The sequence below is a fragment of the Polyodon spathula genome, chromosome 6 (assembly GCF_017654505.1).
Source record: "Polyodon spathula isolate WHYD16114869_AA chromosome 6, ASM1765450v1, whole genome shotgun sequence".
Taxonomy (NCBI): Eukaryota; Metazoa; Chordata; class Actinopteri; order Acipenseriformes; family Polyodontidae; genus Polyodon; species Polyodon spathula.
The window spans coordinates 19,978,434-20,050,522 of NC_054539.1; the positions used below are offsets into that span (position 1 = coordinate 19,978,434).

A 72,089-nucleotide genomic window follows, 5' to 3' on the forward strand; every position below is an offset into this window, starting at 1 on the left:
ATATTGTCCAGAAGAGAATGGTTGAGTTATACAGGCGTTGTCTGAATAGTTGTGTCTTGAGGAGGCACTGGAAGGCGATCAGGGACAGGGCATTCCTGACATCCATAGAAAGGTTGTTCCATCACTACAGGGCGAGGAAGGAGAAGGAGAGGGGTCTGGAGGCAGGGGAGCGTAGAGGAGGTACAGCCAGTCTTCTAGTGCAGGCGGAGCGGAGAGGTTGGGTGGGGGTTTAGGGAGAGATGAGGGTCTGGAGGTATCTGGGTGCAGTCTGGTCAAGACATTGGTAGGCGTGTATAAGAGTCTTGAACTGGATGCGGTGGTGATCAGGAGTCAGTGGAGTGAGCAGAGCAGTGGAGTAGAGTGGGAGAAGTGAGACAGAGAGAACAACAGGCGAGCAGCAGAGTTTTGGGTGAGCTGAGAGCGGAGCAGAGTCAGGGAGGTCGGCCAGGAGGGAGTTGCAGTAGTCTAGGAAGGAAAGTACCAGGGCATGGACAAGGAGTTGTGTGGAGTAGTTAGTGAGGAAGGGTCGGGAATAAATGGCAGTTGCATGCTATTGTGCTGATGTGCTGGGAGTAGGAGAGGCAGGGGTCCAAGGTTACTCCGAGGTTCTTGGCTGAGGAGGAAGGAGAGAGCGTGGTAGATTCCAGAGGAATGGAGATAGAGAGATCAGAGGAGGGGGAAGATGAGGAGGGGAAGAAAAGGCGGTCAGATTTAGAGAGGTTGTTTGAGGTGATGCGAGGGCATCCAGGAGGAGATAGCAGACAGATGGGAGGGGATGGTGGAGGAGGAGAACCAGGTCAGAGCAGTTCCAGAGATTCCCAGGTCAGCGAGAGAAGATAGGAGAATAGTGATCAACAGTGTTAAAGACAGCAGAGAGATCAATCAAGGAGAATTAGGACAGAAGAGAAAGAAGCAGCACGGGCAGAATTTAGTGAGTTAATGACAGACAGAAGAGCAGTGTCAGTGGAGTGAGTAGAGCAGAAACCAGATTGGAGAGGGTCGAGCAGAGAGTGGTTAGACAGGAAAGCAGAGAGCTGGCGTTGTATTGCCAGCTCGAGGGTTTTAGAGAGGAAGTACTAAACACTGTGTGGAAACCTATCAAATTGCAAATCAACCTCTATTCAATTTAACCACTCACCTGGTACTGATCACAAACAGTACATCACCTAATTAAAACACCACCACCTATAATGTTACTTAAATACAGCTAATATTAAGAGTTGGAATGAGGCCTCTAGTAGCCACTAGAAAAAATCTGGAAAAGGTCCTCGCTCTACCTGTCCTCGCTCTGACTGCCACAGTTCAGACTGCCCTTGGACATGTGGCTATAAGACTGCCATAGCTCAGACTTGGTCGTGTGGCCCTTAGATGGCTGGCGCTGTAAGACATTGTTTACCAATTTATACTGTCCTGCAGGTCTAAAGCTGGTCCAGTTTACACGCTATCTAAATTCACTTCAATTAACCACAGCTCTGAACACTTTAGAAAATGAATTCCTTCAACCTGCTAATGTAGTTACCAATGTAGCTATTGCACTTACCAAAATCGCTAGTTTCTTCCTTCTGACTGCAAAACTTCTTCTAAACACAATCCAAGCAGGTCGGTCGCTAGAACAACTGATTAGCCAAGGGAAAAACGGCATTAATTTCAACACTACAGCCAGCTAAGAATCATGCCCACAATTGAAAATCGCTGACCATTTTATTCAGCAGTCATATCATTCTTGAGCTGCTGTCTGATTTAAAAGCTGACCTGGAGCCTATCACAGAGAAGCCATGTTATTCCTGCAGTGGTCAAACTATTGTCCACCCTGCATTACCTTGCCTCTGGGTCCTTTCAGGGGACTGTGGCAGCTGTTGCTGACATTTGCCAGTCCGCTGTTTCTCGTGCATTGCCAGTTGTGCACAATGCATTTTTGAGGCGAACACCCAAATACCTATTTTTCCCTAAAATCAGCGTGTACTTACAAGCCTTGAAATTAAATTTATATGAAATTCTGTTTCTGCCAATGAGCAATAGACTGCACACATGTGCCACTAACCCCTCCAGCTCATTCTGAGCATCTGTATAAGAATAGGAAACACACATATTCTATTAATGTGAGGGTAGTTTGTAATTGTGCACAATTTAGCACTGCACCCCTGACTAAATTAAAAAAAAATAACATTATACATTTGGCTTATAGGCTGCTCATGATAATACAAATGACTGGTATAATGTAAGATTTGTTGCTGGTCCCTTGAAATTCATATTAACGAAAACTGTACTCCTGTAAGTATCATAACTTGTCAATTCGGCAGCATTTTTTATTTGGGGTTGAAGGTGGGAGCCCCATTATAGAATCTGAAGGGAATAAACTGACTTGTATTATTTATTTTAAAAAAAGATGTTGCATGACTCTTAAATTTCACTTCAAATAACTACTAGAAATGTGAAAGACTTGCACACAAGTTACTGTAATCATCTGTCAAAAGCCATACAAATGCTTAGAACGGCAACCATATATGTTGAGCTTTGACCTTCTGTTGGACCCCCACACTCTCTTAATTGATTTTATCAAAGATGTTTTTTAAACAGTATTGTTTTCTTATTCTGGGGGGGGGGGGATGTTGTAGTTCAAGTTGGCTCCATTGTGTAAAGAAATAAGTAAACAAATTGAACTATGAGTATTTTAGGATAAAAGTACTGTAATAACAAGAACATGAACTTCTAATTTTGACACAGTATATACCTCGCAACCTGAACTTGGTTCAAGTAAAAAGGGTACCCAAGGGCTTTAAATGTACAGTATCTTTGGTGAAAAAATATACACCTGTCATTCTTTGCCTGCTGCATACAAATGAACGAATGCATATACTAGCGCCAATTCATAGTGATTCCTTTCAGGGACAGTCTTAATACCAATTCTTCTTTACAGACTAAACTCAAATGTTAAGGAACTGTTTTGTCCACAGGTGGAACCGAAAATATGAAAAGTGAAGAAGCAAGTTACAAAGCAAACACTGTACCTCCACCCTATAAGAGTTGTGTGTGTTTGAAGTTGAATTTTAAGCTCTATTCTGAACCTACCTGGCAGCCAGTGCAAGGAGGCAAGTACTAGCAGTATGGGCTGTGCTAGTTAGGAGCTTAGTTTTAGTTAGCAAATAACACCTTGAAGACCTTGAAGATCTGCAACAACAGCACTGCAAAAGGACACAGATTATGATTTAGCACAAATAGTGCATGAGGTTACATGAAGTAAAACATTTTGACATATCAATGCTATGTGGCCAAACCGCAGCTCGTGAGCCACATGCGGCTCTTTTGTAGTTCAAGTGCGACTCCCGATGAAATACTGGGTGAGGCACACTTTAAGGCTCAAATAAACTGAAGAAGGAGTAACAAAAAATAAAAAAATGAAAAGGGAGAAAGTAAAAATAAACACACGTTTATTATCTGTGTTCTCTGTATTCATTCGTGTTCATTGTTCTTTGTTCTTTCTCTTTCATCCTGCATGTTCACTGCGAGGATATTTTGTCACTTGTTGACTTTCGACACCGCTCGCTGGCACATGCGTATTTCGAAGCCGGATGTGCAGTTGAAAGTAAATTTGATAATTTTGAATTAAGTGCTTGTTCCTTTCGTGGAGACAGTGGCATTGAGTAAACCCTCCACGAGTAATAAACGAACATATGAGGCTTTAAACCAGACACGGTCTCATCTGCAACAAATCGTACAGACTGTAGTCTGTACAAGGCGAGCAACAAATGTCTTTATGAAACACAAATCTCAACACATTTTCACCTGAATATCCTCCTGGATCAGAATTCAGGCAGATGCTGCTTAGAGTGTTCAGTAAAGAAGATGATTTCACAACTCAAGCAAGTTTTGTATGACACGCATGGAATATTGCTTGTGGCCAACAATCAATCTTTATACAATTTGGCGCTAGACTAGAGAATGCATGTTAACATGTTATATTGCAGGTGTGAAATTAATATTATATTTACATATCTTACGTCATGAGGAGGTACTGTATGTAATCCCTTTCGAAATGTGCATTTGTCATCCACAAAGTTCAATAGTATTTAACAGCATGTATTAAATGCTCCCTCCCTATATATATATATATAATATATATATATATATATATATATATATATATATATATATATATAAACCCAGCAGATCTTTAGGAAAAGAGCTTGATAAAAAGAATCCTTACAAAAATGTGTTTTTTTATGTGATGTTTTTGGTGAAATCAGGGCAACTATTGTATTTTGCTTCATAAAACTGAATATATTTTATTTAAAGTACGTAATACATATAGTATAAACCGAATTAATGGAAAAACACAAGTATGTTACATTTAAAGTTTTAATACACTAGATCTACAGTACAATACAAATTACACAGAACCTGTGTAGGCAATGTTCTAGCCCTTGTTCTTGTGTGTTTTGCTGCCATCAAGAGGCAGCCTAACAACTACTGTACTGCACAACAATGCTAGTATTTAAAATGTCTTGCTCGCAAACATTACATGTTTTACAGTACATGTGTTGCAGTTGTCAACCATATGGAAATCTTGGTATGCAGCTTGTAGTGTCAAGAAGTTTGGTCAACCCATGACCTAATACATACTGGTAAAGCATTGCAGGGCAATGGTAACATGTTAACACTAGTGTCCTACTGTATCAGAACAACTCAGCCTGATTTCTTTGACAACCAACTCATTTTGGGAGGGATGGGATTGGGAGGGAGGGAGGTGCGCTTTTATAACACACGCCAGGATGTTCATATATGATCCAGAATCCGCAGGCCTAGACTTTAGCTTGTGCTGAACAACACGCCTTATTGCTTTCAGATTCATTAACACTGTTGTTTGATATACTGTAATGGCATGCCAGAGATGCGTTTCAAACTTTTCCTGCAGACTTCAACAACTAGGAGATGGATGCACTTAAACCAGGTTTTGTGACCCACATCATCATCTTTACTAAAACTAAAATAATAAAATAATGATGTTAATTCAAGTGACAATCAAATTATGGTGTGTTTGAAAATTTGATTGAATAACACCATATAATATTAGTGCAATAAGTCAAAGTGTATCTGTATGTTTTAATTGAAGGGTTTCAAGGTGTGTGGTAAACATGATTTTCAAATTAGACACACTTGATAGGGTATACTTAATTTACTTGTTGTCTGCTTGTGTTATGAAAGAGCAAAAGCGAATGTTAATAAAAACAGTATACATACACCAATCTCTTTGGTGCTGTCAAAAAAAAAAGAAACAATGGAGGAAGTCTTTAATTTTTTTAATGATCTATGGTGTGGTGTTTAGATCACTAGCTCTATGGAAGATTGTTTATTATTATTATTATTATTATTATTATTATTATTATTATTATTATTATTTATTATTATTATTTAATGAGTTTGAAAACCCTTTTGTAGAGAGATAAATATATTTCCTTTTTTAAAATTCTACATACATAATGTACTGTATCTAATCACTTATCTGAGACTGTGAAATAATTTATCTTTTACTGACTTTTTACTGAATGTTTCTTGTAAATCTTACTGTTAAAACCAGCCAACAGTAAAAACAGTAATTTTGTACACATTTCATTTAATGACTTCATATGCCTGCACTAATCTATAAAACTATTAATAAACACTTAACATGCAAGGGTTACATGGAAAAATATATTCATTTAGTATCTATTTTAAATGTCATGATCAAAATAATGTTTTAGATTGTTTCTGATGTAATATATAACATATATGGTCTAAAATAAACCTTTGTCTAGTATTACAGTGAGTATTAAAGTTATTAGCTTTGGAAGCACTGTATTATGTATTCTTTTTTTTTTTTTTGTGGCCTTGTGTGCCCAGAATTCTACCCATAACCCCCCCCCCCCCCCCCCCCCCCCCCCCAGGACTTGATTTAGCATTTATACAATAAAAACTATAGTGTCTTCCCCCCTACAGAATTTGCAAATAGAAAACAATAGGAACTATGCATTTTTTTAAATAAGTAAGTTCATTTAATCTATTATGCAATATGTAAACTATGTTAGATGTGTTATTAATGCAGTAATTAATATACCATTATCATGATGACTTAATGTGTCATTAACTTAATGGCATCACTAACTGATTAATATTGATAGATTAATGATGTGAAAGGAAGTTGTCTGTTTCACTAACTGATGAACGATTTGAAAAAGGGGTATCAAATGTAACTATGTTTAGGGAAGGGCTGCTACCAAGATTATTTTATTAATAATTATTACCTTTGAAGCATGTAAAGCTCTGCCAGCATTTTATTTCAATGTGAGGCTACATTAGCAAATATATGCTCTAGGTGGCACTGCAGCACTGCATGTCATTTTCATTGTATATTTTTAAAAATGTAAATTGAAAGACAATAGGAACTGTACCAAATTGTACGTGAATATCAAATGTCCTGTTCTCCTGTCCTGTTAATTTTGTTAATATTCTGTCTTTAAAAAATGTAGAAACTATTATGAAACTAATCTGTCAGTAGGACAAGCTGACCAATTCTACTTTATGCTGTGTATGTGATACTAGAATCTGAGAATTTTTAAGGAGTTAGTGTCCTAAGGATGCATGGCCTTACTGCAAGGTTACAAAGGTTCTCAGTAGACAGCCCTCTATAAGGCTTGGTGGTCCAGTAGTTAAAGAAAAGGTCTTCTTATGAGGCTATTGGTTAAAATCCTGGCTCAGCCACTGGCTCACTGTGTGTGACCCTGAGCAGACCACTTCCTTTGGATGAGATGTAAAACTGAGGTTCTATTGTAAGTGTCATCTGTCAGCTGCGTCTTTTCTGTCACCCTTGCTTTATGCTCGGGCACTGGAACCCATTGAGGTTGACAGCCTGTTTCTGTAACTGGATACATACAAATGGGGACATTTATCCTATCTGTTAATTCCTATAAGGAACTTTGAGCGAGACTTTTAATGAATAAATCCTATAGAAGATTTGGTGATGGCTCTCACATTGTAAAGAGACTGTGAGTATTGTAAGCTTCTCTTTAAGTAACAGCTTTAGGTTTCTCAGGTGGGAAACTAAAGACCAACGATTAAGGTACAAGAAGAAAACAGTAACAACTGTACTCCCTTGTTTTTTCTCTACAGTACAGTTGTGGACTTTCTGTAAAATATATTTAACTTTTTTCATCAAACCATCTTTTATTATTTTTGCCCCCAGTAAAAACACATCAAATACCAATTATTCTGATCATATTTCAGTTTTGTATATTTTAACATACACTGCCCAAGCTTGTATATTTGTGATTGAAAAAGTAGACAACCACATCTTAATTGGGACATTTTTAGCAATTGCTCCTACAATTTTATGTTTAAGGGCCTGAAGATTCTTAGCTTTTTAGTTGAAAATACAATAATTCTTTCCATGCAACCAGCTTGATGTAAAAATCAGCTTGCTATTAACCTCAACATAAAATGTGTTATGATACGTTTACTCAGTCCCATGTGGCCATAGTAGAATCCACAGGATAGGTCATAATCAACCCATCTAAAACATTCAAATAGGTTTTGTTTACATGACTTTAGGTCAATGGTCTCCAACAATCAATACATGAACTTGCAGCAGCTTTGTCTCAACATTATGTTCCCGGAAGATATGTTTACTACTTTGACACACAAAAAAACTGGAGCGAGCTGGAATGAACCGGCTCTTTAAAGTGGCATCACAGCAGTTTAATTGCATCTCATGGTTATTTAATATACCTCCCAATGCAATTCAAGGGTGAATTAGTACCAATAATCATCAAGTAATCAACCTGTACAAGTAAGGTTATAAAAATGTAACACACACCAAAATAGACGTACAAACAGTCTACACTATTGTACCGTGACATGGAAATCAGTGTAGTGTTTCAAATCTGGGACACTGGCATTTGAAAATGATTAATTTACACTTACATAATTGTGAATGTTTTCTGTGATTCAGCAGATCAATATATTTACACTTTAAATTTTCAAAAAAAAAATAAAAAAATTAAACTGTTTTTGAAAATTGATCATTTTTACCTTGTGGCTGACAATTCTCCACTGAAAACACTACAATTAAGAAGGTTAATAGTCTCTCCTTACATTTTTAAAGTGGATCTCAAAATACCGGTTATACTCACAGTAATTTATATTGTACAGCTAACCTATCTTCTCAAAATATTTAGGTTTTTATTTAATAATAAAATCACCAAGTGTTCAGTTTTAAACAAATAACGAATAAACAGTAAAAGATGAAACTTTAAAAAGGTATTCACATTTATTGCAAACCTCTGGTCACAAATGATACATTTCTTTAAAAAAATAACATTAAAATTACAGTACACTGCATTGGAACATACAGTTATTTGCAAGCTTCCTTACACTTTTTAAATAGATAATGTTACTAGTACAGAGACTCCAAATGTACAGATTAACTTATATACATGTACAATGTAATATTACATGGAATGTCAAATGTAGACAAACTATAGTTAATGCCCATTTCACAACATATTCATACATATATAAAGGCAGTGAAAGACAGGATGAGACAGACTGCAGATGGGGCATTTTATTATATTTTTGGTCCAGGAACATATATTTATATACTACAGAAATATTACATTTAGCAGCAATGGTTTTTTCAAGCAATTTGTAGATTGTTAGCAATTTTATTTCAGGATCAGCTGCTCATCTAAGGCTTTAAAACAATTAATCTACAGCAATTTCTCATATTTCAAATTTGGAATAAGCAAACAATGCCCCACTTCGCAGTGCTGGCCCATTAACAGTCAGTCTGATGTTCAAGCCAGTGAACACAATGATCTTGTCGACCTGCCACATTCATACCTTGTTTGCATTGGATAGAACTAATTCAATCCAAAAAGCAGACAACTCACTCTGCAGAACACAGATTTCAGATCAAGACAAAATTTACCTTGTCAGGAAAAAAGGCACACAGCAGATGCAACACTCAAATTCCCCCAAAAGCTCACCGTTAACAGATTTCCCTGGTGCATGACACCGCACAGTTCCTCTGTGACGATTACACTTCACAGGCAGATAGCACCCATTATCTTGGGTCCAAAGAAGAAACTGCTGCTCTTTGAAATCTTCTTCCAGCCAAACTGAAGGCCACAAAGCTGCCTCAAAAGATGTGCAAAATTTCTTCTACCGGGTGGGCTTGAAGCAAGACCAATCCATCAGTTTCAGGTAAGTTCAATTAAAATTTGTTTGTTTACAGGTAAGAGTCCATAGATGGAGCATAGGAGAATCCCAGAAACGCTTCTGCCGACTCTTTGGTGCTAGCAGTAATAAGGGCGCTGTCTGGAGATTGACCAATCGAGCTGGGGACAGGCTCATCTGTGAACTCTGGATCGAAGTGCCGCAAATCACTTGGGCCGGTCTGGAGGAAAAACAAAATTGTAAAAAAGTGGACCGTAAGAAACAGAACAAATGATTTAAACCAATGGTGTTGTGTGATCATTTTATTTGGTAAATGATAATTGGATGACATTTATTCTGTGATCACTATTTACAAATACATGTTTAATCACAATTCTATATTACCCGTCATGTAACTGGTGACGAATCAGAAGATAACCTTCAAAAGATTATGTTTTGTTTTTTTTAAAAACAAATTACATTTTTTTCTAAGCGGGATACAAGAACTGCTTCTTACCACGTTGGGGTTGAAAGGAGGCGTGAGCTTCTTAGCATTCAGATCATCCCAGCTCATTTGTGAGAAGAACACGTGGTTCTTGAGTTCCATCTATAAATCAAACATAAGATGTGTTACAAACACCACTTGTTTTTACAAGCTTTAATTCTTATACAGCCAGTGTGCCTGATTTTGCTGCAATGTTTACTTACAAAGTCATCTTTTGCACCAATTCGCTTGGTCCGGTCTTTCTGCAGGAGACCTTCCAAAAGTTGTCTGGCCGAGTTGGAGATGTTTGGTTTCAGCTGCAGGGGCTTATTCAGAATGTTGTCGTACATCTCAGCAGTGTTCCGGCTATAGAACGGAGGCTGTAAAACAAAAACAAAATTACATTAGCACACAACTACTTGAGCCACAACTGTACACTGCAAATACCCATAGTTGACACAAAGGATTCAGTTTACACTTTAGGTGGAAACAATACATAAGAAATCTAACCTATGTGCAATTATAGTTTGCCATCTCTGTGCATTCATTGTAAGGTTGTAGCAACTTACCAGTCCATACAGCATCTCATAGAGTACTGCACCCAGGCACCACCAGTCAACTGTTCGGTCATAGGGCTGCTTGTGCAAAACTTCAGGTGCCAAATACTGTAAAAGAAAACAGCGTTGGTTAGCTTCTGTCTAAATAGAGATGCTGTGGCAAAGGAAACCCAACTTAGATGGATCAATTGCAGGACTACTGTCTCATGAGGGGAGAGCAGCATCACCCAAGCTCAACAACAGGAAGCTCTCCATACCTCTGGTGTGCCGCAGAATGTAGATGTGGTTCCGTTGGGTTCAATATTTTCCTTACACAGGCCAAAGTCTGTCAACACAATGTGTCCCTGAGAATCAAGCAGTATGTTTTCAGGCTTCAAGTCTCTGCAAATAAATAAAGAGATAACGATTTCTATTAAATAATGTTCAGTCATGCAATTTCACAATTTGCAACTTTTTTTTGGGGGGGGGGATAAAACAGACCAGATTACATGAATCAATATACAAATCTGGCACTCACCTATAAACAATGTTTAAAGAGTGCAGGTAGCCAAGTGCACTAGCAATCTCAGCAGTGTAAAACCGGGCTCTGGGCTCCAGGAAGCAGCGTTCTCTCTGGAGGTGATAAAACAGCTGTGGAAAAAACAAGAGAAAACAAACGGTTATACTCAACAATGTAATTAATTAGCATTATCAAAACTAAGTGCTCAAACAATTGCAGGAAATAACCCACTGATCCACTTGAAACTTTTACGCTTGGCAGCCAGTGTGGAGATGCTAAATCTAGTATAACAACCTCCCCCCTCCCCTCTCCATATCCTGCAGTGAACTTCCTTTTAAAAAGAGAAATTAATCTACAATGCCATAGCTAGTCATGACAGGATTTCCTGTCTTGTGTTCTACTGTTTCTTACCTCTCCTCCATTGATATAGTCCAAGACAAAGTACAGTTTGTCTGCTGTCTGGAAGGAATAGTGGAGCCCAACCAGGAAAGGGTGTTTCACGTTCTTTAGAAGGACATTACGCTCTGACATGATGTGCTTCTCCTGAACAAAAGACAAAAATATATTTTAAAAAAATGCAAAAACACACCATAGCTGCAGTTTTCTCCAGATAATATTTTTTTTTTTTATTAAATGTGACACTGAAGAAATATTCACCTCTTTTTTCTTAAGGATTGCTTTCTTCTGCAAGACCTTAACTGCATAGAATTTCTCATCAATCTTGTGCCTTGCTAGAAGAACCTTTCCAAAGCTGCCCTTGCCAATGACTTTTAAGAAGTTGAAGTCAGATGGTTTAGCTTGGGGGTTGGAGGATGGCCCAAGGTTGATCTGCTGAGAAGGGCTGGGCTGCAATACAACCAGGAGGGAGAAAAAAAATGAATACATTAAACTGAGTGGGCCTTGACAGCTGGTGGTGGTTGTTTTTAAAAATGAGATAAACTTACCGGAGGTGATGGATTGTCATTCATGAGTTCGGGTTCTTGTGGTGGGTTGAGATTAAGAATAGACTGGACCTCTGAGCTGTAAAAGAACAGTTTGGCATACATTAGTGAAACATACACTGACACAAACACGCTCACCTTACACTTTGGAAGCTGACAAAATTGGTTTGTGTCTGCTTCTGCAAACAGACACTTCATACCAACATTGTTTAACTTGTGTCTAGCAAAGAAAGGACTTAGTTGCTCTCTGAACCGACGTCAAAGCTAAGATGGTTCAAACCCAGACCCCCCCCCCAAAACAACAATCAGAAGTATTATTTTCTACAAGATCACCCAACAGTAACTGCTAACTGCATCCTTGTGAAAGGTTAACTAATAATACCAATAATAACAATACTTACTGCTTGCAAGGGTAGGAGTTTGTGGCAAGTTTCTGAATAAAGTCATTCATACCCAATCTTCTTTGTTTCATAAAAGCTATAAAACATGTAAAGAAAAATAAATAAATAACATGTAAATAACAAAGAAACATAACTTTTTTGTTTGTTTGTTTTTACACATTAGTATTTATTTATTTTAATAACAATTACAAATATGGCCAGGTACTGCAATGTTATCACAACTATCAAACTTAGTTTTTTTTTTTTTTTTTTTTTAAACACAAATTAAATAAATACGTACCGATAAGTATTACAACCATCCCCCTCATTTTTGTGCAAGTTAAAGCCGATCCAGCAGAATCTGTTTTGATTGTCATTGCTAAATGTATCTGCAGGTGAGTGCCGTAAGAGTATCCCAAAGCTCTTGTCCTGTTGAACACTATCCTGTGTCTGTTTCGAAGCGTTTCTCATGCTACTTATACCAGGTTTGTGAGGAATGCGAACAATGCGATCTCGTGGTTGCGTACCATTAGTGGGGCGGTTCCTTAAGCTTAACTCGTCATTAGTTAAACAGCTCTGCATGGAAGCGCCTGTGTATGTGGGGGTCACATAAGAACATATAATTCTATCACTGACTTTAACACAGAAAAGACTTTGTGTACTTTTGTTCAAATTTGGAACTGACCTTACGAAACGTCTCAAAAAGACGTATGGATTTTGTAAATCAAAATGCCCCTTTGCATTTGAATTGAGAGAAACTAATAAATACAGACACGAGACTGTCTGCAAGAGCAGGTAAAGCACTCGACTTACAAAGTAAATAAAAAATATTTAATAAACAATAATTGTGTAGATCTGTCCTATAATATAAGCTTACGATATCAATAATTAAAATGTCACAAATGCTAACTTATACCGATGGGTTCATTCTAAAATAGAGCTAATAAATAGCGGTGAAATCAAAAGTATGATTTATTTATTAGATTTACTGATGAGTTAATAATATTGATACCAAATGGTTAATTGTTGAACTCCATATTCTGCTAAGAACTTAACTAATAAACAGAGCAGATCCACTCAGAAAGGCGTCTAAATTGCTACATTTTGTTGGTGATCTATGAACTTACCTTGCCATTTTAGATCTACAATAATCAAATTCGCTTATGCCATATTACCAAATATATCAGCTTCCATTCACTGCAATATAGTATGCCAGTCTGTGTATGCCTCCGTCTGATAAAACTCTGAGAACAACAATTAAATAAAAGATGACTGTATCTGACGTTGATCTCCTGATGAGAAGTGGGAGTTTGTTTGTTGCTTGGACGTTCATTGTTTGCCCACACTAGTGTTCCAATTCTAAATGGCTCTGGATAGATACAAGAATAGACAGAAAGCGAAAGCCGGCGTTTTAACATTTAAATAGATGTACTGTAACACCTTGTAACACCTTCCCATATAGCCCTGTCTCTGTGCCTAATTGTCAGGGTTGTCACCTGCTCCAGAATGTACGGACACTAAGCCAGGTCAGATATTTTAACTAGCCCTCTAACCACAATAACTGATTTTATTGAGCATGTAAAGTGAGTGTACATTGCGTGAGTTGTCGCTACAGGAATGTAATTGTTTTGATAGTACTATTACTAAACTATTACTAAAAGCTGTCTCGGGGCGGGAATTACTTCATGTGATTATCGTTTCCATCAATCAGACCTATACAGCTTGCTGATTTGTTGTATTTGTCTGATTGGGGCGGGACTTTGCGAAGCAGAAATAAGTATTACAATAGAAACTTAACCCCAAGGTTCAACGAGAAAGAGTGCGAGTATGTGCATCCTTCTCTATAACGACAGAATTGCACTATTTTGATACATGTTATGTACACCGTATACCATTTCAAGCAATGTAATTTATTGAAGCAGCTCAAGCAATTCACACCCACGTTACATGTTCATTTTGTGGTTAGAGAGGCGAGTTAAAAGACCTCACCAGGCTTAGTGTCCGTAAACTCTGGAGCCAGTTGCCAACCCTGATATGCAACATGTCTTTTGTAATGATTTTCTTACAAACAGATTCTTCCTAAGGCTAAAGTACTAACTAACTTGCAGACAAACCCTAACCCATTCACATGCCGGAATCACAAATGTACTGTTAGAAAGGCCGTTACAATCTTGTCATTAAAATTTAAACCCCGAAGCCATTACACTACAGAATGCAACACTAGACTGCATTAAACCGAATGGCCACTAGGGGGTTGAGCGTGCTGCAACAAAAGAAACGGAACATTAATACCTTAATATATATATATATATATATATATATATATATATATATATATATATATATATATATATATATATATATATATTCTATTTTTTTTCAAAATTTGAATCCGTCCAGCATGATATAAAAACATGAATAATAACATTTTAGTATAAAAACAGGAATGTAACAGTGCTTCCTAAAAATACCCTTACGTATAGTTAAGGCACCCTCTCCTCCACACAGAAAACTAGGACAATTTTGCAGTAAACAGAAAGTTAGCATTCCAGAGCAGCCTGGCTCGGCCAACTTTTCGCTAACAACTCGCGGTTTCACGTTGAAAACAACTTATATACACTATTAGAGTCGTTTAAATTTAAATAGGCGATCATGAGATACACAATAGCTTTACAAAATCAAATATAGGCAAACGCTTACGACTGAAAATATGCAGAATTAACCTTTTAAAAAAATGTCTCTACAGCCTTGAGTTAAAAACTAACCTTTTAATTGTTCTGCTTTATTTTTCATTCCTCTGCCGGTATTTCGCGCTCAACCTGCAGCAGTGTTTTACCCCTTTGAAAGGTGAAGTAGTAAAGAGTTTTTGCTTTTGCTACAGCTAAATATAAACGGCAAAACCCATAATCAGCCCATATTTGCATAGATAACAACAGGTCTACGCAAACAAACACCACTCACTGGTACTATAGGTGGTTATTACACCACACCACTTATCAGCAAGTGGATAAAAGGTTCAAAATCACACCTCTAGCTTTGATTTTGACCCTCACTCTGTGGAAGGGGCCGGAACCAAAGGCTACGTTGAGTGCAGTACGTACAGTAGAAAACCAAAGATCAGCCGCTGTTTTTTTGTTTTTTTAAATATGTATATATTACTTTAAAAGTATTTAGAGACGGAAGGTAAAGTTAACTCACATAGAAATATGAAAATGCGATTTAACCTGAGCTGCGGTTTACTGTAAAGAGACAATCCTCTACTGCTTAAGTTTTTTTGTTTGTTTGTTTTTTCTTACGTGATGTTGAAGCATTTCTTATATTTCTTCTGTCATTCACTTTCGGTGTTACAGGCCAATTCTCACCCCCAGGGCTGTGAAGTTTTTTTTTTTTTTTAGATTAATCAAATCAATTTTTGTTACGTTAATTAAATTAAGATTTGGTATTTTTATTATTTTAAGTTAATTCACTTAGTATCCTTAATTTTAGTCACTGGGTGAGACTCACGCGCGTGCGTGTGTGTTATTTGCTTTATTGATAGTTCAAATTGTTATTTTAATAATAGCGTATTGCCATTAGAATATGATATCCTCTGTATCAATGAACTGTAAAACAATCACAATAGGGCAATAAAGATTATCATGGTCTCAGGCCAAGAACCAATTTTGAAATTATTTCCACTAGTAAGCAGTGTACCGACTACTGCGTCTGAGAACCATAAGGCGGATAGACGGTCCTGTTCAGGGGCCAGACCCAGAGCTGGAGTCTGCCCGGTTCTGTGTCCCAGAGGGTGCCTTTCGCCTGGCTGAGGAGATCCATGTGCAACGGGATCTCCTAGGGTTGGCCTCACGGCAACTGGCAGAGGTTCGATAACTAGATCCTCTTAAGCCATGTGTTGGCAACCAGGAGAACTGTCACCTCATCTCTCCTGACCTTCTCGAGGAAGGCAGAGATCAGTGGTATATGCGGGAAAGCGAGCGCCCAGGACTCTAAAGGGGCGTTCATACCGGACGCGCTGCGCTCTTGCGTGCCGCTCTGCAGTCGCTGCAGACCACTGTTCACACCGAACGCGGCAGGGGAGAGTCAGTGGGCGGTCTGTTATTACATCACGGCTGCATGTACAAGAAACAAACAGTAAATGCCAGCTGGAAGGGAAAACTTTTTTTATACAGAAGACACAAAGCTTAGTAAAAAAAAAAAAAAAAAAAAAATCAATTAATGAGGAGCGAAACATCTTTTTTTTTTTTTTTTTTTTAATAAAACCAAATTTTAACCCCATCATAATCCCCCCCCCCCCCCGCCCCCCCCCCCACAATTAACCAAAATATCAGGCAATTGTGTTTTTTAAAATAAAATAAAAACGTGTTGCTTTAAAAAGTTTAAATATTTTTTTTTCTTTGTGAGTTTTGTCTGGTTTGCTGGGTATAAGCAAAGACAGTGTGAGTTAAAGCCATCATTATGCATTGATATTATTGAGCATTATCATATACACATGATTGAAAAAATGCAACTACTGCCATTCCATCACATCAAACTTTTTTTGGGGGGGGGGGGGGGGGACGGGGACGGGGGACTGTAAAAGTGGCAACAATCAGTGGTACTGTGCATCTGACAACACAATACCTGGAACAATGAAAAGCAAACAAAAAAAGATAATTGTGATCGCCCTGCTCTACCAGAGAAAGAAAAAAAATGTAAGAACACTGTGGGTCCATGACATCGCCAAGAAAAGAAAAAGGTACGTAAATATCATTGGCTGATACAGGAGCTCCAGTTTGGTAAAGGCAGATTTCAAACCTACTTAATGTTGTATTGTACAACTCTGGAAAATCAAAAATCAGAACCACAAACTTTTCCTCCATTTAATTTTACATTTTTTTTTTTATTTCTTCCTCTAAAGGAGCCTCTTATTTTCCCCTCATTGTTTGCTGGTAGTTTACGTCACGGCTCTGCGGTGCTGCTTGAATGCCGTTTCCCTGACTGCCTTTATTGAAAACAATTGCTTTTGCCTCACCGCGTTCAGTGTAAATGCCCTTTAAGGTGCAGTTGCGCCAGTATTGCAGATGGTGTTGTGTTTATGGGTGGGTCTAAGGCCGCAAGCCTTCAGGGCTCCTGTTGGAGCTGCTGAGGCTGGGGCGGAGGCTCCCTCTGTCCTCGTTGTTGGCTCCTTGCCGCAGAGGGCTGGAGGCGGTGCCTCAGGTCGCCCCGTAGGGACCGGGATAGTCTAGGTTACAGTGGTAACTGGTAACTCCCCGTTCTTCTAGCTCTGAAGCTAGCAGCACGAGGAGGGTTACGGGGCGCAGCATTTCAACGAGGTAGATCGTTAAGAGGCCTCCTGTGTTCACTAGGTGCGTTACCTGCGCTTCAGCTGTGAAAGCCTTCTAAGGTGGGCTCTTCCGTAATCCTACATTGGCCGTTAGGGCATACAGGATCCTTGTACAGGCTTCCAACTGTGCAAGCCCTACCGCCTCTGTTCCTTCCATGGAGGCAAGTGCGGCTGCACTCTTGGATACACTGGGCGCTGAGGCCGGGTGTTGCCAAGAGGATTTGACCTCCTCCAGGAAAAGAATGCTGGAAAAGATTGGGAAGTCGAAGTCTGCGCTGGTCTAAAAACAGACCTGTGCTGTTCGGAAACTGCCTTCCAGGGTACATGGAGGAAGTTGGCGGCCCGTTCCATCAGCGTCCGAACTGAGCTCGAAGGCTCTGGAATCTCAGGCTTTGAGACAAGCTCAGAGCTGGGGACCGTTACCTGGGTAAGGTCTGTGTCCTGAGTCTCTGCCTGTAGGAAAGACTCATCCTCCCAGAAAGCTGCTAGAGAGAGCACATCCTGTTCCTCTTTGCTCATCACCACGACCTCCTGCTGAACCTCTGCAGCAACCACTGGCGAAGCCAAGGTATGCTCTGGGGCAAGCGCTGGTGGAGCTGGGGCATGCACAGGGGGGACCTGCTGCCTGCCTAAGTGCTCGAGTATCTGGGCCATTTGACCCTTTAACTTGGTTATGTCCCTTGCCTGGTCCACATTTCTCGCTCTCTTTCTGCCCCTCGAGGGAGATCTAGAGCAATTGCGGGAGTGTTGTGAATGCAATGCACGAGGAATGCTTTGCATAGTGCACGAAATGCTGGGAGGGGGACCTGGGATCCCAAGAACGACGACGGCTCTCCTAGGCAGGCCGTAAGGGTCTCCTCTGAGAAGTGCACCAATCTGCTGCAGGGTCTTCTCTTTGGACCCGACACAAACATGGCAGGACGACCTGTCTGCCAAGACAGCAGAGGCATGCTCAATGCCCAAGCACTTCACACACAGTGTGTTTGTCCTGTGGAGGCAATATCCGCCCACAGGACTTGCACAGATGGAAGTTAGATATTCTCAATCGAGGTGTTGAGCTCTGGAACTAACACAAGAATAAAATAAATCCGGCCGGGGCTATAGGAGCCTGGAGGTAGATCTATGGAAAGAGCGACTCGAGTCGCTGGCTTCACATGGGACACAAGGCTGCAGCGGGACCTAACAAACAACCGGCTGTAGTGCACAAATAGCCGTAACAAGTAAAAAATAATTTTGACCAGGATGGCTTGATGGTGACGTCAGAGACACTATTATTGTGGGTTGAAGCTCTGTGTGTGTATTTAATTATAAATTAAATGTTTGAACAGAAAACAAAACACTGATACAAAACAAAATGGCACATTGGTCAAAACAAACAGACAGATACAAAACAGTGAAGTATCGTACTGGTTTAAAGCCAGCATGAGTAGAAATTTTTACTTATTTTTAAATCTTTTTGCAGCTGTGCCTGAGCTCGATTGCTTCTCAATCATTCAATCAGACTCAGGCATGTTCTACACATGAATTGATTTGGCAGGGGAGGCAATTAACCGTTCCCTGCCAACCTAAAACAGCAGTGCAAAATAACATTTAAATTATAATACAACACAAATACAAAATAAACAAATACTCACAGGGGTGGGGTGTACCCCGTCACACTAATACAGCGATTCTTTTTAATATCACGTATAGTTTGTGTAAAAACACAACACAAAAAATGTGAAAATCGAAAGCAGAAAAAGTAACAAGTACTTATCTGAATAAGCTCTCCTGTCAGGTCAGTTCTTGAAAATGGCGCTGAGATCTATGCGCATAGTCAGTTATATCGTCAGGGGCGGGCATGACTGTAGACAGCTGCCATGGGTATTGCAGTCTGCCAGTGTTTTTTTTTAAATTTTTTTAATAACATTTATTCTCTAATAAAATAGTAAAATTACAAACCTAAGTATAAAAAAACAACAAAAAAAAAACTAGATATAAAGCTTATGATATTATATATATATATATATATATATATATATATATATATATATATATATATACATATATGAACAACTACATATTTTTACGTCTAAAAATGGACTACACTACTCTGCATGCAAGTTTGTTTCTCCTTTTTCACATTACTTGCTTCAGGTTTGTTTCCCTCACTGTTTAAATACATTTTTTTTTAAATGATAGTACATCTGTGGTCATTTGGTGATGGTTTTTAAAAACTAATTTGGATAAAATTGATCCAGATTTTGTAATCCTGTATTTTGTGATCGAGATTACTTTTATCTGGATTGCTGGATTTTTTTTTTTTTTAGAAAATCTAGATCATTTTTATCCAGATTACAAGTTTTGAAAAAACAGCCCCTGGCTAAAGTCAATCCAGTCAAGTTAGTACGGGAAGTCATCTGCTTTATCAGTCATTAAACCCCTTAACACATTTTCTTTTTTCAATGCAAATGAAGGCCCTTTGAATAAACAGAAACCTGCCTTAAGCCGTAATGTCCAGTTGGTGACCAGTTATTTTGGTTAGTTTGAGTTACCCAGTAGTTGTTTCAGCAGGTGTCTTTAATCTGTCAAGCACCTATTGTATAAATCTGTAGGTGATACAAAAATGTGAGAAGCACCTTTCTGTCAGTCCTTTAAAATAGAAATAAATAAATTTAATTCTCCAGCCCCTTTTTATACATAGAGCCCTGTTTTTAACAATGTGTTATCTTAGCACTTACTGTATGTAGTGTGAAGTAGGCAAGTATTAAATGTTTTGGCCTTGTGAACCTGGAAATACAGAGATAGCTTCCAGAGATCATTGCCCCCCAAGCAATGTTTTTCAAGAAAAATCTCAGTAAACATTTTTTACAACATACCAAAGACATTGACAAAAGCAGTATTATGAGTAGACACTCTTTAGATCATTAAAATATATTTCTTAGATTTTGGTTGGAAATAAAATGTATTCCTTTATTACAATGCTAAACATAAAAAGAATAATCAAATTTCTTTAAGATTTCTTTTGCACGGTTCTTTTAGTTGTTAAATTTGTTTTTTTCTTTCCTCATCCCCTTATGATAAATCATTATTTCTGATAACAGTCACTATTAACGAAGATAATTTGACAATAATGTTAGGGGATGTGTATGTTTCATGGAATGGAAGCAAAAAAAGTGTGCAGAAATAAAAAAAAAAAAAAAAAAAAAGAAACTTAACAGATAAAGCCATACAAGACAACATTATAACAAATGACAAGACAAAATTCAAAGTGCACTGTCATTACAGAATACAGATCTAAAAAGTCACGTGTCTTCAATATGGCAGCTATATTAGTTTAGAGGTCAAGGTCATGATTATATGGCAAGACAAATGATTATTTAGAGATATCTCAAAATAATTTTTTTTAAAATAGTTTGAAATATCTGTGAATCATTTGCAGAGATATTTAGATGAATGTGTGATATCTGTAAATAAACACGTTTGAAGATATATTAATTTCATTTTGAGATATCTAAAAATGAAATAAAAAAGATCTCAAATTGATTTACATATATCTTTAAATAATGTTTTACTAGCATGGTACGCCAAACTGTCATTGAGAGATATCTCGAAATAACTTCCTGTTCATTTAGAGATATTGTTAAATCATTTCAAGCTATCCTGAAATAACTTCCTGTTCATTCTGAGATATCTCTAACTCATTTAGAGATTGCTCTAAATAACTTCCTATTTATTTAGAGATATCTCAAACTAACTTCCTGTGAAAATTGACTTCCTGTTTATTTAGAGGTCTCTCTAAATGAACAGGAAGTTATTTAGCGAGACTTCTAAATGATTTAGAGATCTCTAAATGAACAGGAAGTTAGAGATATCTTAAAATTATTTAAATGTATCTTAAAATGCATTTTAGATATATCATTTAAAGCGCCATTTAAAGATATCTGGAAATCTCATATAATCACATATATTACCCAGAGAATCATATAATGCAATTATATACCAGGTATGAAGCAAATATCTTGAAGTCACATCGCCATAACATAACATCTTAAAGTCACAGGTCAAAGTGCAACATACCATTAGCTTTTTCTGCAGAATTTTCTTATCACTGAAATTATAAAGTGAGCACCCGAAATGGTTTATGGGATATTAACAGTTGAAATGGCAACCAAGCAAGCACACATAAGCTAACTTCAAAGGGATGTTTAAAATAAATTAGGCCCATAACTCAATACAAGTTAACATTCTGGTGAGCAGTATTCTGTTTTCATTCAAAGTGCTTCTATTAATTTATTATTTAGACCATTTTGTTACACATCAGTCACCCTGCTTCAACATTTTTGTTAAGCTCTGAGTTAAATATTACCGACTTGAAAATGATTACACGACATGAGAGTTTTACTACAATAAACGCACACACATACTGTACAGTTCACAGTCTAGGGTTGTCATATCTGCTTAAAATGTCAGGAAGTCCTGCAGACAACACCCAATGATTTAGCAGTTAGTATAGAAATCAGATCTCTGCTGTGGGTAATGTCTACACATTTATTTAGCCCTCATTTACAAGCAGCTGTGGGTTATTGGAATTTAAAGTCTGAGTGGAACCCAGGAATAGGTAGGTATTCCATTTGTATTCTTGTGGTCTAGTTCTTGGTCACTCAACTATGGCACATGAATTGTGAAACTTGTATCTATTCAATATGGTACTTTGGAACTGAGGAATGCGCTGCAGGTGACATGAATTCCATTCCTTTTTGCTGGACTTCATTACAACTATGCTATGCGTTCTGCATTCAATCAAATAGAGGAATATAATATAATAATCATAAGAAATATAATCATACCCAGCACTGAATGCCTTTCCAAAAACACCCCAGGCGCTGGGATAAAATGTTAGTTATTGTGGAGGGAAAAAAAAAAAAAACTGAAAGTGTTGGCAACTTGATCAGTTTCAACATAATTGCAATTAGTTTGCTGTTATTTGGAATTGGAATTTGGAATTTGAATGCAAAGCTTTGTGCAACAAAATTAATGATTTAGTTTGGAATCCACAGTAGGAAAAAAGAAAAACATTTAGATAGTCTGTTAATAAAACACAGTAAGCAAATGTAGCTTGCCTAATGATTGAATGCAGACTGTAATAGTAGTTTAAAAAATGTGGGAAAAGTATGCTTTGTACTTAACTGAGGAATGCTATGTTTAATCGGCATACTTACTGTACAGGATGACTTTTACAGTCTAACCTCATCGTCTGCTGTACTAATTGTACAGTACTAATTACATGACTCTCAGTGGAAACATTTCCCCCCTTGCATCCCTCCCAAGCTGGTGACCTTACCAGTTCTTGTGACTGTCTATTCAGCTGAGATAAATATAACCATTGAGCCTCAGCCTTCGACAGATAAGCGGAAAGGCCCACACCCTGAGGTAATTATAGATAGCGCTGTATCACATTTTTGTACAATTGACTGTAATCACTAGCTTCTCCAACTTCTCCTATCCCTGACTGAGAACCCTTTGTACAGCTTAAGTGTTCTTTCACACCCTATTATGATGGATGAAAAAGCATGACGGTTTGTGGTCTTAGTAATTCCAGCTATTATATTAGATGTGTGCTTGACTAAGCTACGTTACAGTGGCTTTTTCTAATATCCTACATTTGAACAAAGAACGTTGTCTTATCAATCATCCCTGTCAATAAAAGTAGTGCCTGTTATGTTCTGGCTAAATGTTCACTTAATGTTCCAATAATATACTCAATTCCCTAATGATAGGATTGACTGTTGGAAACAACAAGTGTTCCTTCTAGAGTATTAGAGTAACGGGGAAAGGTGAACACCAGCACTATTAGCAGTCATCACTGGGGAAACTAGTTTCTTTGGGGAAAATGAAGAACAAATATCTGACCTTTTTTTATCTGCATTGGTAGTAAATGGATAATATTTAGGGTACTACTGCACTTATGGGACATCTTGTTTATTACAAGTCCTTTTGAGGTCGATGCTTCATTATCCTGTGAAAACCAAATGAGTTTAAGTGGATACACACGGTATATCTTTATCATGACTGGTTTAAGGTTGTTTGTCGTGATTATAGCCCTGTAAGGTGTATGGGTATGTCGCAAACGATGTAATAAACAGAGAGCTAAAGAAAGAGCCACTGTAGCCCTGCTTTTAATCTTACTGCAGATGTAATCTGTAAAACTGGGAAAATTACCATTTTACCACAGTCTGATTTAATTTAGCAAAGGCCATTCAGAATCAGCAGTTTGGCTGAATGGAGAGGATAGCAGTTTAACAGCAACAAAACACCATTCATGGCATGAATTATGTCTAAAGTTACTGAAGGTTATGCTGAGAACATCAGCTTTGCTACAGAGTGCACCATTATAATTGTGCTATGACTAGCACAGCATTGTTGTTCCAGGGCAAAGGTTATAAAGGTTATATAAGGTTATAAAGCATTTTTAATAGCAGCTCTGTTCAGACTCACACTTTGTTTTGTGTATAAATTGAGAGGTACTTGCCTGTGTTTTCAATTAGACCATTTTTAATGTTAGCACAATGGTTACTCATTTTTTTCTATAGCAGGGGTGTGTGGTATGTTTGAAAGTTATTTGAATTTCGTCATGTAACAGAAAAATAAGTTAGTTCATAAAACAGTGAGTGATGTATGTGTTGATTGAATTCCCCTTAGTACCGTTAATAAATACAGAACCTTACTGTCAAGCAATGTCTAATTCAGTGATGCACAACTATTGTCCTCAGGCTTCATTTAAGTCTAGTTCTTTATTCTTAGCATGTCCTGAGTTAATAAATTGAAACTGCTAAGAGCCAGCTAACAAATGTATGACCTGACTGGAACAACATCCCAGACTGGAATTGATCTTTATTGACAGAATGGTTCTCCTGCTTGTCTAAATATATAAAAACTAGGAGAAAAAACAACTGCTCCTGTCTCTCTGATGATTTACCCATCCTGTTTAAAACAAACTGTTTCCTTAGAAAATACTACACAAAAGTTACAACAACAAATTAACAGCAGTGGTATGGTAGGCTCAGTAGGGTTAATTTACTTAACTGAACACTGTACTGTACAACATGTATTTTATATTGGATAACATATACAGTTTAGTTTACCAGGCTAGGTTACAATCTATACTATTACAAAAGCAAGTGAGATATTTTGACATCACAACTCGTCAATGTGACCTGAACAAGGACCCCTCCATGCTATCGCTGCACAAAAATCACATCATTTTTCAGTTAAGTAATACAATTGTGTGTTTAGTTGGCTGGCCCCTAAGCTTTATAATCTTCTCATCATTTAAGCTGAGGAACATACTGAAACTGCCAAAGCTATACTCACTTATTGTGGATTTATTGTATATTTACCCATATAAAAGTTGATTGGGGTAAACTGTACAGTGCTAAAGAATGTAACAAAGTATCAATCATCATAGTCAACGCATGGCAGAGGATGGGCAAACCTGCATTGTAATAAGCAATAATTATGGTAAAGCATTATAGAACATGGTTACCCATAGAAAAACACAATAATTATATAGCATGGGAAAATAATGGTAAGCTGCAAAACTACAGTGTAACCACAGTAAACTTTTATACAGGTTCCTAAAATCACCCTTACAACCTCATTTGCTTTCAAATCATGCTTTTATTTGAATGCTCTTAAAGTTGTTACTGCCGAAGTTTTCAAATTCCTATGCCTACCTCTCAACTGCTTCAGCACCATGATCACTGCTTCCCTTGTCCTTCTGCAGTTTAACTTTTTATTTCTAAGATGTATTTGTAACTTTGAAAAAGCTCTAATATGGGTTACACCCACTTTTTCTGGAAGAATACTAATAAGAGCAGCAATCATCTCCATGTTTATGCTTGTGCAGGTATGAGTATCCTCCTATCCTCTGGGATTTAAGTAAACTGTTACCAAACACATATATTAGGCAGCTTTTATGTTAACAAAAATATAATATCTTTATTTTTATAAAGCATCTTTCATAGTGGACCACCATCACAAAGTGCTTTACAGAGGTAAGCTGTGAACTTTGCATTATATGTAGTCACTTACAATAGGACATTGATTTAACATCTCAGACACAGGATGTAGCACAAGGAGGTTAAGTGACTTACTCAGGATCACACAATGAGTCAGTCAGTGGTAGAGGTGGGATTTGAACCAGTCACCTTCTGCTTACAAACACTGGACCTTAACCACTGGACTTAAAAGTGGATCAAACATGGAAAAAAATATTACCTCCATCAGTAGATTTGATTTGGGGTGTTAGAAAACCCATACATTTTAAATCAAAGGTGCGAGGGACCTAAAACTAACACGTATGCCAATAATATGCCCCCTCCCATGCAGTAAATACAAAATTAGACTCAGTATCATGAAAAAGTAGATCTCTGTGGGATTAATCCACAGAATGTACATGTAAAATGATAAAATGATTATGGACTGGTGGACACCGCTTCTTAATAGCCACAGGTTACTAGTTGTGCTAAAGTTAAAACAATGTCCTTCTCAAGTTTGAAACATTTGGATGATAAATGGTACTTCAAGAGCTTGTTGCCCTGGAAGGTCTGTTTATACCCTTTTGAAACAGACAGTTGTTTTTCAGTACAACAGTATTTTTATGTTTTAATAGAAAAGTAACATCAGTGAAGGGAACGGTTATATGCAATGGTACAGGCTTCAGACTGGCAGAGTTTACTCTCTTGTTTTTTCTTGAGTGAGAAACATGAACTAGCAAGAATGGCATAATAGTAATTAAGGAGTCTATACAAATGTAACCAAAACTATAATTAAGTTTTTTTTTTTTTTTTTTTTAACTGACACTGTTTAACGGAAATGTTTTTTTTTTCTTAATGTGTGTGTGTGGGGGGCAAGGGGGTTGTCTGGTCCTACCTGGGTCATTAGCACAGCAGTAACTTCTCTCTCTGGGTGGGTTTACTGGGTTGTAAAGGTCCATAGCCTGAAAAAGACACGTGACAATATCAGCATCGTGATTTCATTCATTGGCCCAGTTCTTTTAAATGCCTGATTATGCAACAATGAAAATATATAGGCTTACTGTAATTAAAAAGTACGAAGAGACTATTGTGAAAAAAATAATAGCTTAATTAATCATCAACGGTTGTGGCTAAGACATGTCAGATATAGAGGTTTTTCTTTCAGCAACATCTGATGTAAAAAATGTGTAACTATAACTGTGAGCAACGAAATGGAATGCTTGGTTCAGGTCAGAGCCAGGGCCTGTAAGTTTTATTTCTAACTAAAAAAAAATACAAAAAAAAAAAAAAAAAATGTAGACAATGCAACCATGACATGCAGCTCTATACTTTTGGTTACGTTTTAAAATAAGTATCAGTAATTCCTATTGATTTCAATAGATGTAGGTATCCATTTATATTGCTCACAAAAAGCATATTATATTTTCTTGGCATCTCAAATATTTGAATACAATTTTTTTCAAATGATTTAAGGTGCCTGCAGTTTCTTTATTGTCCTTGCTGCAAGGTTAGGCACATCTAACACCAATTACTGTTAAATGAAGGCACCTGAGGCAGAATAATGTGTGTTTTTCACATATATAAAAGTTAAAGACTCCTCCTTGAATTGATTTGAGGACATTACAAAAAGGGGCACTATTTTAATCCTGTTCCAACGTTGGATGTAACTGCATCAGCACTACTAGATAAGGTCCTGCTCACTGCACATGTATAAGCTCAAACAGCATTTTTCAAAACTGCAAAAAAAATAATGGAATTAAATAATGACTTGAATTTAAAATAATCATGTCATTCCTTAAACATATTTCTGTTTACCTTGCTTGGGTTAAGGACATTGCGTGCTGTATACTATTCCTACAAATGGTCCACAAACTGTTATCAGCAACACACTTTCTTTTCTCACAGCCTGACAGATGGCAATCATGACACTCTGTACCCATAAAGCACACACAGCAGATGCAAGCCAAGCTTTAATGCATAACCAGGGTAAGAGGCTTTTACTTCTGACAGCTATACAGGCCACCAACTAAGCAGAGTCACAAATGTGCCAAGTTATTTGGCATCTCAAACTGAGTTCAGAATCTAAAACAGATTAAAAAGCTTTAAATGTCTTCATGTTTTTACTAGAATAATGAGTTTTAGACTACTTTAAGATAAACATCATGTTGTCTTAAAATGCCATTCTCCCAGGCCCTATTTGCAAATATAGCTTTAATACTGAAAACTACTGCTTTATAGCTTTAATTCTGAAAACTTGTACATGTTTAGAACATTTAACATCATGGAACTCCTGAGTAACACCCCACGGCCCAAGCAAAAGCAGCTAGCAAACATCATGCCAATTCATTCTCCCCCCTCACACAAAGCTGTTTAAATGAAAACCTAATGCTGCACATATGACTATTTGGGAATCTGCCAGGTACAAAATAAATGGGCTGCATTAACTGAAATGTTAACATTTAAAAAGTTGTGGCACGTTTTGCACATAACTGGTATTAATCCCAGCGATGCATAACAGCAGCACTTCAAATCACCGTAGCCCAGCAATTTCTTTGAAATGAGATGCCAGATGATCTAACATCCAAATAATTTATTAAAAATAAGTGTTCTACATTAATAACTGCATTATTGTATATTGAGGGGAAATTAAACACATATTCCTATAAGGGAAATCAGATATTATATTATAAAACATGAGTCTTATATTTAAAGTCACTATTTTTTACATTTTATGTTGTCACAGACAATAGAGTAGTTTTATACAAAGAAACAAATAGTAGATTGTTAAAATAGAGCCCTTTGAGTACAAAGGGTTAACAGCAAAAATGTGAAAAGTCACTTAAACTTGACATTTTTATTCCAACAGGAACTATTACGTGCAACATGAATATATGTCTTCAATATAGCTTGGTCCCTTTTGTAGATATCACATCTTTATGTGTGGATTATTCTGTCTTTGACTTTTTATAAATATAATATATATATATATATATATATATATATATATATATATATATATATATATATATATATATATATATATATATAATTTTTGTTTTTTATCAGATGTCAGCTCATTTATTAAGCAAGCTTTATTGCAATATTTTAACATCTGTAAAAAAACTCCACACTTGTTTTGGTTGGCCTCAGAATAATACTGTTAGTTGTCATGCTGCCAAAATCCCTTATCCAACCTTGGCCCCCATTCCTTTATTTTCCATTACTATGGTCTATTATCACGCCTCTGTAATGTTAGCCTTTAGTTTATCTATCTGGAATCCATTGTATAAGTAGGTTATCTCCATAAGCACCCTCGAGCTGTTCAGAATTGTATTCAAAAAGTAATATGAATTTTTGTTGCATTAGTTTTAAAAAATAAGGTGCAGGAAGTTTCAGCTGTGTCAAAGGTCCCTGACATTAGTTTTAGTTTACATTCTTGGTGTTTCTAAACCATGCATGTACTACTCTATGTGATATTAAACATAATATTGTAGAGGAGGAACAAGGGAAAAAAAAACAATTATAACTAATACACCTAAGAATACAAAAATCCCAATGTGCACATTGTTTTGTTTGTGAGAGCGCTGGAGTTCACATTAACATATTGCTTTGTTAAAATGGATTTATGAGAGGCTGTAAGGAATTTGACAAATGTCTCATTACATGTTTCATACAAACAGTACATTTATAAATGAAAGTGAGACGAAAACACACATGCATAAAGGGTTATGTCAGCCATGAATAAAATATGGTGCAAAAACTAGAGAAGCAAAGTTGGAAAAACAGAAATAAACAAAAGGGAAAAAAGGGGTTGAAAGCATGTTGAGGCCTATAGGTTTTCCTCAAAACACACCTGAGCAGCGAAAACGTATTCCTCTTTTGTCGTCGTAGATGTAACATGTTTTCTCCTCAAAATATTGGTTATTTCTACTCATTACAGTTTTATTGTAACATTACTGTTGGTGTGCATTTGATCTCAAAATTAGGTGAAATGGGCTACAACATGTGATGTTATGCACGTATTTTAAACCACAAGAGGCAAAAAAAGAGCCAAATTGGCAATATTTAAAAAGTATATTTATAAACACAATGTCCCCTTTGGGTACAGTTTATTTAATTTGAATAAATGTATGAAACAATTTAAATTCCACAGATGTGAAGCTGTTGCAAATAGGCTCCAAAGCACCTGCAAGTTTGAGATAAGAATTATATTCTCTTTTGTGAATATATGACTTTATTTTGAAGATTGAAATATGTATCTATGGTCTTGAAATCCTGAGGGAAAGACTTCCACAACTCAGAGGAAATGTGGTTAAAAACCTTTCACACCCAGATGGTCTGGTTCGAGGGATAGCTCTAACTGTTGCCGAGCTTCAAAGGTTACAGTCTGCATATAAAAAAGAGAACATGAATTGTGCTTTTATCATTACCGTGCCTACAAAAAGGAAAGTGAGTATTCTCATGGGACCGAAACTGGATATGGACTAAATGAACTTCATTATATAAAGACGCTTAAGCCTATTCAGAAAGGCACAGTGTATAAGCAAGTAATTCATAGCATATCAAGTTTTTGAAGGGTCTCAAATTCCAACGTTCCAAAAGTAAAATTTTTGTGTATTTATATGGGATATGAGATAGGATGAACAAACCAATTATCACCCTTTTACATCAGAGAGAATGCACGGGCTTTTTAAACCACATTCTTTTAAAAGTGTTTCACCTAGCTTTAAATTAATTGTGTTTACGTTAACTGTTCATTTGCCAAAGCAACAATAAGAAAAATGAGGACCTCCCAACTGGATTAAAGCTGTTTAGACTATTGTGGGTGAAAGATAATGCAGTCCAATCATAAGTTTTACTGCAAGGTAATCATAATTGTAGGACAGATTTACTTTACTTTAGTGCAAAGTGCAGAACTATCAACGCTATTAAACTAATAACACACAACGTTAATATTTTTTGAAAAAAATGTGAAGCAGAACCTTTCTCTGTATTTTGCTTCTTGGTAATGCTAAAAGATTTAGGTTCTTCAAGATTCTATTCCCCAGAAACCGCACATTTTCCCAGTGGTAATGCCAAATTGTGTCTGTCACAAAGACCCTTATTAGAACAACCCGTTTCTGTGAATTTCAGGGTCACTACTGCCAGGGAATATTACATATATCAAGTCCTGCATAGGTATTGTTATAGAGCTTGCTGAAGTTTAAAAAGAATAGAACAACACCCCTTGCATCCTTATAAGGTGTGTTATTCTGGCCCACTGTTTACATGCTGTAGAAGGCACTAAAATACGAGTTACTTTTACTTACAAATCAGTTCTACATTTTATCTGTATGCCTTAATTCTTAAAATCTGGGACCTAAATATATGGCTTGCCAGTATAATTTTGGTATTAATTATATAGCTATAACATCTCTATATGCATCAGCACAGAAGTTGCTTGACACATTACATACATATATACTTGCACACACACATACATGCATGTCAGCACATCTGCTCCATCATCTGCCAGATGAACGTTCAACACTAATGTGAAGCATAAGGCTCATTTTGGTGGTGGTTAAGTTTTTTTTGCATGAATCAGGACTTTACAACCACCCTGTACAAATAAACTTATAATATGAAAGTGTCAAAAGTTAATACATTGTGTGTAGGGTGGCTTTTGTTTGTTTTTTAGTCATCTTGTGCAGTCTGGGCGAGAGAACTACAAAGCTGTATCTCTTAATAAAAGACTTTCTATACAGAAAAAATACACAGAAATCTCAGGATTTATAATACATTTAGAGTCATATTATTTAATTATATGTCAAATAAATGCCCTTTTGTTTTTATGCTCGACTACTGACTTTAAATTATTTCACTATATAGCTGGAAAGTTACAATAGTGTAAAAAAAGCTTTCCCCCTCTGCTGTAATACGTCTGGATAACCAAAAGTCTGGTACATGTAAACACAAAAACATTTTGACACAAAGTCATACAGTGTTGCATGCATGTGGAATACCACTGGTTTATGAAACTGCAGCATTTATTAACATTGATTTATAATATTAAGGGGTAAGGATAGTTATGGAATAACTACACTATCTTACTTAGTTAAAGACCTTATCAGTTTTTACATTTTTGTTTATTAAATTAAATTTAACCAGTAAGATAACTCATTTTACATGGGGCTCTTGATCAAGTATGTGCCTAGCCAATGACAACTGTCTATATCAGAACATTATTCCAAATAATCTTGTTCAAATTATTGGGAATGCAATTAATTTAGAAATATGAATTCAAAGTTTTACAAAATGCTTTAAAACTCAACTTGACTGTGTTTAATAATTGATTAACTAGGAAGACTTCAATGAGATGGAGCCACCTGGTTTTGTATCTGCAGTAAAAGGTCATATTTTCTCAGATCGGATTGCACCTTCTTTCAGATGGTTTTAGAGTTAATCAGCATTACATGTTTGCATCACTCCAGTTTGACTATTCATGTAGCATATACCTATATGCAGGGTAGGGTTCATCTAAAATGTTATGTAACCACCGTAAAGAAACAACCTTATTTATTTTTGGCTGAATAAGGTTTATAACTAGCTGAGGCAACACCTAGATGATGAAGAAAGGTGCTGTTCTTACAAGCTAGAACCTTGTCATCTATCTCCTTCCCTCTACCTGATTGCATGGCCCATCAGAGCTACTTCTGTTGCTCTTACAGGTAGCTCCTGTATTTTTCTTCTGTAGACACATGAACAAATTGCTGATAGAAAGGATTAAATGCTCAAAGGAAAATTACAATGTCATGGTCAAAACGAAATTGAGAATTGCCTTAATAGTGGTGGATAGGACCATGTAGCTCCTTGAGCACTGTTGAAACAAGCATTTCAGAAACAACCTGGACTGTCTTGATGGGCATGTTGGTCAATGCTGCCATTGGGTTGTGGGACCTGCTATCATGCCCCTTGTGATGTCACTGGGGTGCCTCTGCTTCCCCATAATTGTTGCTGAATAGTTGAACAAGTCTCACACAGCCTATAGGTCTAATGTAAACATGTAGATCTAGAGGTCTAATTTGCACAGTTTGCAGACAAGGGGATTGTCTTGTTTTATTTTCTAGAAATGTTTGGCTAGCTGTTTGGCTAATTATTTCTCCATGCTTTCCCCACGGTTATACTATGCATTTATCATAGTTTACCATGGTTTGCCAAGTTTCTTTAATATGCTTTACTATGCTTTCACTATGCTTTATTACATTTGCCTGTGTTTTTACAATGGTAACATTTTATCAAGGTGCTATTATGTGAAAGGTGCCATTAGAGAAAATAAGAGAGATCCAGTGGTGGTTCAATGGGTTTTAAAATGTACAGGTTATGATGGGAAAAGCAATTGAACTACTGTGAAATTTAAAGTGCCCAACTCCATGAGTGCTCACAAGTGCCTGTGAGTATTACTAGTTTCGATAACCATCATTTTTTCTGACACCAGGAGCATTGGGGCAAAATCAAAGACCTCACATCCATTACACAACACAAATCACAGTTACAACTTTAACACAGACACCATTTTCACAGTATGTTGTCAGGACTGTAGAATATGCGTTCAGAGCTTAAAATAACATGCAGCTATTTTTAGGATACAAGAGCAAAACATAAAAAACCCATAATAATGTCCAAGTGTGAAGCATACAATTCAAAATCCAACATAACAATGTTGATGGCTTCTTAATGTTCAATTACAATACCTGTGCTCTGTCCATTGTTTCCCATATATCCTGGGTTCTGTAGGTGATGAATGGGGCATTGCAGATGCAGCATTCCACCATGACCGGGTGGACAAAGAACAGTGCATTTCTCATCGGCCACGGAGAACTCGAATGCACTTCTATATCTCGATGCCTTGAATGCGCTTTCTGTTTAATGTCTGTATGATGTTTGTTCATCTTCTTCCATTTTCTTATCTGTGTGCAAAGGTAATAAAACACAATGTTTTATTGTTACTGTTGAGGTCATTGGGGTGTAAAAGAGTGTTTAACCATGATGGAATCACTATGACTCTGAACTGCAGTATGCAGTAAAAGAAAGCAAACCTGTCATCAACGACTTTTATTTTAAGGAAAACCAGTGCTTACAAATTACAGTGTTTCACGAATTAGACAATGTTATTGATTGGTAGCTGAACCACTTTGTAGGGCCGGTTCTGCGTGGTAAAGAATGCACAGCTGATCTGTTCCCATGCTTCTGGACTTCCGATCCAAACTGTTCCCTGCAAATGTGAAGCTATCTGGCATTCACCAGTGTGACTGGGGGAACAGATTGTATTGGAATGATGTCAAATGTTAATTGATGACTTTTGGTAAACGTTCTGACACATTGCTTCATTCTTTCAAATTGTGGACAATTGGCAGTCATTCTATTTCTAATAAAGATTTAAGTTTGTTAAGCCACGAGCTCAGCTTAAGGCAAGGTAAATTGAAAAAAAAAAAAATGCTTGAAGCAAGTTCTGTGACATTTAGAATAAACTGAGCCATATTTAAAGTCATGTGCAATTAGTTTACACTGTATGAATACTCCTTTTGTTACATGAATACAATCCCAATACATAATTTTAATATTTTTATCCAAGAACATATTAGACCATAATATGAATATTTGTAGAATAGCTGATTATGGTTTTCTATTCCTGCCTATGAATTATTATAGTGAAATGAAGCACTTAATTTTCTCATGCTACATCCATCATCAACTTAGATAGCAATTTGTTTTTTGGTTCATCTCCTTAAAGATGAAGCAATAAATTACCTTCTGTATCTAAGCGCTAAAAACATTAAACCCTAAAGCTGTTTTTTTTTGTACTAATGCATTTACTGTGTGGCTTGCATATTCATGTATGTCATTAAATATTGCTATCGTCCCAGCAATTTATAAAGGTCAGGCAACATTTTACGGGACATTTTGTTTGTTTATAAAATGATACAAACTAGCTTGCTAACATTTTAGCAACAATAATACTGTATACAAGAAAAATATCATATCTGTAAAGTCTGATGTTTTCTGATTTTCATCATCTATAATTCAATCATACATAATCAATAATACAAGTAAAGATTTCAGGCTGAGTCTTCATCAATGACTGACCTAGGCACAACAGTCAAATGTAGTTTATCTTTGCCTATTTTAAACTACTTAAAATCTGATATTCTACATATTAGAAAACGATTGAGTGCAAACAACCAATCAGCTTCCAGATCTAGCGGGCTTCTATTTTGCATAGATACCTGCTGGAACGTTGAAGAGTTTAACTGTGAATTACAATCCATGCACAAATACCAGCTTTTTCCCTTAACATTCAAATCTACAAATAATCTGATAACATAAAAAAAAACTACTTAAAAAATATTTTCTGACGATGGTCTAGAGACAAAGGAAATCATGTTTGTGACAGAACATCGTAATGAAGGCTCAATTTGCAGCTACCGGACAGCAAGTCAACAGGGAAGACACATTTGGTCCACAATTCTGTCATCGACTGGATCCAAACAACACCCTCCCTCAAAACCAGCCAGTCAAACTGCCAGCCCTGTTTCAGTTCTTTCCGCACCAGCCAATCCACTCCCTGTCTGCTTGAATGATGCCCCGCCTCCAACAACAAGTTTCGAGTCAATACTACACGGATTATTCAACAATTGTACATGTCCAGATAAATTATAATAAGAAAGAGTAAGACCCCAATAAATAAATATGTTAGCAATAATAATAATTTTAATAATCTTTCTTTCCTACTTTCACCTGATAAAGAGACCTGTGAGGTCTTGAAAGCTTGTGAATAATTGTTGTTTAGTTAGTCCAATAAAAGGTATCACATCTCCTTCTCTTTGTCTATCATCTCTGGACTAATACGCCTACCATTTCATCTATCAATAATAATAATAACAATGTTTTCTCTCTGTGTATGTCATTTTTCTATTCTAATTATGTTAGGGACTATTTTCCACAGCGGAATGTTACCTGCCGAAATATCAGAAGTTCAAGGTAAATATAGGTTTTAAAGTGTTTTTTTAAAGAGCAAATAAAGAAATAAATCATTTTCTAATAGCGATAGCACCCTCTCGATACGGGCTCTACCGTGTGGTAGATGACCTTGATTTTCGTTAGCGCCCTCTCCTACGGCTCGGGACACATAACTCCAGTCGCGTTCATCTACCACACGGTAGAGCCCGCATTGACAAATACAAAAGCATCTCAGATTTATCATATGGTTTATGAGGTACCTCTACTCAATTCAGCCATTTTGAAACTATGATCATAGGAAGATTTGGAATACAGGCATGCTGAATGTATAGCAAATGACTGTCTATTTAAACCTAACTAGAAAGTCTTGTTCAAGCTTAAAAATAACATTTGCTTATCATTTAAATTGCTCATAATTTTAAATTATTTGCTATAACCTTAACTTAGCTATTTCTAAAGGTACCTAATTTTACAGTTAAAATATTCTTTTGTAGCAGATGGTTTGGTTGTGCTTGTCTTAGTGCACAACCTCTCCAGCTAGATTGCATAGCAACGCACAATCAGGGGTCTGTGTGAAAGTAAGAACCTATGTTTTGGTTTCGTATTGGTGTGCCTTTGGGAACTAAAGAGCGCAGGTGGGTTATTTGTGATGAATTTAATAATATTTGTGTTCCAGTATTTGTGTTCTAATAGTATTTGTTTTCCAATGTGTAACAGCCCAGCAATCAAAAGACTGTTTAGGAGTAGTTGTTTGTACATAGGATGTGTAGTCATTTCCATACTCAGAACATTGTTAAAGTAACTGTAGCTAACAAAATAATTCCTAAGGTCTCAATTGCGCAGTTTTGAAAGAAACACATTAAACCATGTATTTATTATTATTATTATTATTATTATTATTATTATTATTATTATTTAGGGCTGTCAGAGTTAACACGTTAACGCTTGCGATTAATTTCAAATGCTTAATGGCGTTAATTTTTTTGTCGCAATTAACACTTTTTTTTTTGAGCCTTAGAACCATCCATAGTTAAAATACAACTCCACGCTCTCGTGCTTGTTTGTCAATCGACTGCTTGAATTTAGATATAGCTTTGCTGACGAAATAAGCTTGAATGATGGAGAAAGCTGCTACAGGGCTTTTAAATGGCCAGTTTTATTACAAAACCCTTACAGATGGGTCTTTGGATAAAAGCAAAGTTATTTGCAGCTACTGTAAGGGTGAATTTGTGTATCACCGAAGTACATCCAGTCTGAAGTATCATTTACAAGCAAAACACGGAGTTGATGCAGGCAGCAGTAGTGAGAGAGCTTGCAATGCAGGACAGCAGCAGCAGCCTACTCTTTTAGAGTTCGTGCGCAGGAGGCAAAAGGACAAGTCAACGAGCAGCAAGCTAACAAACGCAATAGCAAAGTGGATAGCTGCAGCTTGCAGGCCAATTAACGTTGTGGAAGATGACGGCCTGAGGGACATCATTCGGATTGCATCGAACAACTCAACATATGAATTACCATCGAGAGCCACCATCGTTACGAGAATACATGAACTGTATGAAAACGAGAGGGCTAAGAAAGTAGAGGAGTTGAAAAATACACAGGCTGTTGCCCTCACTGGAGACCACTGGACATCGATGAGTAACCACAACTTCCTCAGGGATACAGCGCACTACATCGATGACAATTGAAAACTGCATTCACACGCTTTGACCGTCATGAAAACAGAAGAGAGGCACTATGCTGAAACGTGTGCTGAGCATTGCATGGATGTAGCAAAGCAGTGGAGCATTGAACAGAAATTTACCACACTTGGAACAGACAGTGCACGGAACATGATTGCAACTGCGAGACACCTGCCTTTTGAACACCTGCCTTGCACTGCGCACAGTCTGCAAAGGTCAGTCACAGTGTCCCTGCAGAACAACGGGTTTGACAATGCCCTAGCCAAATGCCGAAAAGTAGTTGGGCATTTCAAACACAGTCCACCAAATGCTGCAGAGCTAGAACTACAGCAAGTTGCAAATGGGCAAAAGAGGAGTCACTTGCACAAGACGTCACAACAAGATGGAATTCCACTGGCCACAGAACTCGACCCAAGGTTCAAGAACCTGAAGTGCCTTCCCAGAGCTGAGAAGGGTGAGGTGTGGGCTATGGTCAACACCTTGCTGAAGGAAGAGAAGCCTGCACAGCAACCCATCGAAGCAACAGAGTCACAACCACCAAAGAAAAAAGCGGCCCTCTTCTTGTGTTCAGAGTTTGAGTCCGATGAAGATGAGGAGTCTATTGAGAGATGTGTGGAGCGTTACAAAACAAAGCCCTGCATCAACATGGAGGACTCTCCACTGCAGTGGTGGTCACAACATGCAGGGGCACACAACAGGCTGTCCCCCATTGCACGCAGGTACCTGGCAAAGGCTGCCACATAAGTACCTTGTGAGAGGTTGTTTTCTCTCTCTGGGCATATTGTCCAGAACAAGAAAGCAGCTTTATCAGGTGAAAATGTCAACAGGCTTGTTTGTCTTAGTAACTGGCTCAGTGGAAAGGAATAGGAGGATACAAGTGAATAGTGGCTGGCAGGTTTATGTTCTTTGGAATGTTTAAAAGCTCTTTGTTCTTGGTATTCATAGAGCCATTTTTCCTATACCTCATTTGGAATTGCTTCAACAGGTGACAGAGAGAGAGAGAGAGAGAGAGAGAGAGAGAGAGAGAGAGAGAGAGAGAGAGAGAGAGAGAGAGAGAGGGGGAGAGAGAGGGAGATATGATGTCGCCAAAAGTTTGCATACCCCAGTTTGTGGAAATATACATATGTTGGGGATTTAAACTGTAGACGACAACAAGCACACATGTGTTCTAACTTCATTGCTCAGGAAGTAGGCCTATTAACATTGGGGGCATGAAAAGCTGTAAATTACAGTGAACTTTGGTTCTAAAATAAATGCTTTAAAATTTTCTGATACAGATTATTTTGTGTTTCTTTCCCTTACAATAAAACACAGTATGCCTTTAACATATCACACTGCTTTTTAAATGGAAAATTGTTTATTTAGGGCCAAATTTGAGCACATTCAAAAATTGCTATTAATCGCGATTAACTACAGAAAATCATGAGATTAATTGTGATTAATTAATTTAATCATTTGACAGGCCTATTATTATTATTATTATTATTATTATTATTATTATTATTATTATTATTATTGATTTATTTTCATTTTAAAACAGGCACCTGGCACTGCACTAAGGCAGAAAGCTCTTATTTGGCTTGCCTTGCCATTTGGGAAATCTGTTTCTGCTTTAACTGCTTGGTCATTTCATACCTTTAGTGTCTTCTATGTCACAGCATGTTACTGGCTAAAAGCAAATCAGTCAATAGGGGAAGCAGCTGATTGGTGATTGACAGGAAAGAAGCCAGTGAGGGGTGGAGACAATCACCATTTAGGTAAAAACGACCTAGGAAGTATAAAACAGTCTAAAATCATGGCTTGAAAACAGAGTAATGTAATACCAGATAAACATGTATGTTTACTAAACATGTGTTCCTTTCAAAACTGCACATTCAAGACTTATATAATAATGGATGTGCATGGATGAGTTTACAGTTACCTCAGTTGTATATATTTATAGGTTTAAAAGATTTGTCAGGCAAATGGTATTTATTTTTAATATGTATTGCCCAGAGGTAATTAGTAGTTGACAGAAGAGGAGATTGGTTAAATACATAAAATAAAAAAATAAAAAGTTTTCAACAGTGAAACCCACAGGTCAAACAAGGACAGATTAAAGTGAATCTGACAGCTTGTTTTTTTTATGATTCAGGCAGTACAGTTTATATCAGGTCACAGTACTGACAGATTTATATAATTTGCAGACTAAAAACAAGATGAAAAGCTTTAATAAAGTCAAGATTAACAGTATAAAATATGCAGTTAATTAATCGTGATGGAATCCAGAACCAAGAAACTTAAATGTGAGTCTTTTACTTAATTGATGCTTTTCCATGGAAATGCTAAAATAACTGTTTACTGTCCTACACTTACTGAGCCTTGCATGCAATGCAATTAGGTTTTGAAATAATGACCGACCAGTTTCTTTTGACAAATACATACTGCATACCTGCCAAATTTTGAAAATACAAAATCAGGAGATTTTTTGGGGTGCGGGGGTGGTGGTGCTGAATTAAGATATATACATACCATAACTGTTTCCCCTGTACAGCGAGCGAGTGAGCGGGCAGGTGGGCGGGCGAGCGGGCAGGGGGCTGGGGCGCTTGTTAGGGAAAAACTTAGAGTACTGAAGAATTACAATTGGCTATCTGAATTATCAAGAGTTTTCTGAGTCTCTTCGGGAGATGGGAGATCATGCCTCTATGGGGTGTTGGAATGTTTTAGCTTATTTACCTGTTTTAGAATACTGAGCCCATTCACAAAGCTTGAGTTATTTAAAGAATGACTGTTTTTATGAATACAAGGTTGACATTCCTGATATTGGTAAAAAAAAAAAAAAAACGTATATATACAGACTTCATTCACCATTGTAATAATTGTATTGTATCATCAGATAATTCCTAATGTGCTGTATTGTACACCTAGTTTAACATGCTGTGGGAAACATGAATTTACCTCTGGCAATAACTATAGGACTTTGTCATAAGCACCAATTTATTGTAAGTAATACCCAAGCATACTAAGTATGGTTACAAAATTAAATAATGTATTTATTAATAATACTACTAATAATAATAATAACAAATAATACTAATACTACTACAACAACTACTACACTACTACTACTACTACTACTAATAATACTATAATAATAATAATAATAATAATAATAATAATAAATACCAACACCGGTTCAATACAAAATAATCTCTTTTATGACAAAAGGAACTCAAATAACCATATACAGCTTTTTTTTTTTTTTTTTTTTTTTTTTTAGAAAATAGCACTTGATTAGCACTTGTGTACTGATAATAGCTTAAATTAATTAACATTGCCTCATAAGGTGAAGTATCTGTAAATGTTCTAGGTTAAAGTCCTCAACTTTGTTAATAATTTCTGCATAAATCTTAGCAGAATTTGTATTATAGGTTTATAGTTATACATGTCAGTCAATAGTTTTTTTGTCTTGTGAAATATGATTAAGTCCTCCCAATATGTCCAAAAAAAAATCAATCTTTCTGATTTTTCAGATTCTTTGTTCAGAGCTTTGTGCACTTAGTTTTGTTTGAACTTAGTTGATAAGGTTCCTGAATAGGATTTAAGGAGGTCACAGACAGCTGTAAATGATTATGCAATTTTTCAGATGTTCGAACTTTAGAATAATTTTAGTCAGACAGAGTCTAATGTTATTGAATTGTAATAAAAAAAATAATTGTACTACATTTCGGCACCAGTTTCCTTTTAAATGGCCAATACATTTTTAACACAGTATAATGTGTCACAGAAAAAAAATACTGATAACAACTGGTGGAATGAATGTATAAATATGTGGAAATGGCAGATATCATGGTGTTTCAATGTTATTCCAAATATTTGGAATAATTTCTTAAATACATGCTAATAAAATGTATATGTGTTCACGAATAATACCTGGAACACAGTAACATGTTCTGTTTGATGAGTCAGTTTAATTTTATGCTGACAGAAGAACATCTGTATAGGAAAACTCAGTCACACACCAACAAATATGAAACAGGCTGTCCTACATTGAGGAGCACAACATAGATTATAAACTGCTTTTCCATTGTCTGATTCATTTTCTGATTACGTCAAGCAATGTGCGACAGAACAGGATTGCATTAGCTTTTTAAACACATTCTACCTTAACAATCAAATGCATGAGTCATGGAAGGGTATAAAACATGAAGTACTGTAATTAATCACCACCTAATAATAGACTTAACCAACAGCATATACAGTGTAAAGGAAACTCCACACTGGAAATGCATTTCAGTCTGGGAGGGATCTTTTCTTCTCTTCTCTTCTCTTCTCTTCTCTGGGGCCTAAGCATAATTCACTCCTCAAGCTGTGTTCAGTTAATTCAGTTTCAAAATTGTACAGAATTGTGTTGCGACACCCACATGCCCACAAGAGCTAAGCAATAGCATTAAATGTAGAGCTAAGAAACAGCACTAAATGTATTTCATGCATGACTGGATCACCAGGACTCTACTTAGATCTTGAGTGATGAGAGCGAGAAGTCCAAGACCCGCATTTTAAGAACTACCTCAGCTTACACAAAAAAAACATTCAAGGAAAAATCGGTAGCTTATCTGACTGAATAAAGAGACTGTTATACAATAAATCTTAAAACACTGAAGCAAAGTAGTGTTTGTGACTCATGGTGCCAGGACAAGTCAAGTTCAGTACAATAACTATCTAGAGCAACTAGAGATTAAAAGTAAGACCAGTACATTCAACACACGTAACACAAAAGGACCAAACTAGATAACATAGTTTACTTCAGTGGGACATCTAATATGTGGCATATATGTATTCAATAAGTTTAAAAAAAAATAAAGAATGAATATACATGGGCAGATCTAGGCAGTCCTGCCCCTTTTGTTAAAAATGTCAAAATATTGCTTAGTTTAACAGTATGTTTCATATCAGGTATCCCTCCTTCATGACAGCCTAGACCCCCCCCCGTGGAAGTCTGGGTCTACCCCTGATATTAGGGATTACTAATATATAGTTTCATATACAGCAGCCACTTCCAGATACAATAAGAATGATTGGTTTAATAAATCAAAAATAAATGTTGTTGATACTTAACCCACCCTTGAAACCAACACTAGAACTAAACAAACTGCTGTAAACAAAATACAAATAATATCACACCCTGTGTTCATATTGTCCTATTTCTTAGACAAAGATTCCTGATCATTGATCATCCACAGGGCTCTGGTGTCTGATTGATCATCTATAGGGCTGTGGTGTTTGTAGTTTTAAATGGCCTCTTATATATTATTAACTAACAGTTAACATATATATATATATATATATATATATATATATATATATATATATATATATATATATATATATATATATATATATATACACACACACACATTAACATGTTTATTAGCTGTTTGTTAACTGTTCACAGGGCGAGAGCAGGGGCTCTATACTTTGTATAGGACAGTGCATGTACAAATCGAATCTGTCCAAGCAGATTATCTTTGCTAGTACTTTTCCAGACTGAATACCTTGGCCTCCCATCAAAATGTCTGCAACTGGCAGTCTGCCAGTCCTTGTTCTATGACTGCCGGGTAATCTTTCAAACTTAGTGGGTGATGGGATGTGACTGGAAAAGAAAATGCAATAACCGCTAAAAAGAACTTGTAACTGCTGAAGAAAAATAATTTTTAACCTCTTTCAATTGACATATATAGTACTGTAGTTGATATTTAGGAAATGTGCTATAGCTGGACATGCTCTTTTTCATTGCTGGTCGATATTATTTGATTCAAACCACAATGGGACATATTTCTCCTCTTAGTCAAAGTTTTTATTAAACAATAGAAAAACCTAAAACATTTTATGGTGAAAGCATTGCAAATACAAAGATGCAATGGTAACTGAATTTTGATACGAGATCTTTCAAATGCCTATATTAACAGTATCCTACACATTGGCAGCCATTTGTATAAAATATTTCTATAGATAAATTCCAATTTAACAACTATGTCAAATATTTAAGCAAGTTATATATTTATAGTCTACTGGTTACTTAAAGTTTGCAACAAAAATACTACTACACTATTACAAGGACAGCTTGTTATCTGAATGTTGGGTTTTGATAAAGAATATACTGATAAAGAATATTAAACAGCTGTCTACAAAGCATAAAAAGTATTTGTTTAGCTTTATCGACTATGAAGCTATTTTTTTTTTTTAAGTTCTATAGTTATTTACTGCTTCAGACACAAACGACATGAAATGGTAACACATGCTTCAACATGATTCAACAGTTCTATAGTGTTACAAGTTGACGAATGTAGCAACATTCGCTACCACACATAAACTCGGCTTCTCTGTGCTCATTCGTTCCCATATGATTTGTTAAAAGATTCAATATACCTCTATAGAAGCTGGCGGCACAGCTAGCAAAACATTAGGATTATTGTCTATTAACACAGTTCCGGTGTAGTCAAATTTGTGGATTTATTTGACTTATCTGTGTCACTGAGTTTTGGAAGAATGATGAGATTCAATGTATTTATATGTATGTATACAGTTCTTACCCTCGCTGTTAAAATTGGGTGGGCAGGACTCCCTCTGTTTAAAAGTACGTGGGCAGTGGCCCGTTGGCCCACCCATCTCTGGTGTCTATGACTTGATTCCAAATACAGTATAAATTATAAATGTTAAAGGTCACATTTTAATTAAGAATGCTGTTTAATTGTTTAATTTTAGAACACTGACTTTTGTAAAACTTGTATATGTATACGAATCATCAAACTATTACATTAAATGCCTGTTTGTGAACTTCAAGAACAAAGCCAAATATGTGTTTTTTTTTGTTGTTTTTTGTTTAATGTATGACACATATTATTGTTTGTCAAAAGGTCCACACTTTATAAAAATGTGTGCTTTGCCCTTTGTTAATCTGCAGCTGGAACCAACTGAGCTGCTGACAAAGTGCCTTTCTTGGCAGCAACAAGACGATCAGTGGAAAAATGTGTCTAATAAACTGCCCGTGTGCGTGTGTATGTGTGTGTGTGTATTTGTGCGTGTGTATGTGTGTGCGCATGTTCTATCCTTCTGTGGATACATTTTGACAAAATGTTCTAAACAAAGACAGTAAATCTTATTAAAAAAATTCAACAGTTTTGGCATCCCCCCCCACCCCCAAACAAAGTTAAAAAATAAACATAAAGAAATAAAAGTTTTATGAAACTGTTATAGTCCTGCTGTCCTTAGAAAAGCGAATGCATGAAATGTATACATGTATAAACTTTTTAAGTCTCAGTAATGATGATTACTCTTTCATTCAGATTTCATCTGGGTATGTTGCAGCAGGTAGTAACACTCTTTTATAAACTGGTTTTACTTTTTTTCAGAAAACATTGAGGTAAAACTTTGCCCTTGCTTCAAACAAGGACTGCTGTTAGCATGTACGCTAGTAATATTTTTAAATTAACATGATCCTAGCAGATATTTTAGAGGTCCTGCTTGTCAGAGCGATATGGATTTATAGGCTAATAGTTAAAAGAGAAGTGCAGCTCCACATATTTGATTAACTATGTCCTTCTGGTCTCTTGTGACTGGGTAAGTGGCAAGATAATAACATCTGCAAGGGTATGTGTTTGTTTCTGTGCTGGTGTTTAAATCTTTGTTAATACTGTAAGTTCCATGAGAGACTGTGGAAAGAGCAAGCCCTAAGAAACCGCATCTTCTTTTTGAGCAGCAACAATAACAAAAATCAACATTGCCATAAATCAACACTGTCAACTTGACCTTCCCAACCAGGGCTACATCACAGAATAATTATTGGGGAATTGTATAATAAAGGTAGGGCTTGCTCCTTTTTTACATTTATTTTTCAGGGGCTCACAGAATACTTCTATAGAGTAAATCATTCACCTTTAAGCATAGTACGTGTTTGACAGAGGCGCCTTCACTGAAACACCATAACACCTATTAACTATATAACGGCCAACTTTAGTTTTTTAGTTGTTTCTGATCAGCTGAGCTGACAACATGTTGTAATTGAGTGGGGCAGAGATACTGGTATCCAAAGCAATAACAGGAAAGCCTCAGGTATGATTGACACTCGTTTAATTGGCGATGGCTTCTTTAAGTTAGATACTGTATCTCCAGCCTGCCTACATTTGGTCAGCTGCTGGTGAAAAGTAGAGAAAATATCAAAGCCCCTTTGACCCTGAAGACACTGCTAGGAAGGGAAGTAATAACAGATTTCCTGGATTGCAAGGCAAGCAAACTAAGAAATGAAGGTGAGCCTAGATCCAGTTGTTAGAAATACTAAAATAAATTTAAATTCAATGACAAAGGATTTGACTTGAAGTCTTTTTCAGTGTCTTCAATGTTTATGAAGACATTCTAAAAAAAAAAAAAAAATCAGTTTGAGACATTTGTCATTTCATCTAAATGTATTTTAGTATTTCTAAATTTAGCACTACTGAATGTTCAACAATGATGAATGATAGGACCAGTTGTTTCTCTTGAAATGAAAATACATGTTTACACACTGACAAATTAAATCTACTTACATTGCAACTTTTTCCTTTGTCCATAATGCACGCCTGTTCCTCTGTGTTTCGTGTTTGAGTAAGATGGCAGCAGCTGTAAGCAGGGTGCTGCATGTATCTGAGATCTTGTTCCACATGAGATGTGTGCATTGAGGTGGAATGTGAATACATGATATGTGTACTTTGATTTTCCACAGTGACCTTGGGGTTCCTGATCCATCTCCGTACCTAGAAAAGATTTGGAACAGATTGCAATTTGTATCATTTAATAACTCCATCACACCATGGTTGCAGGCAATCATGGAAATAGAAACCCTTGGGAAAATTCTATTAGTTCAAACAGATTGTCATTGAAACACCTGAACTAGTTTTTAATGGTTTCTACCGGAACCCAGAACAAATTATCTATCAAGAAATAACTCTCTTTTCAAAAGAAAACCTCTTTAAAATATTTTAGAAAAGAAAAAAAAAAGTGTAAATGGTCTGGGCCCAACTGGTTACCTCAAAGACCAAGCAAGTGCATAACTACTATTCAGAAGAAAAATCCCTCTGACTGGTTAATGGTGCACATATTAACTCACCCACAGAAATCAGTATATCCATTAGAGAAGTGAGTCGCATGATATAGTTCTTTAGTTGTTCCTCTGTTCCACAATTACAAGTGACATAAGCACCCTGGTTTCTAATGGGAATGCTGAGAAGGTGATTCACCTGGTATCACAAAAATGAATTACATTTCTAAGCATTCAAGGTACACTGGGTGTATTGACTTGGCACGGTTGTTCTCGGTTCTGCCTTTGTAGATTTCCGTCTACAATAAGGCCCTGCTTTTATATATATATATATATATATATATATATATATATATATATATATATATATATATATATATATATATGTGTGTGTGTGTGTGTGTGTGTGTGTGTGTTTTTGTTTTAAAGAAACCAGTGTCAGTGAGGAAAAATCAGTTTTGCTTATTTTCTGCAATATTGATTTTAATATAATGAGAGGTTTGATATGGATACATTTGCTGTTCAAAGAGTACACAATTTGTTTGCAATATTCCATATTTGTTTTAACTAGACTGCATTTGTTGTCACACTGGTTGGTGCTATAATGCTCTTAGCTCGAGAACTTTAACAGCTATGAAATTAAGCCAATTGGTCCAAGATAAACACAACAACCTCTAAAGGACTTCAGAAGAGCCCATTCTGTTTATGACAATTTTAACTAAAATACACCGTGGATTGCAGATAGCATATAAAGTAATTTAATTGACCTATGCAGTGCTTATACAGAGTAGTGTTTATCTGTCTTGTGAACAGCATCTGTGACCATTGTGTGTTTTGCTGTGTCTCTGTAAAGAAAGTGAGCTAGAAACACATGGTCTGTTGAGATAGCACATAACAACAGCACATCACAGCTAAACATTACAGCAGCACATTACAACAGCACATCACAGCTAAACATTACAGCAGCACATTACAACAGCACATTATAGCAGCACATTACAGCAGCACATTACAACAGCACATCACAGCAGCACATTACAGCTAAACATTACAGCAGCACATTACAGCAGCACATTACAACAGCACATCACAGCTAAACATTACAGCAGCACATTACAACAGCACATCACAGCTAAACATTACAGCAGCACATTACAACAGCACATCACAGCAGCACATTACAACAGCACATTACAACAGCATATCACAGCAGCACATTACAACAGCACATTACAACAGCACATCACAGCAGCACATTACAGCAGCACATTACAACAGCACATCACAGCTAAACATTACAGCAGCACATTACAACAGCACATTACAACAGCACATCACAGCTAAACATTACACAGCACATTACAACAGCACATCACACATTACAGCAGCACATTACAACAGCACATCACAGCAGCACATTACAACAGCACATTACAACAGCACATCACAGCAGCACATTACAACAGCACATCACAGCTAAACATTACAGCCGCACAATACAACAGCACATTATAGCAGCACATTACAGCTAAACATTACAGCAGCACATTACAACAGCACATCACAGCAGCACATTACAGCAGCACATTACAGCAGCACATTACAACAGCACATTACAACAGCACATCACAGCTAAACATTACAGCAGCACATTACAACAGCACATTACAACAGCACATCACAGCTAAACATTACAGCAGCACATTACAACAGCACATCACAGCAGCACATTACAGCAGCACATTACAACAGCACATCACAGCAGCACATCACAGCTAAACATTACAGCAGCACATTACAACAGCACATCACAGCTAAACATTACAGCAGCACATTACAACAGCACATTACAGCAGCACATTACAGCAAAACATTACAGCAGCACATTACAACAGCACATTACAGCAGCACATTACAGCTAAACATTACAGCAGCACATTACAACAGCACATTATAGCAGCACATTACAGCAGCACATTACAACAGCACATCACAGCAGCACAATACAACAGCACATTACAACAGCACATTATAACAGCACATTACAGCAGCACATCACAGCTAAACATTACAGCAGCACATTACAACAGCACATTACAACAGCACATTACAGCTAAACATTACAGCTAAACATTACAGCAGCACATTACAACAGCACATCACAGCAGCACATTACAGCAGCACATTACAACAGCACATCACACAGCACATTACAGCAGCACATTACAGCAGCACATTACAGCAGCACATTACAGCAGCACATTACAGCAGCACATTACAGCAGCACATTACAGCTAAACATTACAGCAGCACATTACAACAGCACATTACAACAGCACATTACAGCTAAACATTACAGCTAAACATTACAGCAGCACATTACAACAGCACATTACAGCAGCACATTACAACAGCACATCACAGCTAAACATTACAGCAGCACATTACAACAGCACATTACAACAGCACATCACAGCTAAACATTACAGCAGCACATTACAACAGCACATTACAGCAGACCAGTGGTTCTTGGGAACTGAGCGGATGCTATTATAAGGGGTTCAGTCAAGGTTATATACCAGCCCACTGTCAAGTAAAAAGTTAAGCTCTGCTTCACCATGTTCTTTTATTGGTGCCACATACTTATTATTGTAGCAAGGTATAGTTTTGAAATTGATGACAGTTAAGTTTTGCTATGACAATAAAGAAAAGAAAAAGCATCAAGACAAAATTCCATATGGGAAATTAAGTAGACCATTATTTATGAGAAAAAAAAATTAACAGAAATTTGCTAACCCATATTTTCCAGGAACACTTTGACGCAGGAAACATGTGGATATACAGTTCTCAAGTTACAGTTACAACAAACGCTGCAGAAACCTTAGCAACCACTAAACCAAAAGCATGACACATGACTATGTATTCAGTGACTCATCATGACTGATAATTCTGCAGTCACGCTAGGGATTGAGATAAGAAAAAAATCCATGCTTCATGGAATAATGTTAAGTGAGTGAGAAAATGAAGTGGGCAGCAATTCAGACACAGCAGGGAAGACGTTTCATAGACGGATAGGGGAATACCATAAAAATGAGCTGCTGCCAAACCTGAAAGTGTTTCAGACTTCTTTGCATCCATAATTAATAGAAAATGCCAATAAAATGACCAAACTCCCTGTGCTTTAGTCTTCAAAATCATTATCATGTCGATTCACAGAAAGAAGAGTGCTAATAACACTGCTTTTGTGGATGTAATCACTGTCAGAATAAGAAAACAAATAAATAACGCTTTACAGGAGACAGCTCTCTATACCTCCTAGAAATGTATATCTCCAAGAGATGGTTTATACTTTAAGTCAGATAAGGTTTCTTGGAGTAATCTAGCAGTTGTATGCTGCTTAATGTAAATTTGTGCAGAGTTGCTGATATTGAAACACAGAATGAGGGTGCAAATAATGTGAGCTAACAGCTTTAGCATGCTTCCAGCTCATCTGAACTTAATCTGAACCAAATTAGTTACACAATCCTAAATCCTAATCTGAATGTCTCATTGCAAATTGGGGAGTTAAAATTGCTGACAACCTGTAAATCAGCTATCAGGAATGGGCCAGGAACCGATCGCTCAAAAGTAGAGCTTTTCTATAATCTGTGCAACTGCCTGCATCTAGCCACCTGTGTACATTGAAGCTGATTTAACACAGCCCTAAGGCTAAAGCATGTTTCATTATAAAAAAAAAAAAATTGAATTCAAACCAGGCACAAAACGCATGGACATTTTACACAAGCATAAAAAGCCTAAATTTGTACCAAATCCAAGTTTGAGTTTGGACCAAGTTTCTTTTGATTAGATCATGACACTTTTTAAGTTCCCGTTCTGTTCTGCTGTTCCAATATTGAGCTATCATTGTTCTCTATATCTGTCTTTACCTACCTTTGAGCTTTCTTTGAGCTTGCAATTCCTAACTGCCTAGCATTGAACAAAGACTTTATTATTACATTAATGTGATAGTGACCGATAACGTCTGATGGCCCCACTTACTTTCACTTTTCAAAGGTCAGTCTCTGTCACATAATTTTTTTATCCTCCATAACGTTGGTTAGTTCTGTGAATGTTAAGGATAACATTACACCTTCTCATTACCCTTCAGCAAAGTGGCTTTCTGAGCTAGTAGAATATTCTTTGAGGGACAGCTGAGCTGACAGGTAGACAATAAAAGTGCTGGGCAAATAAAGAGGACAAAGTGCCATATAGAGGGTTATTTTGGCAAGTAAATATGACCAGATTCACTGCTAAGTATCCAACATTTGTACCATGTCAATATATTATTGATGGAGACTGTCAGAGAACACAAAGTCGGTGTGGTTTCTATGCAGCAGCGCTAGCAGCTATGTGCAGCTTCAGTGAATATTTAAAGAAAGGTTATCCAGGCAAACAAGTAGATGCACTTATTAAAATTAAAATAGAGGTAGAATTAGTGAACAACTGCAGTCTGTAATCAGTCTCTGTGTTTGATAATAATGGTTGACAAGCAGGCATCAGACCAGAGTGTGTTACACACAGCTCGTACACTGGCCAACTGCAGGATAAGTAGGCTGCTTCAAAAAGCACCAGAAATTAAGTTTCTATGTATCTATATTTGTTCATTAGCTTATTTTTTATTTTTTATAATTTACTCAGCATCTCATTTTCAGTCCCTCTACTTCACACTTTTACAGCTTAGTTGGCTGGTTTGTCAAGGTCAGATAATTGGGATTGTCAGTGATCAGAACCATCAGTTTTTCATTCAATATTTGATATTAACTTTGCATTAATTTTGGGCTGAGCTAGCATCCTGTTACCTGATATGGGTTTTAAGAACATGTAACCTTTTCCAGGTGCACCACTAAACATCATGTCTGTCCACTCTTATTCCAGCAGCAGTATGTTTGCTTCGTGTTAACAGATATCAGCTGCTTGCTAAGAGATTATTCATTAACAAAGTTGTGCATGAGAGATGGTGTCTGCTTCATCTGTGTACCATGCCTGTTGTGTTCAGACCAGCCCCCGCTAGAACAGGGCAAAGTTTAGATGGGATGTGGGTTCTTTCATTCCAGGAGCTTTTACACTAGCATTTTATTGTGACTCATCCCTGCCGACGCATTATACTGGAAGAAAAAGGCATTGTTTAATTGCAGCTACACTGTCATATGGCTGAAGGAGGGAAGCACAAGAAAAGCAGTAATAGAAAACTAAGGAAAGCCAGCAAACTAATGAAGTGCTGCATGGTAGAAGATATGGGGGATCAATGGATGAAGAGGTATGAGACTTAGCAACTTCACAGTTGTGGACAGAAACAAGATCTCTGTGAGCACAGTGAGAAAATAATAATATGTAACAATGTTTAGTTTAGTTTGATATACAGGTTTAATATTAGGTATCAGAAATGTCAATGTTTTGTGATGCACAAGCCCACAAATTACTATTATTCAATAGTAAGAAATAAGATAAGATCAAATAAGAAAATTAAACCCCCTAACATGTAATAAATTTATGTTTTCATACCCTGATGTCCTGTTTAAACTGTGTACAGTAAAAAAAAAAAAAAAAAAAAAGTTTATCACTGATACTCTTACTATCAGAATTAAAAGCATAATAGCACTAATCAAATTGTTACATCACAAGGTAAATAATTATAAATGGCTTGTTACAGAGAGTTTTCATGATGGTATAATACGTTCAATTTACAATATATGCTGTCAGACTGTGGGCTCTGTCCATGTTTAAGGGAAGCTTCTACTGCAGTACAAAGAAACCTTTGAATAAACTGATAGTGAATATGTTAAGGTGTAAGTACAATATCCTTCCAACACCATTGTGAATTGTTTATATGCAAATTTACCAGAATGTTGGTTGTTCTACATTAGTGGATCACAATATTGTTCAGTACTATGTTGAGCTACTTTAAATTGCTCAATTGTGCATTACTGTAAGCTCATTAATTGTTATTTTGTTAATGGAAAAATAATTAATTAAATAAATAAATAATTTCTTCGATAATATACCTACATTTACCAATAAGCTTTGGTAAATCATAAGATTAACCGGTAAATGTCTGAAAAGCAATTTATTTCTTAATAATTTCTGACATTTACCACCTTATTTGGTAAGTGTTCACATTTACTGGTAAAACTTAAGATTGACGAGATTCTGACCTTTACCGGAACATGTATAGTATCTGCAGTCAAACGTCAAGGTCTGTTTTTGTGATCTAAAATGCAGAGATCTTAATGCAGCTGCCTAAATCTTCTAATCTTAATCTATTGTGGAACTATGCACACAGTTAATTTGTTTAGAGGACACTAAATAACAATACATAAGGAAAACATCATTGAGATGAATGTAAAAGTAAAGGTTGGTGGTATTAAGATGCCTTAGATTATTAAAATAAACCCCATTGTCAATGTACTGGAGAAAAAGCTACATCAAGAATGACACCTAATAAATAAAGTAATCCAAAAACAGTCAAACATAATAGCAAGTTCACTATACTTCAAGTTCATTGTGTAAACTGATAATTAACATTGTTTTCATACAGACTGGAATTTGAGGAAGTCACAAAATGTTGTTGAAAAACAACCTGAATGAAGGTAGAAGCACTGCTTGCATTGTCTGCACAAGGCACAAGGCAGTTATTTCAGAGAAATCCAGTTACTGTTGTACAGTAACCCTAATCCCTGTTCAAGCATCAAGCAAACAAGCACGCTGTTCTGTAAAAACCAAAACAAGCCACAACAAGCAAAACAATACTGACCTTCTTCTTGACAAACTGGAAGGCTGAGCATTTCTTGAAGGAAAATCCATTCATGTCACTATTGACCATTTTCATAACCCTCAACAGAAAAGCTGATGTGTGCTGTGGATCTTGATGTCGTAGCTGCTTAGTGAGGGTGGGCTGTGCTTTATTCGCTACCTACTCTTCACTCTCAAAATAAAATTATGGAGAGAGGTGCAGTGAATTACATACACTCCACTCAACAGAAGCTTATTGCTTTTGACATCCGTTAGAAACCCAGGTGCTGCCTGAATCTCTGCAGGTCTGCTGGTGTCATATTCAATCTTGCTCCATGTGGCGAGTAGCAGCAGGGCATTGTTTGTAAGCAGTCTGTGGATAATACAAGCTTCTCAATGAAATCTGCTGCCTCCTCTCTCTCTCTCTCTCTCTCTCTCTCTCTCTCTCTCTCTCTCTCTCTCTCTCTGGGCTGAATTATCTAAGCAAGTGATGTTCGTCTGGCTTGGTCTCTGACTCTCATACGAGTTTCAATTAGACTCCAAGGGGAAATACACTGAGCTGAGAACACAATGACGAAGGGAGCATAACCTGCACTGTCACAAGTGATGGATGACCTGAGAAATTTGCACCACCAGTCTTGTCATATCAACAGACATACTGAACTGTTTAACAATATTTCAGTCAGGACAATATGGAGTTAAATAACCACCTTTATTATAATACAAAGTATTGAAGATTTCCCAAACATTTAACCCAAACAATGGTTGAAGAAAAATAAAAAGTAGAATAAAAATAGTTCTCATCCTCATCCTTTGGAGCATTATGGTGCACTCTGCTAAAAACAAAGGATAAAATACAAAATCTATGCGTTCACCCCGTTGTTCAAAAAATATTAGTGTTGTTGGGCAATGAGTATGTCTTTAATATTGCTCTTTATTTAAATCTCATAAGCACCTGAAGACCACTGCCATGTGTAGGAATGATTCACTGAGTGGCTGTGGTTGTAGCTCCAATCCTGAAAGAATGGCATGAAGAGACGAAAGTCGTTTCGAGAAAGACATCCTGGAAAGGGGAGAAGCATCCGGAGTGCAGAGTGTTGACAGGCTGCAGGACTCCTTTGTAATGGGTGGTTTGGAAGATGAAGGTTGGAGCAGATCTTTGAATGTCCCACAGAGACATTTGTATCTGAGGTAGTGAGTTAAAGGAAACATTAATTGCAAGTAGTGAGGTGATATGTCACTCCAATTAGTTATGCATATCATAGGGACACATGATTGCATTAATTAGAGAAAGCCATCGATTCTCCAGTAGAGTTTTGAGTAGTCAATGTGACAAGAATGAATAAACTGCGATTAACGAGTGACACTGTAACCTGATGAGTAATGTCATATGTAAAAAGAGACACAACATTTAGTAAAGAAAAAGTAGAATTCTTCAATAAGATTTTCAGAATGTGACCCGACCCTGATTGAGCATGGAATCCAATAACAATTGTCTTTAATTATTGTAGATAGATGATCCTGGATCCAGCACAAGCTTCAAGGGGAAGGAAATTAAGGGCTACTCCTATTTCCATGTTTAAAGCATTCCTGGAATTTGAATAGATTTCCTATTGCATCCATTGAGATGGTTCATTGATCAGTAGGATTGGTGAGTGAGTGATAGAACGTCCAACTTAAATCGGGGTTAGAAGCAATAAATTAAAGAAAACAAGCATAGCAGATTTTAAGGCGGCAAGCAGCTTTTATAAAAACATGTAGCAATGTCTCTTTGTAACTGAAACTGGTGTACCACAGTGTAGAAGATCCTACTCGGAACATTTTGAACCAAGTCTTGTAATATTTTTTCGTAATTCCTTTCTGAACATCAGAGTGATGGATATTTATTTATTTATTTATTTATTTATTTTTATAACTGAACATTATATTTTAAAATGAAATACTGGGAACACCTATGTTATTAACCCTTTGTTTAAACTTAGTGACAGTTTTTTAAGTCTATGTGGTATTTAGTCCTATATATATATATATATATATTATATATATATATATATATATAGATATATATATATATATATATATATATATATATATATATATATATATATAGTATTCATCATCTTGCCATTCACAGTGAACTTCTGTAGAGTGGAAACATCTACATCAATGTGAGCATATCGATTTTTATACTTAAAACAGCAAGCATATACACAGAAATGATCATACATAGTATATTTACATTCCCCTAAATAGCACATATCTTAGAACATTTGTGCAAACTGATCCATATATATGTATATGTTGCAAAAAATTGAATTAAAAAAAATGTAATTATTGATTCACTGGTTTTAGAGGATAATGAAAAAATTATATTCTGCGATATTTCGGTGCCCGGTGTTATGCCAAAAAGTGTCACTGCCAAATAGTGTCACCAGGCAGAATTTGGCATCTCTAGGTGCCAAATAGTGTCACCAGACTGGAGACACTATTTGGCACCTAGAGATGCCAAATAGTGTCACTTTGCCAAATAGTGTCACATCGTTATTTAAACAGAGACAATATTTGGCAGTGACACTAAAAAAATCAACCCGTCACAGATTACATGCCCACAGTATACTGTGAAACATGTAGTGCATTATAATGTAACGTACTAACGTGCATGCACATCATATTAGAAAATATATATGTAATAATAGTGTGGTTATGGGCGATCTACTGGATCTTGTTAGAGAACTAGTTGTCTGTTTTAAGTCAAACCAAGTAAATAGTGTACTGCTTTTATGGTTGCATCTTTAATTAATAAGAAGGTTTACAAACTATATTAGTCTATACGAGTTGGAAGACGTCTGTAGCACAACATGTAACTCATTAAGTATGACAGGTTACACTAAGTTCTGCTTTACTTAATGTCAAAACACATAGCTGAATTAAGTAAAACATCCCTAAAGGTAAGTTGATGGCAGATTTCCAAACATCTCAAAGTTACTCATTTTCGTGGCATTTTTCCAAACTTCTCTACTCGGTTACGTAAAGATGTTGTAATAAGTTTATGTTCTAAAGTGAAGTTTTCTGAATACCGCCTTATACTTCTTTACCCTCAGATATTTAAATAAATAAATAAAACATTTTCTAATGCAACAGGTTCTTTCATTTTTAAAAAATGATAGTATTTGGCAATGAAAATGACAGCTTTACAGTAGGCGTGCGTAGATGAATTCGAGAACAGAACGCATCGCCATAGCAGCAGTCCCAAAATCGATGCAAGATCGTCCCAGCATGCATTATCATTTCATTAAAACACACACTTACCTCAATAGAACTTAATCTGCTACGCAGTGTCCCAAAACATCCAGCATGTTTGTCTGGTTCCACGTCCAACGCTCCGAGGTAGGATGGAAGGTGAGAGACATAATAAGTTTGATACAGACTGAGCTTTAAATACATACAATGTAACAATGTAGCAGACAAATGCAGCAGCCACATAGAGCTGAACAATTCCATTACAGTTTTTTCTCTTAATTCATTAAATTCATTGTTTTTATAAGTGTGTAGGGTTGAGGGTCTGCACATTTACATTTGTATGCATTGTGTTTGCATGTTTGTGTCTCCAACTGGTTGGTATATATATATAATATATATATATATATATATATATATATATATATATATATATATATATATATATAGGTGATATATATATATATATATAGTAACACAGCAAGGAGGGGGTTAATTTCATCCCTGCATAAAATGTGTATTTGTTTAATTGTTTAATAATATTTGTTTATTGTTTTATTATTAATTATCCCCTGCACCTGGTGATCATTGTAATTTAGAGCCAGGTGCAGAGTATTTAAAGAAAGCAGCCAGTTTTTTCTGGGCTGCTGCTGTGTGAAGGAGAACGCTTGAAAGTGTGCTCAGTCATAATGAAAAAGGTACTGTGTGAAAGCCTTTTTGCGAACGGTATTTGTAAAACTGTGTGTTTTGTTTTTTGCGTGCTCATTTGTAACGACGGTCTGTATTACTATGCCATGACAGCCTTTCACGAAAAACCAATCAATTTGATAAAACTGTGTGATTTATAACACAAAACCGATAAAATTTGAACATTTATTTGCCCGAAAAGGAAGTCAAAGACACCACACAACAGTTAATTAGTTTCCCCGTTACTTACAGATATTTGTTTTGTTTACATTTTATTTTTTTATATAAACAAGTGCGTTTTCCTTCAGTTTAATATTTCCCCGTTACTTAAACTGGGCGTCGACTAAGCGTGCAGCTCGATTAGCTATAATGATATATATTATATATATATATATATATATATATATATATATATATATATATATATCAATAGAATTTGTTTGGCAGGGATGTGGTTAAAATCCCATCCCTGCAAAAACGTGGGCAAGGTTATAATTGATTGTCAGTTAGACCTGGCTACATGTTGTAGAAGAGCAGCCAATCACTTTAATGTGAGGTTGGTTTAGGAAGGATTGAGAGCAGGAAGCTGTGCTCTCTCAGATAGAGATAGCTGTTGGTTATGTGCTAGTTTATTTTTGATGCTTTGTTTAAAAATTGTTTGTTTGTAAAGAATAAAAACAAGGGAAAATCACTTGAACTGCTTCTGCTATTTATAGCTCTCCCAACCACATACCCTACCACAGTGCTTCTTATGGTTTCAGTTATCAATATATATTAGAAAAATAATGCCTTATAGTATTCTTTCAGAAATGTGCAGTTCACTTGTATGTGTTACATTTTCATTGCTCAAAGGTTGTCTTTGTTAAAAAAAAGACTAGTGATTTACTGCATGTTATTGAATGATCAATGCTGAGACAAAGCACAGCAGATCTCCAGTTTTATGGTAGTGCTTTAACGTTGGTACTGAAACAGGCGAAAATAACAGGGAAAATCCATTAAATAGAGTGTGGCAGGCTGGCAAGTGGATAGAGGCCCAGAGACAGTCTGCAGTTCAAAAAAAATAACAATTTTATTATAAATAACACAAAATAAAAGTGCACAAGGGCAAAACAAAAGGATTCAAACACAAATAAAGCAATACAAAAAGCAAACTTACAAAAATAAGGTTTCCAGGCTGGGCAATGCCTTCATTGGATTCAAACAAACCAAAACCCACCAACCTGCTTCCTCAGCTCCCTCCTCCCAAATGAGAAGTAGAGGCCTCCTTTTATGTCAGGTGGCTGGGCGCTGATTGATCGTTAATTAAGTTAATCATTTAATCAACTAATCAACCCCAACCACCTGAACATAATAAACCCAGGCAAGTAGGGGAAATTAACCTCATCCCTGCCAATTTCTAAACGGCAGTGTCTTGGTAGACACATTTTTTTTTTTTTTTTTTTTTTTTTTTTGTCACTTATTTTTGTTTACTACAACATTTTTGGAATTCTTCCTTTACGTTTGCTAATAATAACACTAAAGTACATCTGTCCTCCCCAAAGCTGCAAGGTGTAACTGAAGTAAAAATAAATGTTAGTTTACAGAGAAAGTATTCGAAAGTATGGAGTAGACAAGTGCTGGAAGTAAGTTCATGAACTTGAACCTAGCCCTTAAGCACTCACTGGGTGAATTTACCAGATTTTGGAAATCCGCCTGGCATATGTATTGCAAACCGAGTCCAAATTGAAAGACAAATGTTTTTTATTGATTTTGACATTCATTCTCTGGATAGCACTACTGCGATGCCATGTGAGATCCTGCTTACAATATTTTCTGCAATAATTTTCTTTAATAACTATCCATGTAGTATAAATATTGGAATTCCAGGTGAATGCTATTCATCGCTACAGATCAAGTTTAATTTTTTTTTTTACTGGAACCTGTTCACAAAAGATGGATTGCTTTCTTGATAAGGAATCTTCAAGAGACTGTACCTGAGTCATACAACCACATGATGCAGCCCACTGACTGCTACTGCTCAGCACAGTTCCTGCAACATATATTTAGTATCTTTAAACATGACGCTTAAACACAGGGGGATGTATCTGGGACCCTTTTTAAATGGTGCCCGCCTTCGGCTTGGGACACATAACTCCAGTTGCGGAACTAACACATGGTAGTCTTCGAGAGGGCACTATCGTTATTAGAAAATAATTATTTTGAAACCTACATTTACCTTAAACCTGTAATAATACCCTTCTGCTAAGAAGTTTTAGGAAAACAGTCAAAATGTTTATTAAATATCAGACATAATTATAAAAAAACAAAATTACTTTACAAACAAACTACTGTTTTACTTGTCAGAGCTGCTTATAGGTTATCTGAGCAGTGCCAGATATCTGAATGGAACAATGTTGCTGAACTGTCCGTGTTTCGCTTTGTTGTTGCTGAAAAATGCTGTGTCTACACTGTCGAGCTGACTCCAGTTGAGCTGACATGACAGGCTGTGATTGGCTGACTCGGCAGTTGCAGGTACAGGATTGGTTGCTTTTGTCCATGCAAATTAATGATTGGCTGGTTTTGATGGATAATGAAATACATTTGGACGAATTGTGTCTTTGTTTAGTATTTACTGTCCAATAGATGTGAACCACATTTAAGTACAGCAAATCCGAATAATAATAATAAAAAAAAAACACTAGTTGCATGGATTGATTTTTTTATTTGATTTCACGGGGCGTGAGCTGGGGGGTAGGGATAGGGCAGAAGAAGCAGAAGTGAGCGGTAAGTAGGACAGAGTGCCGTCTAGAAAGGACCGGACCTAGGATAGAAGAGCAGGTGAGGCCCACTCTGGTAGCAGACCAGAAAAGCTGGACATGGAAGCTAGGATAAAAGGTAGTCACTGACTGAGGGCGGCAATGCCGACACAACCCAGGGGCAAAGGACCCAGCAACCGAAGACAGGATACAGAAAGTGGTCACTGACTGAGGGCGGCGATGCCGACACGACCCAGGGCCAAAGGATCTAGCAACTGAAAACACATATGAGGGTTATGACTCGGGGAGCCGCCCCTCAGGGGAAGATGGTCTCGGAAGACTGGGACACGAAAGGAGATAGAGAGGGAGAGGTACCCAGCGTCTGAGACTTCTGTAAAGGGGCGCTCGTTAGAACCCCAATTGGCCGAGACTTCACGTTGCCTGGGACCTGAGATAAGAACAAGGCATAAAGGTTAGTATGGGACTCGAGCATGAGTAGCCACGTCCCGAACTGAGACAGAGTATAGAACAGAGCCTTGAGTGAGGCAAGATAAGCGCAGGAGCTGCGAAAGAACAGTGTGTGGCCGGGGGTCTGCTCTGACTCACATGGTGAGAACCTCCCTGAAGGTCAAGGGAGGCTGAAGCCTGCCCTGAGGTCGGGGAAGTGAGATCACTTGCCCCCCAAAAGGATGGACCCCCGGCTCCTCACCAAATTTCCCACACCGTGAGACAAACAAAAGACAGCACATGCCAGCGCATAACAAACAAAAGACTGGAAGGACAAACAGGACAAACAGGAGGATGGTTAGTAATTTAGTGGGATATGACTATGTGTATACCTGCTGCTCAGTGGAGAGGAAAACCCCCCTTGAGGCTGATTAGGGGAAAACCTCTAGTGGCCCCGGAAGAGAGGTAGCCCCCACTCCAGGCATGCTAGCATTTTTAGAAGGAGCAGCAACTATATCAGGGAAGGATGAATGAATGTAGGAATCTACTGCAGAGGAGGACCAGCTTCCCCACATTCGTGATCAAGCTGGGGGGAAGGGGACAGTCGAGGAGGGAGGTCTGCTCGGAGGCGAGGGTGGAGTCGAGGAGTGAGGCCTGCGAGGGTGGAGAGGAGGGAGCCATGCGAGGAGGGAGGCCTGCTCTGAATGAGAGGGAGGGGTCTAGGCGGGAGGCTTGCTTGGAGGTGAGGATGGTGTCGAGGTGGGAGGCCTACTCACTAGGCGAGGCTGGAGAGAAAGGAGGCCTGCGTGGAGACAATGGTGGAGGAATGGAGGGAGGTCTGCTCGAAGGCGAGGCGAGTGATGATAAGAGTGAGAGGAATCAATGAAAAGATGGTCTGAGGAGGGGGTGGGGGGGGGGTTCCTGCCGGGGAGATACCTTGAAAAGGGGGATAGGGGACTTATTACTTGACGGGTGAGTGGATCGACCACGCTGAATTGATCCGTCTTGAGGTATGCAGCTAAGTGATGGAGTAAGCATGGAAGGCGGCTGAGAGGCAACGCCAGTTATTCTCTTAATAGTGGAAATCCTTAGCTCATAACCAAGACAGATTTCCAGTCTCGTACCATGTCTCAAACCAAGTATTGATGCTGTAACATTTGGGAGGATTAGCGGAGATATGAATAGGATTGCTGAGGAATTGCCCCGTATTTTGATTAGATGGGGATTAGCATTAGCCTTGATTGTGGGAATGCTGCCACGATCCACGTATTGGAGGAAGGCTGGAGCATTGTCGGCTCTGGAGAAGTACAGTTGCAGATTTAAACAGTAGTGAGCTGATCTGAAGAGGGAGTGGAGATCTGCTGTAGTGAGGAGTGATTAACAGTAGAGGGTGGGATCTGCTGAACAGAGCAGAGGTCTGAGGAAGAAAACAATGGAGTGCTGTCAGAGTAGAGATTTGCTGAAGCAGAGATCTGCAATAGAGAATGGAGGACTACCATCGGCAGAGTGCGGTGGTCTGCTGCAGAGAGTAGGGATCTGCTGAATGCAGTAGATATTGGTCTTTCAGTGTTAAGGCAGATTTAGATGGAGCCAGAGATGGGGTTGTTTTTGGGCAGAGATGAAGATTGCAGAGATCTGAGACCGCTGCAAAACCAGAGAGGATGAAGAATGTATTGCTCCTAGGCATCTGCAAAACCTATTGATTGGTCGGGAGCAGTTTATTGTCTATTGGGGATAGGAGGACATTGACTGGAACGTTGATAAATCGTAGGACATGGTTCCATGACTGACTAGCGGCTCGCGTGGATGAAATGATGACTTTGATGAAGCTGGTCAGATTAGAGGAGCAGTGCCAGCTGAGAAAACACGAATCTGGGAACAGGAATAAGTCACAGGAATGGGCACATGATGCAGGGAAGCAGGACTTTACTATGATGGTAGATACTGAGCATCTCAAAAACAGCTGAATAAGATTGCTTCATGACCAGGCCCTTGAAGAGAGGAAGAGTTGAAATTGGAGAACATCAGTGACAACAAACTGCAGAAATGTATAGAAAAGCTGGAGCGTGCGAGCTTCACAGTGATAGCAAACCAGCTTAGAGACTGTATAAAATTTGTGGTGTTATACTGCCATGTAGCGATTATGATTAGAGTTAACCATTGGCTTGAGTGAAGCCGGGTAGAATGCATTTGGTTATTGTGATTAAAATCCTTGTCGGTGTAGAACAACAATTGCGTATTCTTTTAGATTTGAATATCTTCGTTACATGTTTTAGGACAGTTAGTCATGTATATAAATACGTTAACACAGTATTTAGATGTCACAATTTGACGAGTTGAACGAGCCCTCACAGATTGTGAAAGGACAGCAGCATCAAGCCAGAAGATTGCAGTACTGAGGCACGGAGCTTGCAGTGCCAGATGAAGCTGCCTGGTTACCATGGCGACTTACCACTGCCCGCAGTCACGCAATGAGGGCGTTGCCATCGTAGCCACGGACTGAGAGGCGGCGGTGGAAAAGTTGCAGAACAGCAGTGTTGGAGGATGTTGTGACCAGGCTCTGGGAGCGGAGGAGGGGCGCTTGATTGCAAGCAAAGAGTAAAGGAATGTTCAGCTGACAGATCTTTGTGGTGGATTAAAAAGAGGAATTATGGCAAGGCAAACAGTGACAACGGGAATGTCGATGTCTTGTTGAAGGAGCTTTAGAGGTTTTAGTGGATGGCTAATAAAGATGCGGACGAGTTGAGAAATGAAGCTGTGGTTTGGACGGTGCTGTTGCTGAGCTGGAGGCTGGAAAGAGCAGGAAAGACTAACACTGGAGCTCCTGCAGCCGAATGGAGAAGCTGAATGATGAGAAGCAGCACCGGAACAGGTAGGAAAATATTTGATAATATCTTGGGAGCGCTGCTCAAAGAATTGACCTCCAGTGAAAGACAACGAAATGTAGATTAGCGGTGACACATGTAAAGACGGCATCTGAGCGTTTGCTACAAAACGAAACACTAGACAGCGAAGGTGCAAGTGATCAGGGCTTAAATAGAAAATAGGTACTAATTGACAGGAAATTGGAAGCCCCCTGTTGCACGGCCCCTGAACTACGAAAGCTAACATTTACAGTTAATGCAATGCCATTACAGCCGCCATCTACTGTGTATTAATGTCTAGTGTAGCTGGATGCTGATTGGCAGATGGTACTGGATAGTTTTCTAATTATTTTTAGGTGTGATGTTCTATGTATTTATTTGGCAAAAGAAAGGTTGAATTTTAATTGGAACAGTTAATGGGTTGTGATTAACTCAATCTTCAGGATTACATTAAAAAGCAATTAAGTTTAAATGTTTGCACTCTCCAAGTGCATGAAATAATTTGTGTATGGCTTATGCAGGCTTAATTGGAATTATATTGAACATTTTTTCTGAACAGATTTGAAACATTATATAGTCATCCTGGGAAATGGGGGAGGGGGGGGGGGGGGGGGTAATTGATAAAGGAATCTCTGTGGTTTGCTTTTTGATATTGGGTGACTTTGGGTGTCTAACTAGTGAGGTTGGTTTAGGGCCGAGCACCAATGATCGGTGGTCAAAGAGGCAGAGCTAGTAATGCATCTATATAATGCATTTATGAAGCAGTTCATATGTAATACATGTGCCTGGATTAGTGTTTGTTAAAGGAAACTTTTTTTATATATTAGCCGCAGTTCAGATTTTTTTTTTTTTCTAAAGGCCTTCAAGGATTCAGTACATTTAAATTGCAGATTTAGGAGAGCCTATTTGATCCTCATTCAGCTTGTTTTCAAATCAAAGAAAATAATAAGGGATCTTAAATTTAAAGCTTTTTTCTTTCAGCTTCTTGTCTATTAGCTCAGTATTGATTAGCATTAATTGAAATTCCTTGGAATGGTTTTCTCCGGAAAAGCAGAGAAAACCATTCAATGGCCGAGTGAGACCAATAGGAGCCGAATGAAACCCAAAAAAGGGCATGTGAGCAATAGCCCTAGCAGCTGCACCACAGAGATAAGCGGACATAAACAAAGGAGGTAGCTGCTTCCAAATATCACGAAAAAAATATCACAGACATTTGCAGAGCTTTTTGAGATGTTATAGTAATAAAGTAATGACTTGGATTGCATTATTGAGGAGTTTGATGGTAAAACGAGTGATCCAGAGATGGATTTATCAATATGTACGTCTATAAAGAGGTATGTGAAAAATACAGCAAACAAGGGGTGGGGCTTGGCTGGAGATGTTGTTTTGCATTGCAATGCCCTTTAAACCTGTTTTACTTAGTAAAAATATATATTTTAAACGGCGAGTGTGAAAATACATCAGGTCCATTTTATTTTCACACACGCTGTTTATTTTACATGCGCTGTTTAAATTTATTTATTTATTTTTTTCAGAGTAGAACAGGTTTAGAAGCACTGAATCGCAAAAGTACACTCGGTACTGCATCTGCAGCCAAACCCCACCCCTTGTTCACTGTATCTTTCACATACCTCTTTATAGATGTGCATACTGATAAATCCTCTCCTGATAACTCGTTTTATCATCAAACTAAGTCCAAGTCATTATTTTATTACTATAACATCAAATAAAAGCTCACAATGCCTGTGATATTCTTTGAGAGCTGGATGAAGAAGCAACTATTTCCTTTATGTCCGTGTTATCTCTGTAATGCATGTGGCTATGAAACATGCCCTTTTTTCAGTTTCATTTGGCTCCTATCTCACTTGGCCATTGAAAGGTTTTCTCAGGTTTTTCTGGAGAAAAAACGACTAGACCGATGCTTTATGTCTTTTTGATAATATCGGACTGGAAAGGGAAAATTGTAATGTCGGACCTGGCCCGACACTGGACCGCCCATTGGTTGTTGACCTGCTGTGGGCCAGAGATGGGGAACATTGAATGCTGGGAACAACATTTCCACCCAGTGCCCTTTGTGAACCCGGCAGCTGTGGTGATCAACTACTTGGCTGCCGATATGGGTCTGCCCAAGCAGGTTGAATTCCAAATGGGAGGAGCCACGTCTACCTGCATCCTCACTGGGCTGAAGAGAGACTACTTGCAGCTCCCATCTCCACCAGCAGAGGAAGAATGCCTGCTGGTTTTGCCTCCAGAGCCAGAGGGAAAGGAACCATTGCTGCCGTCTCCAGCGCCAGAAGGAGAGCCGCATCAGTCCTCTGCAAGTGAGGGAGAGCAGCACCAGTCCCCTGTAACAAGGGTAGACTACACGCCTCTCCCACCTCCGTTGCCAGGAGACTACACACCTCTGCCTCCTCCACCGCCAGGAGCAGAGCAGCAGGAGCTGCCTCTGCCTCCTCCATCTCCACCAGCAGAGCGTGAATGCCTGCTGGATCCCTTTCCACCAGCAGAGGATGAATATCTGCCGGTATCACTTCCCCACCAGCAGAGGATGAATGCCTGCTGGTATCACTTCCCCCACCATCACAAGGAGAGGAGCTGGAGCTGCCTCTCCCTTCACCAGAAGAACCACCCAGCCGCAGTGGCCGAGAAGACGGCCAAAACCCGCACCCCAGCTTGTCCTGACTCCCTGTCTTGCTTCACCCAAGGATGCCTGTCTGGCATCGCCTGGGGTTGCCAGCCACTCTGCATCGCCTGGGGTTGCCTGCCTCTCTGCTTCGCCTGGTGCTGCTGGCTCTGCTTCACCTGGGGTCGCTGGAACTGCTTCGCCAGGGGTCGATGCCAGCTCTGCTTGGCCACAGGGGTCAGTGGGGCTGGACCTCCACCAGAGGGAGCTGCCAGCTATGAAAAAGGGGGTAGAGGTCAGGAGACCACTTTTCCCCGCAGCAGTTTCGCTGCCGGAGATCTTGGGGGGGAGGTCTGGAGACCACCAACTCCAGCAGCTATTCCGCTGCTGGACGTGACCCGACGAAGGAGTCAGTCTGGGAGCTGTCAGCACGTCTGCTGACAGCCGCACCATTGGCAGCATTTCTGCTGCCAGTGGTACAGTTGGAGGAGAGATTCACCCCACTGTCAGCACGTCTGCTGACAGTATTGCCAGGAGCAGCCTGGCTACTGGCAACATTGTCTCCCATCAACCCCTTAAAGTCCTTGTTCTTGGCCCAGGACTTTGAGCGAGACTTTGGGGATTTTAAGGAGGGAGGTGGCCATTGAGGCCTTGTGTGCTTTGCACAATGGGGGGTATATGTGGCAAAGAGCCCCGCCCCTGTGTGTATTTTTGTGTTGTATGTTGTTTGTTAGTCAGTGTATAGTCATTGGTACACGGGATGTAAACGGGTCTGTGTAAAACAAATGTTTAAAATGTATATTTGTATTTAGGCATGAGGATTGCACAGCACTTCACGTGCAAGTAAAATGTAATATGTGAGCACGGGGAATTGCATTTTATTAATTCACTTGCAGTTGTACCGAGACTCCAATTGAATGATTGATTAGCAATCGAGTCTTGGTACAGCTGCATAAAAGCAGCATGTTTTCACTCACCCGGGGTTGTGTGTTCGAGAGTAGAGAATGGGGGAGAGAGAGAGAAGCATAATTATAAATATCAATTACTATGAGTGCTGGAAGCACCAGCACCGTCCTTGTTTTGTGTAGCGTTCGTCCACCCTGTTTTGTTAGTGTCTACTCATTTTGTTTGTCTATTTATTTTGGCCTCACGTGCCGTGTGCTGTTTTTGTTACAAACCTTTTATTTTCTGTCTGTTTAATTATTAACCTGCTCATCCTGTTTCTGGTCTGATGTCACCCACTGCAGCTGTCTTTGTGACAGGGATGGAGGGGGGGTGATGCTGGAATGCCAGAATCGCTGTCGAGCCCTCTTAAGGTGTCATGGGCTAGTCGACGAAACACCAAGGATGGAACATACCCACTTGAAGACCCTACTCATCTCAGTTCAGCCAGTTGTCATGGTGATGTGCTGGGGAGGCCACACTGTGGTTGATCCTCGGAGCTATCAATACAGCCGTTGTGTGTACTGATGCGTCAGGGAGGCAAAATAGGCTGATCCCTGGAGCCAGCATTACACTTCATCCATCAACACCAGGCAGAAGGATATCTACATCATGAGATGGAAGGAAATGCAGATCGATCACATTAGTTTACAGTAACAGAAACTATGTCTTAGTTGGTGCATATCTTGGCGAGAGCTGAGTCCAATATCAGCATGAAGTTTTTAACACCTACTCTCATATAATGAAACTTATATATATATATATATATATATATATATATAAAAAAATCAGTTTCAAGAATCATTCTTACTTACAAAAGAATACATATTGTTCATTAGCTAATTTTTAAAGGCACAATCAAATCTATTGATTATATAATTATTTCCCTGCAAATTATTTCCCTACACATAAATAAAGTGACATTGATTATTAGTTTACCTAATTATCCAATCTGTAACCTATGGGAGACCAATAAGTAATTGATTGCCTTGCTCTGTATTATTTGGCTGCATAGAAAGGAGTTTGTGCATCTGTGACCCTTAAAATAAATAAATAAATAAAACTCATAGTAAAAATTTCCTGCAAAGATCCACTTGAGAGCAATGCTTTCAAGTCCTGGCTGGCCAGAGAAAGTCAAGCCCAAAGCGAAGTTTAGCTACTCTCCTCTAACTGGTGGGAAATCCTGAGAGTATCAAAGGTAAACTGATTGCATACAGATACTATTAACTACACAGAGAAGACATATAAAATAAATAAACAAATAAGATATGTATTCAAATAAGCAGTTCAAATAGACTAGAGACAGTGTGCACAATTTTTTTTTTTTTTTTTAGTGCATTAAGAAAATAAACTAGCAGGTCTGGACTGTAAGTATAAGTCCTAGGTCAAGCCCACAAAAAATGTACTAAAGTCATATGAAATCAGTCACTCTGATTTCAGGTTTATTTTATTTTTGAAACCTCTGGCATTGGAGTTGCTCCAATGCCATTTTTTTTTCACGCAGATAACTGATTACTTTTGGCAATAGTGAGCCATCACAGGTGCAAGAAAATTGAAAAATATCCACAGTTTGACAAAAATCAAGAAAAGCATAAAACATTCTTTACCCTCTGCAGTGCTTGAGAAATTTCAGGTTCTTGAGAGTGATAATGTCAGGATAGTTATTAGTTTGGCAGATTACCTCAGATTCAGGACCCCCAGACGCTGCTTAATGAAAGCATTATTTTTAGTGCAACCCTGAGTCAGCACAGGGAAGCAGTTACATATAATTTAGCCTAATGTTCTGTATCTCTAGCTTGACTTCATTGGAATAATTTGCATTTTGTGAATTAACTTTCTCCTCCAGTTGAAAAGCAAGTTGCTGGTGTGTTACTGGCTTTCATTTCACACCATGCATAAAATTCTAACACAGCTTCCCATTGTGTGAAACACTTTGCAGTTTTGGCTGATGCTATACAGTGTGTGTGTGTGTGTGTGTGTGTGTGTGTGTGTATATATATATATATATATATATATATATATATATAATATATATATATATATATATATATATACACACACCCACATACACACACCCACCCTCGTTATATCGCCCCTTGCTATACTGCGGATTCGGATATATCGGGGTCCTGGAGTTGGATCCCCATTTTTACTGTCTGACTAGGCATGCCTTAGCTGCACTATTCAATTTCACTTTGAATTACTGTTCATTTTATTTTGTACTGCACATCAAACAAAAATAAACAATACTATTAAAAACAAAGCATTTAATATCGTACTGTTATCACAAACACACACGTTGCACAATAACACAAAACAAATTAAATATCTACTTGTTGAAGAGGTGTTTTAAGCACTCCACTAGGAAAAGTCCCAGGGTAGTGGTGTCATCTCCGTAGCAACAAGGTTGGGAATAGATTCTTTCAATCCAGTGGGTTTGGACTTTTGAGAAAGGAGAGATGCTGCTTTTTATATGAAAAATAAAAAAAGGGGGTTGCGTAGAGGATTTATATTGAACTCTGATGCACACAATAAAACAAGGGAGTGGTTATACAGTATTTGTTATTAGCCTATTTGTTTTTCTATGGGTCTCGATTATATAGCGGATTTGTATTGAACCCCAACATCCACAATATATCAAGTGGGTGGTGTGTATATATGTGATTGGTTCACATTACTGTCAGTTCCACCCCCTTTCAGAGGAGCGTCCTCCACTTCCACTCCTAAACAACAAGACAAAATGGCTGAATGAAAAAACTGCTGAACGGTGATTCTGTGACAACAGAAAATTAATTACAAAACATTCTGCAAAAGAAAGGAAAAAACTTGCGGTATGGACTTCAAAACATTTTCTGATTCTTATTTGTTATTTACTGAAGCTATATCCGCTATATTTAAAAAAAAAATACTGTAAAGCCATAAATATTTGCGACGAAAATATTTGGTGAATCACACCCATGAAACCTATTTTGCTCCAGAAATGTTGGTGACCTGTTGCACTGGTAGTAGTATATTACTTCATTGTATGTACTGCACACAACATATTATAATAAATCAATCAGATATCCAAATTCAGGTACAACAGAAAAGCTAATGAATTGGAAAATATATTCAGCTGTCAAATGCAATTATTTGATTAAACCAAAAAACATAAAAATGAATACCTAACTTCAGTATTACAAATTCAGTTCTTTTTTAATTTTATTTTAAACCTGCTTTATTAGCAAAACTTTCCGAGAAGGACCTGCATTAAGCAAAAGCATGACAAAGTGTTGGAAAGCATAGCAAAGCAAGAAAAAAAAATCACCATAATGGAAGGTAAGTTTTTGGGTTGCTTTGATATATTGCAACCTCCGAATATGTTTTTGAAATAAGCACTGTAAGCTTTACTCTGTCCACTCACTTGTATACTATATTGACACCTTTTTCTGGTCTCATTCCACTTCAAAGCACCCAGAAGCTTTAAACCTAGTTTAGAATATCAATTATTTCAAAAGCAAGTTCACTCATTGCATTATTAATCTGCTCTTCCTAAGTTTTTCATATGTAGTTGATTCTGTCAGGTTGCTTGGTTGAAAAAAATGAAACAAGAAAAGGATCTCTTGATGAAGTTTATTAATTCAGTTCATTTTTGATCGACAGGGAAATTGGATTTTGGTTTTCTGGGCCCCATGGAATCTGGAATCCAATCGCATTTCAGATTTTTCTTTGAAGGAAGCTTCACAGGACTGAGAGACAGAATCTAAACTTTGATGAATCTACATATCACTGTTCTTTTAATCATTAAATAAATATTGGTATTTTAAATATTGTTTACAGACATGAAAACTCTTAAGTGATTTGCAAGCACTCTGATGCTTTATTCTCACCACCTTGGTTCTCAAATGTCATTAGATCAACCACAGATTAAATTTAAATGAACCCCAATGTGTCAACTTACTCTAACAAAAACATTTGGAAAATATCATTGGGATATCATTATACAACAGCATTTCCCATGGGGAAACCCTGAACAACCAGTTCAGTGCAAACATGGTAGCACACCACAATGGATGCATGTGGCAAAGTGGCTGGTGGAGGGGAACAGGTGTAGCAGTGATGCGATGCAGGAGTGACAGGCAGACAACAGTTTCCAGTGGAAAAGGTGCTTTTATTTATAATCCAGGTCTGGTGACCGTAAAATAATAAATCCCCGGCTATACACAACAATGTGTAAAGCGCGGGGATAGCAAAGCAGGGCACAGTCCCGAACAAAAAGAACACACGGTCACCAGTCCTGGGTGAGTGCAGACGTGCTTGTGGTGGGTGAAGACACTGTATTTTGTGACGGTTCCGTGCAGTGGTGATCCGGATTGTGCTGACCCTGGTCGACAGCTCCGGACAGGTGAGTTAACTGTCTGGTGATGCAAAACGCAGACAATTACAAAGACAGACACAACAAAACACAACATGTAATTCTTTTCTCAACGAGAGCTCCTCTCTCGGTCCTTCTCTCTCCAAGTGTTTACCCAAACGAAGGAAAAGATCAGCGTTACCCTGGCCCCTATATGTAATCCTGCATGATATCTAGGTAAACAGTTGCAGCTACCTTATTACTTGCAGCTGCCTCTTGTTTACCTTTCAAATCAATACAGTCTTACAACAGAGTCTCGCTTCTTTCCAGGCTGACCCACTTCCCTGACCCAGAAACGAACTGTCAGGCCAGCCCTTCCAGATACTTCTCCTCTCGTTCTTTAGTGCCCTCACAGGTTGGGAGGAAGATTCATCACCAGAACTCATGTTTTCGTCACAATGCATTACCAGTGTGTATTGGTTAATAGTAATGTAATACCATTGGCATTAAATGTGATATGTTCCAACAGCAGGCGCTTGCTGCAGAACTGCACTGCGTTGTTGTCACACATCATTATACAACATGAATTAACCTTTCATGTACACTGCCTAATGCTGCGTGATTCCATCAATCAAACGGTCCATAAATAGGATCAAAATAGTATTTCACAGCATTAAGAGATAAGGACATACTGTACATCATATTTATGAGGTAGCATTAGAGAGAGAAAAAATCATTTTATGTTCAAAATTCTTAAACTTTTCCTAGTCTTTATATGGGGGTATATGAAAGATGCAAATGCATGATGATCTTATATGAGGATGCCATATTTTCAATGGTTCATGCATGAAAGAGTTAAAAGCACTTTTACAATATGTAAATACTTTATTTTTCCTTGTATGGCATTATAAAAAGAGATTTATAAAGTCAAGGCCATAGACTAGATTTACTAAGTGCTGAGCTCTTACAAAGTTTGTATTACTTTAAAGTGGAATTTAACAACAATGGTATTAACAGGCTCAACAGATTGTTATTTACATTGTGACTCCGATAAGATACGGTTTTTCTCACAGATTTCTGCCTTGCAGGGCTTTAGGGGGATTTGTTTTATTTTAGACATTTCATAGTCAATAACAACACTCTCCAGGAGGACAGTGAATGACTAATTCTTGTAAAAAAAAATCCTCTTGAAAGAAAAAAAAATCTTGTTAATATAACAAAAACAAAACTTTTGTGTAAAATTATATTCCTGCAAATAGAGCCCCAGGTGGTGTTGCCAAATGCCAATGCACACCCATTACTCCTCCAGTATCACTGATTAAATGGACAAAGATC

At 37.6% G+C, this 72,089-nt stretch overlaps 1 protein-coding gene across 5 annotated transcripts; it reads right to left on the reverse strand.

Annotated features, from left to right (window-relative positions):
• Positions 1-8,276: 8,276 nt before the first annotated feature.
• On the reverse strand, positions 8,277-53,010 carry LOC121316985 (serine/threonine-protein kinase Sgk1-like). Of its 5 annotated transcripts, XM_041252448.1 has the most exons (14): positions 52,909-53,010; positions 45,628-45,834; positions 33,122-33,337; positions 26,284-26,350; positions 12,069-12,144; positions 11,671-11,746; positions 11,384-11,572; positions 11,138-11,269; positions 10,745-10,857; positions 10,485-10,608; positions 10,240-10,335; positions 9,895-10,050; positions 9,704-9,793; positions 8,277-9,427 (listed from the first exon to the last, which is right to left on the reverse strand). In XM_041252448.1, the coding sequence occupies exons 1-14, from the start codon at positions 52,981-52,983 to the stop codon at positions 9,260-9,262; spliced, it is 1,785 nt and encodes a 594-aa protein (XP_041108382.1). In that variant the 5' UTR covers positions 52,984-53,010; the 3' UTR covers positions 8,277-9,259. The 5 variants fall into 5 exon arrangements, with proteins under 5 accessions (XP_041108382.1, XP_041108383.1, XP_041108386.1 ...); XM_041252449.1 differs by lacking the exon at positions 45,628-45,834 and having other exon boundaries at positions 52,909-52,992; XM_041252452.1 differs by lacking the exons at positions 26,284-26,350; positions 33,122-33,337; positions 45,628-45,834; positions 52,909-53,010 and adding an exon at positions 14,813-14,894.
• Between the last annotated feature and the right edge of the window lie 19,079 nt (positions 53,011-72,089).

Coding starts and splice junctions, on each gene's coding strand:
- LOC121316985 (XM_041252448.1), bottom strand. CDS start 52,983: ATGAAAATGGTCAATAGTGACATGAATGGATTTTCCTTCAAGAAATGC. Junction 12,145..26,283: donor CTGCTGTGCTAATGACCCAG/GTAGGACCAGAC, acceptor CATGTTTTATAG/CTTTTATGAAACAAAGAAGA. Junction 11,573..11,670: donor ATGACAATCCATCACCTCCG/GTAAGTTTATCT, acceptor GTTGTATTGCAG/CCCAGCCCTTCTCAGCAGAT.